Source organism: Cupressus sempervirens, chromosome 7 (assembly GCF_028749045.1).
Source record: "Cupressus sempervirens isolate cs-2001-9-10 chromosome 7, ASM2874904v1, whole genome shotgun sequence".
Lineage (NCBI taxonomy): Eukaryota > Viridiplantae > Streptophyta > Pinopsida > Cupressales > Cupressaceae > Cupressus > Cupressus sempervirens.
The window spans coordinates 71,441,751-71,513,839 of NC_143124.1; the positions used below are offsets into that span (position 1 = coordinate 71,441,751).

The window sequence follows — 72,089 nt, forward strand, 5'->3', positions numbered from 1 at the left end:
TAGGATTTAACTGTGTAGTTTTTGAGTCAAACCCACTGACCCATTTATCATCAGTAGTGATTTACACAGGAATCCACCTCTCATGAGAATAAATGGAACATATAGCACTCATTGGATCTAGCCAATGCTTACAGAGGTGAAGCATCAGGACTTCTCGGAAGGTCACCCATCGTACTACTCTAGCTCAAGCGCACTTAACTACGAAGTTTCCTCCATGGTTAAAGCCACTTTGCTTGCAATCCCATTTGCAAAACCTTCACCAAGTGTTGTGCCTCATGAACCATTCATTATAAAACCCCTTAAGCTTATGAATTGATAAGTACAAGGTATTTTCCACAACAAGTCATTTTGTAATATTGCTATCAGGATTTAACTGTGTAGTTTTTGAGTCAAACTCATTGACCAATGTATCATGAGTAGTGATTTACATAGGAATCCATCTCTCATGAGAATAAATGGACCACATAGCACTTATTGGATCTAGGTGATGCTCACAAAAGTGAAGCACTGAGACTTCCCAGGAGGTCACCCATCCTAGTACTACTCCAACTTGAGCGTGCTTAACTATGGAGTTTCCTTCATGGTTAAACCCACTCTGCTTGCAACCCCATTTGTAAAATCTTCACCAAGTGTTGTGCCTCATGAACCATTCATTATAAAGCTCCTTAAGCTCATGAATTAGTAAGTATGAGGGTTTTTCCATAGCAAGTCAAATTGTGATATTGCTATCAGGATTTAACTCTATAGTTTTTGAGTCAAACTCATTTGACTCATGTATCATGAGTAGTGATTTACACAAGAATCCATCTTTCATGAGAATAAATGAAACACGTAGCACTCATTGGATCTAGGTGATGCTCAAATAGGTGAAGCACCAAGACATACCGGGAGGTCACCCATCCGAATAACCAAAACCTCCCCGGGACCATGTGTGACTACAAAATTCTTGAACAAAATGGTGGTTTATATATATGCATATATATATTAGATTTTGATCATCAGCGTTATGTCATATGGGCATTTTACCATTTTAAGAGCATCAGCGCTCATGTCATACTAGCAATTTTTTTCTCCCGCCTTTCCAAATCTATCTAGACTAAATTGGTGGCCCGTTTCAATGCGCAGGCCCCTTCGTGAGCACTCAGACATCCAAGGAAATCCGAAAATCATGATTATTTACTTTTACAAGCTTTGCCGGATTGGCGGGTCCACCTTCTTAATAGATTAATTAATCTCAGAGATCTAATTTCCCTTCGGACAGTCTTGATTATGACTCGACGAGGAAGGCATAAAAAGATCAACATACCCGGTTGATTGACAGGAAATGGCAACCATTCTCTCCCACCCTTCATTTGGGTGTGCGTGCTTTTCGCAACAAGTAAGTGGGCACAGATTGATTTCTCCTCGTCACATGGTAAAGACAGTGGTCTGTCCATCATCTTATAAAACGGATTGTTTTTCCAGGAATACTAGGACTAGGAGTAGGAACCCAACCTGGTGCGGTACCGGCGAGAGCTTGTTTGCCCTCGAATCGGATATGAAAGGACAAGCTAAAAACAATGGGGAATCCACCTCAACTTATACAGCCCCAGAATTAAGGACACCCACTTTTGATGCAGCGGTTGGTGCCCTAAAATTGGGTGGTAAATATGACAGGGAGCTTGAGGTTGCAAGGAGAGCAGTTCACTTAGCCTGTGCACTTTGTCAGAGAGTTCAAGACAGGCTCCTAAGAAATGAAGAAAAAACTAATACTAAGAATGATAGCTCATTTGTTACAGTTGCAGGTATGTGGCATTTCGCATATTGAAATTAAACCTATTTTTGATCTTTGTTCAAGTATTCTTCATGGTCATGTTAAAGTTTTATGCAAGGTCAAATCTTAATAGAAGCTAATGCTGAATTGGATGTACAACGGTTGTGATTGGATATAATTTTTCTTTCGAAAACTGAATGCTGTTGACAAGCTGCTGCCGCAGCCCTTTTTTTGCGTCGAGTTAAATATAATGCTTTCTCTGTTTGAATGCATTTTGGTTTACAATTCAATTCAGTGTCTGCACTATGTTGTGTGCATCCTTAATCCTCTTGGCATGCCAAAGGCAATGACTATTCGTTTTCTAATAAATATTCAACTGTAGATTCAATTTATCCTTACATACCTGTACCTTTTTCTCGGTAGATATTCAATATTCTACTTTGAAAGAATTGTTGTTACACGCTAGTTAAAGGCGATGGGTATTCATGTTCTAGTAATCTTCACCGGTAAAATCCACATTTATCCTCACATACCTGTAGTTTTTTTCTTGGCAGGAATTCATATTACTACTGTTAAAGACATGTTGTTAGTCCCTAGTTACTCGACATTATAGTAAATTATCTGGGCCAGTATATCATTACTAAATATAGAGATTTTAATAAAAACTTGATGAAATAAAATAAGTTAATACTGAAAATGTCATCCGCAATTGTGTGCCCTTGCAAAAAGATCTTGGTTTATTTATTAAGACTTTCTCTTGCGTCTTCTGGATAAGAACCCATAATATACGAGGGCAAGTTATTAGTTTTATTCTTTCTGTTATAATGTCTTTCTGCAAAAGCAAATTCCTCTGGTTGCTGGGGATTTTACACCATCGAAAGTGTATAACGTGCCTGTGGGAGAGGGAGTCTGACTAAAAACAAGAAAATCTGATATCTTGCTGATTACCATAACAAAGTTATAACTTTATATTTCTCACACCTTCTTTACAACTTCATAGTTCCTTTTAATACATTTATGGCATTTGAGACAACTCTTAGATACCCTTGATGCCTATATGTGTATCAATCAGACCACTTTACTCAGAATTGCATTTGTTGCTGCTTGAACAGTTTCACTGTGTGGGAAGATTGATTTTCCAATATCTGATTCCACAATACAAGATGGGGAGAGGCATATGCATCTGTCTTAAGCTTAATAACTGTCAGTCTCATTGGAGCAAATTCCTGACAAAAACACATCCGATCTGGGTTTACATGGACCTGTGCAATTTAGTAGGAGGTAAATTTTGTTCTTTTTCATCTCAACCCATTTTTGTAAGTCATCTGTTTTCTCGACTTGCTTTGACATTCACACCAAGAGTTTAGGTGCCCCCTACTGGTGAGAAATATAAGGTCTGGGTTTACATGGAACTGTGATAGTTACTAAAAGGTAAAGACAAATAATATCACACTCAGCGTGTGTTTTTGGCTTTCAATTTGGGCAAACTTCTTTGTAATTTAAATCACCAATTTTAAGTTGGCTACAACCTACTGACAAAACTGCAGAACTGGTATAAGTTACATGTGGTAATTACTATGAACCGAGAAATAAAATGAAATGAAATCCTCTTCACATACAGTTCATATTTAATTCATCTTTGGTCTGTTAGACCTTCTTTGATATTCACATCAAAAGTCTCATTTGGTGCACCAACTATTGGCAAAAATCTTGGGGAGTGGTTTATTGACTTCTTAGTCTGCTTGACATTCTTTGCCATTAGTACCAAGAGCTTCAGTTTGAGTACCATGCAAAATATTTTCCCTGGGCTTATACGAGCCCGTGTAGCTATGATGTGAACTATAATTTCTTCTCACACAGTCTGTTTTAATGAATTTTTGTCCGCTAAAGATCTGTTGGCATTAACACCAAGAGTTTCAATTTGACATCACCGTCATTTGGAATTTGGAATACTAAGCTGTCAAATTTGAACGTTTTTAAAAAGGGAACAGAGATCCATCTTGATCCATCAGCCAATAGGACAACTGTTGCATTCCAACGTGTATCATAGAGTTTAACTTTGGAGTATGTTAATTGTTAGAGTCATGAAGATGAAATAAGTAACTTTTCTGTGGTTGCATGGAGTGATCTTTATATGCTATAGTAATTATCAATGATTCATCATTCTGTGATTGTAAGTCAGTTTAGTCTTCTATTTTAATAATTATCGACGATTCATCACTTTAGCCCTTTGTTCCAACCATCTGTTGCTAGAACCCCTAGTATTCTAAGGGCGGGGTGGTGGTGGGGAATTCTAGTGTCAACGTCCTCCTTGCTCTTCTCTTTCAACATTCCTGCTACTATTATTGTTCATTCCAGATGTGCCATAAAGATCTCACAGTAATGTTGTGGAACTTGGACTATCGCTAGAGTTCCTAATTCCCACCTTGCATGTATGCATGCAGGGAAGCAATAGTTTAGGGCTCGATGAATTGAAAAACCCTACTGTTCTAGGGGCCTTCCTATTTTGATTGGTGCATTGAAGCACTTGGTGGACGTGCTCCTATTGTTCATCCATTCTTGGATTGATGAGCACCCAACCCATCTCTCAATTCACTCATTTTTCCGATTGATGCCCTTTCCTCAGTTCATTTTCAAGTCATCAATGTGTATTGTATCTACTCGCCCTCCCTTTCTCATGATCATCATGTGCGAGATTTTGGTTTGCAAACAACTCTAGAAAGGTTGGGAGCCCACACAATCATCAGCGAGAGCATGCTAATTGGTGAATCGAGTGGATCTCTTTGATTCTTGGTGTCCAACACACCTGAAATTCTCCATGCCTAGATTTGCTGGATAAAATAGCTTCTAGGTTATGCTGTAGATCACTAGGGAAATTATTTAACAACGAAGAACTTCACTATGATATCTATGAACCCGTAGGACCACCCGAGTTGGTTGATTAATCAAGGACGACAAGAACCAATAGGTGCTTGAGCTCCTCTCATTTATACCAATTGCCAGAACAAAATGGCCTGCTTGCTCGACTGCTCGGCTGCAGGGTGGGAGGGAATTAAAGGGTTCTTTAGGGCGGTCAAACTATACTTGGGGTGCTATCATTTCCTAGAAGTAAGGCTCGCTCCTGGGAAGAATTGGATTCTAGTTTGGGAATAATTGGTATGGGTGATTATTGACACTACAGAATAGAATGCCATTGTATTTCAACTAAAGCAACTTGCTTGGTTTTGGTTGATGAGTGCTAAAATATAGTTCCCACGGACATAATAGACTGTAGGTCTTACAATACCTTATTCAGGAGTAGGGGCATGGCTGCTGGACAAGTCAATAACAAGCATCTGATGATGGGAGCTGAAGAAGTGATAATGGGTCCATAGAGACATAACGTAATCAATGGAGGAAAAGAAATAAATGCAAAACAACTATGGAATCTTATCGAAGTTGCAAAGAAAACACAATCATAAGTCCTTTTTCACAAATTGAATTTTGGCAACTATCCAAAAGAAAATACCCAATCTAAGCTGAGATTCTCTAACAATGTAAACCGTCAATATTGCTCTTCCAAAATTGTCCAACCTAATCCACAATTGCTGCCCTGGATTCAATAAAAGCGTGGCTCAACGCAGCCAACCATTTTGCAATTTGCATATTGATCATGTCAAAAGAATGAAGACTTTATAGTTATCTTTCTCTGTGTTACAGGAAATACCATGCAACTAATGAAACCCTTGCCTGTGGCAGAATTCAACCGAATAATTGTCTATTTATCACTCTGGAGGAAGGTGGAAAAAGTAGAACATAAATGCCATCAAGTTGCATCTTTATTCACTCCAAGTGTTGTCTGTACATTGTATTTAGTGCCGGTAGCACATATTTTTATATTATTACCATTTGGCCTTCACTCTACGTAGTTGTAAATCAAACATCTTCAAAGTCTCTTTTGATAACAATGGAGCCACCTGGGAGTTCATTTCACTTAAATTAATCGCAGCTTCATGGACTAGGAATCATGAACTTTGTTGCTCCATGTAAAATCCCGTTCAGGAGTTTTAGTTCAACTTGCCAAAGTTTTTTATTTAGTTTATTGACATTCTATCAGACACTTGGCATGCTAGTTGGTCTGATAGTGTTTGCAACTTGTTTTGAAATGTTTATAATTTAACATCAACTCATCTCAAAATCATAGTATTCATAAATTCATTCATTCCAAAGAATTTGATGGCACAATACAACCACATGGAATAATATATATATCTTGCTGCTAAAAATTCATACTCGGATTTTTATAGCAGTGTCATTTATAACAGAAATTTTAATATTATTGTTTGAATAGCTGACCTCAATTAATGGCAAACAGCCTCTAAAACTATTGCTTTTTATTTCAAGCACATGTACAATGGCTCATAGATGGGTACGACAGCTTTTATGGTTGGTATGGCTGTCACCAAAAGGGTTGACTCCTTAATATGTTGCTGTGTTGATGATCACTTAACCCCCAAACTGCTGTGAGTGGCTTAGACTCTCCTACAAGATGCACTGGAGTCTTTAGGCTTTATGATCTTTTCTTGCATTGAAACTTCTATGGGAAATAATACAGCTCCTTGGTGAGCATGAGGATAGGTGGTTAGGAATATATAGTCTTTAATAATTATCATGGTGGCCCCATTCCATATCCTCAACAGGCCCATGACTTCATTGAAAAAAAAGCTTGATAGCTGGCGGTTGGTTATTAAATTTCTCACAAAGCTTCCAATGTTCACCTCACCATCAGAGAATCTACTTATGGTTTCCTAATGCATTGGGGAATGATAGTCATCACACAGAGTCGAAGAAGCATTCGTTGCAAGCTCTCTCATTATTGGAAGTAGAATATGTGATAGCTTCAGAGACAAGAAATTTTATGGCTCAGCAGGATTCATGAAGACTTATGGGAGAAACATGATTCTTCAATAACACTTATGGTGAACAATACTTTTGCAATCAAAATGGCAAGAAAACTTGTCTTGAATGACTAAACGAAGCACATCAACAAAAAATTTCATTTGATTCTGTATCATATGAAAGATGCAATGTACAACTAAAATACTGTATGCTTGTTTTTGGTTTCAAATGTGTATATTTTGATTGAAAAATATGCACAATTAAAACCAAAAACCAAAATTCTCAATGGACTGTGGAAAACTCATGCCAACTAAAATATTGCCCAATTGCAGAACTGTCAGTTGATAGTACAAATACTACAAAAGCATTTGGAAGAGAAATTTGAAAAAATTCAGAGCCATGCTTCGTCTTACAATAACCCTTGTGGATTAGTGAGGGAGGTGCATGGAACAATATTATACATAATCCAATGTGTTGGTAATAATTGTAGTCTAAATATGAGTTTCTTCATATTGATCTCCTCATACAAAATCAGGTTGGCCATCTACTGGATCTAGTACCCCGTGTCTTCCAGTGATTCCACCTTTACAGCTACCATTTTTACAGAATTTAGAACATCAAGAGTTTCTAGTGATTTTGGAGAGGAATCAAGCCCAAATGTCACTGATGTCACTGCTCACTAAGGCACTCATTCACTGTGCTGACCCTTCCCTGCAGTTGGTCATTGATAAATCTGAAAATTGTAATATAATTTGAAATTTTGAAGTTAATGAGATTTTGTTGCATCCTTTTGTTTTCAAATTCATTTACAATCCATTTCCATATTTGATAATCTAATCCATTTCTAGCCTACGTTGTCCACATTTGGTACCTTTGCAGATTGTCATAAGGTTATAAAAAATGCGTCTGCTTATGAATAAGCTGCTCTGACTTATATGCAGAAATTTAATGACCAGGAATAAAAGGCCACCTCAAAACTGTGCACTAATTTTAACTGAAAGAACTGGTAGTATTGTTCATGAAAATTACAGAATGCTTACCAAAGAATTCTTCTAACTATAAATTATTTTTAATTAAATCAAGAACATAAAAATATAAATGAGAATGAGGAAATAGAATGGACATGTGCAATTCATTCTCTTACAATAAAACCTAAAAAATTGGCGTCTCAGAGCACATAAAATTCAGTTTTAGTGTCATCAATGCAAACTAAAGATAATGCATGAAAAGAGAAGAAAGATATGGAGAAAGAACATAATTTAGCGGAAGAAAGATTCCGGAGGCTCATAACATTTGGGTTGGAGAAATATGTTCCATTCAAATACTCTATAATATCACAAGACATTTTCACTAGGCTCTGAATGCAAGTCATACTTTTTCTTGTTAAAGTGATTTGTGGTCTTTCAATGAAAAAGGGATTCTTGTTTAAATAAGGCATCTTCAGGCCTTGATTTAACACATCTATACTTTGTTATGTTTCTATTTTCACTCCAATTCATAAAGCAGATTGGAGTGTTCAAACAGTTATTAGCTGGGTGTTGTCACAATATTTTGGGGAGGAGCATATTTCGATGATTGCTAAAGAAGATACGCAAGCACTTAGTGGAATGGATGGAAATGAGTTACTGCAGGGAGTGGTCAGCACAGTGAATGAGTGCCTTAGTGAAGCAGTGATGTTTGGGCTTGAGTCCCCTCTGAAGTCACTAGGAACTCTTGATGTTCTTAATGCTATAAAAAAAGGGAGCTCTAAAGGTGGACCGTCTGGAAGACACTGGGTACTAGATCCAGTAGATGGTACTCTTGGTTTTGTGCGAGGAGATCAATATGCAATAGCTCTTGCTATGATAGAAGACGGAGAGGTGGTGCTTGGAGTTCTGGGTTGCCCCAATTATCCAATGAGAAGGGAGTGGCTTAATTACCATCATCGTTATTATCAACTAATGTCTATGCTGGTCCCACCAGGTTCTGGAGTATGGAGTATAGGCTGTGTGATATCTGCACAGAAGGGTAGTGGGCAAGCCTGGATGGAGCCTTTGGTCAATGACATTATAAAGTCGGGGTTGTCAACTTTAGCAAGGCCTGTCACTGTTTCATCCATTGATGATCCTGCATTGGCTACTTTTTGTGAACCAGTTGAAAAAGAAAACTCAAGCCATTCCTTCACTGAAGGACTTGCTTACAGTTTAGGGCTAAGGTGAGTTTTTGTTTTGGAAGTTCTTTTTCATTGGACATTTACTTTAGGTTTCTTGATCATTTAAAATATTTATTTTGTGAATATTATTAGGGTTTGTCTAATGACTGAATGAATGTCTTATTTTTCAGAAATCGTCCATTGCGTGTTTATAGCATCGCAAAATATGCAGCTATAGCTCGAGGTGATGCAGAAATATTTATGAAATTTGCAAGGGCTGGATACAAAGAGAAAGTATGGGATCATGCAGCAGGAGTTCTTATAATACAAGAAGCTGGGGGTGTTGTGACTGATGCTGGAGGATCTCCCCTTGACTTTTCAAAGGGGATTTACCTAGAGGGACTTGATAGAGGAATCATTGCCTGTTGTGGTCCCCAAATTCATGAGAAAATAATTGCAGCAGTTGATGCAAGTTGGAATTCTTCCAGTTTGTGACCTATGCATTTCTGTAGATGGAATATGCTATGGACATGGTTCTGTAAAATAGATTACTTCCATTTCCTGAAAATATAAGACACAGTTAAATGATCTTATTTTCTTGATGGCAAAAACACATTTTCCTAACCAGAGAAGTTACACTGCTATATTCTGTGTGATATCAATTAAGGATGGGTTATGTGCTTCCATGACTATTCTGTTTGGGTAGCCATCAATTGGAATGAAAATTTTACATTTTAGGTTGATGTGGAGTATGTTATTGCCTTGCCAGGGCATGACTACTTTTCTCCAATGAACATATTTATTTGATGCCTTGAATGTCTTACTTGAGGAGATGGATGATATTTTCACGTGAGCATGATGGTGGGTATTAATTACTATGAGAGTTTCAGCTGGGGTCATGACTCAAAAAACAATCCTCTCTGCTGACAGGTTTAACTTTAGGCAGCCCTCCACTAAAAGAACAAAATATGCAAGAAGAAGCCATTTTTTCACTGACAGACATTCTTAGCACCAGAGTCTGTTAGAATTGCCATGCATAGAGTATTTTTTTCACTTACTTTTTTTGAAATCTGCTGGTACTTGTGGATCAGTTATTTGCAGTTATTTTTCAGCATTCAATGTCTAGAGATTAGTGAGCCATATCTATTCTATTTTGGTTACGGGTAAATCTCACTGAATCCTGGTAATCACTTCACTGATCTGTCTAAGACTTGAAGTTCCCCTTTAAATGATACTTTTGGTTCATTGTAGTTGCAAGTCATCAGTGTCGTCCCTTATGACATTTTGAGCCAAGCATATCATTTGTCCATTGGAGCCCCCCATTGTCAGGAAGATTAAAATCAGAATTTATATATGCTTACAATATTGAGTATGATGATATGTATTGTAGGTAATATAATTGCAATGGAATGTTGATGTACAAGATGTTTAGAATAAGGATAGTATGACTTGTCCTTGTATTATGCAAGATTAAGAATTATGTCCGTGCAAATATATATTAATCAAGTGCTATCTCTAATATCTTTTGAAAATATATGCAAGTGATCTCTTGCTGATCTACCTAATTGCTTATCTGATGTATGTCTTGAGAGTTGGCAATATTTATGATTGTTTTGTCTGATATTACCTTATAATTATGCAAAGATGAACTTGCTGTTGGTCTGATAAGACCTTCTGATTCGATTTTGATTGCTTGTCTGATGTGTTTGATTATAATAAAGTTTTCTTATGTTGCTGTTTCTAGTCTATGATGCTGAATTTATGTGTTAAATTTGGAACCAGAATATATAATAGAGCAAAGAACTGAAATTCAAAATACAAATAACAGTGAACACAAAAGACTTATCCCTGGAAAAACCGTCCTCTTGAGGGTGAAAAACCCAGCCCACAAAAATGATGACCTCCTTATAGAGTTCTCAAACCAATTACAATAATTTTTCACTTATGATTGAAAACCCTAATTAGTCAATTAAGAGCCTCATTTCTCTTTTCAGATCATATGCAGATTGCACATACAACAGTGATCTTGCGCTTCTACTAATACACTTGGCAAGTAAGCTTGCATAATCACATATATAACAGCAATAGTAAACTCTGCAAATACACTTCCCAAGTAAATGATACAAACTTCGGAAATTATAGAGGATAACTTCACACTGAATGAAAAATATAAATAAATGACAATGCAACAGAAAGAAAGCCTGCTTGATGGAGGAAAACCCCTATTACATGAGATATGCATATGGAAGCAAACCCTGCAAGTGGAGGAAAACCCCTATATTGCAGGAAATTAAATAATATTGATAGAAAGGGATGTGGTAAATCCCAAGATGCTCAAAGACAGAAGTGGGATGTAGAGATATTATTGAATCACTGTAAGAGATTTGTTGCAGTGAGTGAGAGAATAAGAGAGCTGTGGCCAGGACAATGCGAGAGAGAGAGAGAGAGAGAGAGAGAGAGAGAGAGAGGACCCCATTTAAAGAGAGAATAGGAGGCTTCTGGGCGGTTCTAGAAGATAATCATTGACAAAAGTAAGTGACAAGTGGAAAGCATGCACAAGACCAACATTTGAATGTTGAGATGTTGGTGGACTAACGTGCAGCACGCAGGTGTCCGTGCGAGGCGTTAGTGTCTAAGTGAATCACGCTCAAACATGACAGGTAGCGAGGATAACACTTGATTAATGCAGAGCTGACACTGGAATATAGTTGCTGACAAGGACTCTGAGCATCTTGAGAGGGAAAGGATGATGCAAGGCTGAAGTGGACCTACTCAAATGGTAATGGAATGGGCACTAAAGTGGTTACAAAAGTGTGGCCTAAATTGCACGTGGGGGTGTACAATTTTTGACTGTACATATTGTTACTTAATTTATAACTCATCTCTAGTTAGGATTGTATATCTCTTTATTTACCAATTTGTGAAATATCCCGAACCGGATATTTACTAAATTTTCCTTTCAACAATATATTCAGAAATAAAACATTGCAGATGTTTTCCTGCACAATCGAACCTAGTAGAAATCCCAATAGATATCTAATCAACTTCGTCTTAAATATAATATTCAAACTCAACATAGATAGATATAATACGATGCAACAATAAAACCAGCAGATTCTCCACAAGAAAATAACCATCTTTCCAAGATACTATTCAAGATTTGAACATATGAAAGTAAATCACAAATCAGTAATATAAAACCAGAAAACTCTTGTACAACTCTGTAGATACGTTATTGCATTATACAACAACAATACAATAACCAACACTAGAGAACCCAATCTTAAATACAGATTTAACAGTCAGATTGGAATACTAGAATAAGAACTTGTAAGCACATATGAAACACTTGAACTGATGTCTCCCCAGACAATGGGTTTGCGTCCACTGTTTGCCAGCACGAGGGGCTACGTCCTCATACTAGTTGAAAGCTGAAGCTTTCCAAATACTCTTACAAGAGAGAACTGGAATCTAGAATAATAAATCAAGCATCCCAGCAATGAGCCTCGTTCCCCTTTTAATACACAAACTAAGACTCTTCAACTCTCCTCTGGCTTTTGTCCTATTACCTTGTGACTCTTCAACTTTCCTCTGATATTTCGTCTTATTCCTCCTTGACCTTTTGCCCTCTTTATAACATTAAATTGACCTTTTAATAATTTGAGTCTATGTCTCAGAGTCAATTTTAACATTATATAAAATAAGACTTCAATATTTCTAATGTCCCAAAAAGGGGACATTACAAATCTCCCCTCCTTAAAATTGCTTGTCCTCAAGCAATCAGTATTAGGATCCCATATGAGTTTGCAGGTAGCCTTGTAGTCCAAATAGAACACAAATCCGGCCATATTGCGAAACAAGGAGCCCCTTTGCAATCCTTCCATCAACTGGATCCTTGGATCCCATATAACTCTATGAAAAAACGCTGCACTTGTAGACTGTACAACTCTGATCACCACTGCATCCAATCTCAAACAGCTGTAACCAAATCCTCAATAAGCCATAGATATATACTATCAACGCCTGGATCCCAAACCCGTAATGCACCAATAATGCTAATACCAAGATCTTGTATTACTTCATGTGCATAATCTATCGTCTCAACCAGCCATGTATTGCTAACATATGTGAGAGAATGCTGAATCCAATTGAGAACTTCACTCCAACTGAGACCACAAGCACTGGTAGAGTTAAATAAAGATGGGAACTCAACATTACGCCAACCAACTCCTTGAAACATTACTAACCATGTGGTTGGTCCCCCTGAGTCCCACAAACAAAAAAAATTCCACCTCCCCAACTGTTTGGAATATCCTGTCGTTCCATATGAGAAAATAGTAGATTCTCCAAGATATCAAACTGCCACAACATTGCTCGTCTCACAAGTATGCTGAATCTATAACTGTATTGAAGAAGCAAGCTAGATATGGCTTCCTCTGTCATGAAGGGAAGTTTAACCAACCAAGTACCCACAATACGCTCGACATTTGTGACAGTAGAGTAATTGTAGGCATTAAATAAATGATCAGAAAAGTCAATCAATGAATACCCATCAACACTGACTTCTCTCCTTATATGCTCCTTGGCCATGTAAGTGAAAACACCATCATGTCCCTCTGTCAAATGTAATAAATCAGTCATCACCTGGTTGCAATCAGTATCAATTGGTAACCGTTGATCAACATCAAAAGCTATTCCACTCTCAAACTCAAATAAGGGATTCTCTAGTATCCACATAGCATCCATCTCAAAAAGTGAGTTACTATGATCTAACCAATCATAATTATATTGATTGAAAGTATTATCATCATAAGAACTATTATCCTCAGGTGTTGCTACACATTTAGCTGATCCAAAAGATGATTCATCAATCCTGTAGTCATCAACCAACGGACATGATGTCGTAATGCATAAAGATTCCTTTGAACTCCTAGGTAGTTGATCCATAGTTGTGTCTTTTTCAGCCTTGTGGTCCTGTATAATACCATCAGCTTCATTCTTGTTAAGCTGCTCATATGATTTAGTTTTGTCTTTCCTTTCATTCCCCATTATAGGTTGAAACAAATTTTCTTCCCTTTCTTCTACAACCTTGCTCCCTGCTAAAAATGGTTTCAATTTTTGTTCACATTGTTTGAAGATACTGTCAACCAACTTGTAAGCATCAAAAGAAGTGACATGTGTTTGTTTTAGTTCAGCCAATATAAGGTAGAAAATAAATTTTGTGAATCATCATCACTCTCTTCGATTATCAAGGACATAATGGACTGCATAAAGGATATAACATCTCCCTTAAGGTCCCCTTTAATAACAATCATGAATTGTTGGAACATATCATGAATTAAGTCTTCACAACCGAGGTCCAACAAAATCACACAAGCACGAAGTTTTGCTACTGTTTCTAAAATATTGATTGCCTTACCAAAGGATGGATTATGGATATTACACAATTTTTGAAAGCTTTCTACAATCAACCGGAATACCTCTTTCATCACTTCCCTGCTGTATGGATCATAGGGTACAGTTATTCTCATAACCTGAACAATACATTGCCTAACTGCAAATCTTACCTCCTTATTAGGATGTCTCAACAATGCTGGCTTAGCCAAAGGAATCACAACACGAATGATATTCACATGTTTACTCTTTGAATCTAGTTGTTCTATTGTGGATAAATACTTCTCTATTGCTTCCAACTTGCGAAGTAACCCATGTTTTGATTGAGGCAAATATGCAAGCTCTCTGTTTATATTGTAGAGCTTTTCTTCAAGGTTTTTCTCATTATCCTTGACAATAAATCTAGGTAGCTGCCGCAACATGTTTGTGAAATTTAGAAGCAACTCAAACAACTACTATTGCTGAAAATGTCCAAAATATTTTAACTCATGGCAGAAACGTTACTTTTCTTTCCGTAAGTTTAGCCTTCAGCCTTTGTGCTGGCAAGGTGAAATAGAAATAATTTCCTGATCAATATTGCGCAAAACTTTCACTTTCTTCCATGTTCAAAGAGATAACATTTCGTCAAACAGTTGAATGCAAACAGGAATATAAAAAATCAGAAACAATGACAGGCTTGGTGGTGGCGATCAATTACCAAATTGATTCTCTCCCTTAGTCATCGACTATTTAGGAAATACTTCACTGGTCGTTTCTCACCCACACCAAAACTTAGCCACACTGTGATTAGTTTCCAAAGTCTGTTTTTGAATTTTTAGAATGAGCCAATAGCCGTGTATTCACTAAACTCCTGTAGTGGTGGTTTTAGACTCTTTGATATTAATGACAAGAACTGAGGTTGCATTCATGGCAACTAATAATATTTTTTCCTAGATTTTGTAGCTGGGTGAACTAACATAAAATATGAATATCTCTAATCAATGATATTTTCGAGAGATTGCTCTTGAATGATCATTTATCAGCCACGTGTATATAATCCTCTACCCTCAAGATTCACGCTAAGTTCAGAATTACCTTGCCAGTGCGTTACTAATACTACGTTCAAAATTATTGATTTTGACTTCAATTTTCAATTGTGTGACCACTAAAACTTGTAACAGTAACACACAAGATGCCTATTAGTAAACTCCACCGGTGGCTAGTGAAGAACGATGTAACACATGAAACAAAACACCCGTGTTATATTTGAAGCATTCAAAAGATTCCTTCCTCTACAACAAACTCAGCTTTTTCACGGTTTGATGCTCTTATTGTTCTCGTCAATACCAATATTTTGACAACCTCCGCTAAATAAAAATCGGTCCCAATTATTCTCCTTGTAGGAAACTAAATAGTGGACACAACAAAATATAAAATCCAAGTCTCCTACGATGGCAGTCTAAGCAATCTGGCAAATTCCATGATAACGGTTTTGTTTAATTTTGGCATTAAGCCTTCCCTCAATTTCATTCGAAACGTCCATGCAAAGGTGCTTCTGACAAGTAACGGCTGCTAAGGCGTTTTAAATGATGATTTCCCAATTTAGAGTCACCGTCAGTCACGAAGCTATCCAACAGACACGGTAACACCAACGTGACATGTCTCCTAACAGGCCCGAATGAATTAACTCCACATTATTTGCTTAATGAGTATCGCCATACCACAGATCTGAACCATCGGCTAAAAACAACTCACCAACCCTGTCAAGTTATCGCAATTTCAAGGTGCTTGGACGTGAGCCTTGCAAAATACACTTGTGGCTCTTGTTGCTGAAGAGACTTGTGTGCCAAGACTAGGAATTTGATACTCACGTCAGCCGATCACAATGAAAGACTATGGACTATTGCAATCACCTGCAATGTTCCTGTGTGAAACGTGCTCTCATACCCGAGCTTCTTCCAGGGTTACTAACGATTCTAGGCTTTCATTATCTCTGCGGTGAGAGCAGTAGTTCCATTGCCACTATCTTCAAGCTACGGTTTTGCACTATGGTATTCAGAACAGACTTCTACTTGCTTAATCAATAATCACCATGTTGTACCAGTTTAGTTGAGATTTTCCTTTGATGCAGACCCTAGTTTAAGCAGTATACTTCCCACTAAAACTCGTTATTTTTCCAACAGAGGTAAAGGAAGTCTCTATGATGTTCAATAAAGCTTCTTTGAAATCAAGCTCCCATAGAAAATTTCTCCTCTCCAGAACCCAGTGATTGCCTTCTGTCTGTTATGCTTCTGCCACCACTTGAGGGACCTACGTGTGGTATAATATTATTGAACCAATGCAGATTGTTAAGCTTCTCGTGACCTCTGCATCACAATCTTTGAAATGGATTCAATAATAAGTGTGGACGCATTTGTTTGCTAAGATTTGAAATACTCTTTCATGTAAAATTTCACACCATTGATCACAACACTATTTCCCTCACAATGCTTGAAATAAGATGGCCCTAAAAAAATAATGGACATGGGCGTAGATAAGTTTCTCACTGTCTAGCTTGGAGGAATATTAACATCTTAATGAAACCTTCTGTTGCCCAGATGCAATATTAAAATATATATTTGGTATTTCAGAATAAAGGCCAACCTTTCCTAGTGACTTCTTCTGAAATGACTTCGGATTAATTATTTCCAGTTTTTTATTGAAAATGGTAAGTCCATAGGCTAAATAATATCCAAGAACCACATAGGTTGGCAGAATACAAGGCTCTGATACTACTGAAATATCTCGAACCGGATATTTACTAAATTTTCCTTTCAACAATATATTTAGAAATAAAACAATGCAGATGTTTTCTAGCACAATCGAACCCAGTAGAAATCCCAATAGATATTTAATCAATTTCTTCTTAAATATAATATTCAAACTCAACATAAACAGATATAATACAATGCAACAATAAAACCAGTAGATTCTTCACAAGAAAATTACTGTCTTTCCAAGATACTATTTAGGATTTGAACATATGAAAGTACGTCACAAATCAGTAATATAAAACCAGAAAACTCTTGTACAACTCCGTAGATACGTTATTGCATTGTACAACAACAATACAATAACGAGCACTAGAGAACCCAATCTTAAATACAAATTTAACAGTCAAATTGGAATACTAGAATAAGAACCTGTAAGCGCATATGAAACATTTGAACTAATGTCTCCCCGGACAATGGGTTTGCGTCCACTGTCTGTTGGCACAAGGGGCTACGTCCTCATACTAGCTGAAAGCTGAAGCTTTCCAAATACTCTCACAAGAGAGAACTGAAATTTGGAATAATAAATCAAGCATCCCAACAATGAACCTCTTTCCCCTTTTAATACACAAAATAAGACTCTTCGACTCCCCTCTGGCTTTCGTCCTATTCCCTTGTGACTCTTCAACTTTCCTTTGATATTTCGTCTTATTCCTCCTTGACCTTTTGCCCTCTTTATAACATTAAATTGACCTTTTAATAATTTGAGTCTATGTGTCAGAGTTAATTTTAACATTATATAAAATAAAACTTCAATATTTCTAATGTCCCAAAAAGGGGACATTACAATTTGCAAAGCCCAAGGCAAGTTACATTAACGATATAATTAGTTTGTGTATATATATGCACTTGTTTCTTATTTCTAACCCTAGTTATCGCAATTGTGTTTTTACTTTTCAGGGTATAAGCTAGGGCAAATTCTAGGAGGGGACATTTCAAAGATTATAGAACTTAGATTGAACCATGTTAAAGCATTTTGTCAATAGTTACAAACTGAAAATGTAAGGAGAGACAAGAGGCCCATGTAGTTGTAAATATGACAGATTGGAAGGAAACATGAAATAGAATCGAGAAAAATATGGTCAACCATGAAGAAATAAAAGGAAGTGCAATGGCTAGGACATTGTTGCTCTTCACCAAATGTCTATTTGGTCACTTTTAAAACTAATTGAGATATACGACAAATGGATGATACATGCTCCTTATGTTTGATGTATGTTTGGGCATTTTAGTTATGAATTGTTATGACCTTTTCACACTATCATTTCATTGCTAAGTTACCGGGTTTGGATCCTGCTGCCCAGATGTGGGTTTGGGTTTGGGCTTGGGTTCGCTGTGGGTCCAGGCAAGGTCCTTCATTTGGACTGTGGAATTGCCCGAGCGGTTCCACAGTCCAAATGAAGGACTGTGCTCGGACCCACAGCGAATCCAGACGGACCCACGGTGAACCCAGGAGGACCCACGGTGAATCTAGGAGGACCCGCAATGAACCCGGGAGGACCCATGGTGAACCTAGAAGGACCTGCGGGTTTCTCTAATTTTTTTGTATATATAATGCATATATATATATTTGTAAATATAATGTGTGTGTGTGTATATATACACACACACACACACACTCATGAACCCACCCACAAACCCAAATGGGAATTTTTTTTAAGCCCGAACCCACGAACTTGAACTCCGAATCTAAATCCGTCCCCAGACCCGAATCGGCAACTTAGTTCCATTGCAAATGGGGAACCTCTCTTTTTGCTTTGGCAGACATTAGGTACTAATTTTAGAGAAGCTTGGCAACATTTCAAAGATTTGAAGAAGCCCTGGAGGTTTTAGAGATCCAAGTCTTGGAGGTTGAAGTGGGAAGATTGTCTTGTGTTTGAGTTGAAGCTTATAGGAGGTTAGGGTTTTCAATTGAAAGATCAAATTTCAATTCTTTAATCAACATGTAAGGCTCTTGAATGGTCTCACAACTTGATCCAACTGCCACGAAGGATATTGAACTTGCTTACACAACCAGCTACACAATCCACCGGATCACCTATGTAATCGATTGGATCAAATGCTTAAACAACATCATTAACGGGAAAATTCTGCACAAGGTATGATGTAAGAGCCCAACTAGATGTCAAACTCCACTTAAGCCATGTTAAAGTAGCCAAGTTTGTGACAATCTCCGATCGAGCATCTATGAGACTAAGTCCATGACAATTTCCAATCAGGTCATTTGGCAGATAGTAGATGCTAATTTTAGAGAAGCTTGGCAGCATTTCAAAGATTTGAAGAAGCCTTGAAGGTTTTAGAGATCCAACTCTTGGAGGTTGAAGTGGGAAGATTGTCTTGTGTGTGAGTTGAAGCTTATAGGATGTTAGGGTTTTCATTTGAAAGATCAGATTTCAAGTCTTTAGTCAACTTGTAAGGCTCTTGAATCAGAGAAGAGAATGTAAATGGTCTCACTACTTGATCCAACTGCCATGAAGGATATTGAACTTACTTAAACAAGCAGCTAAACAATCCACTAGATCACCTACGTAATCTACTGGATCAAAGGCTTAAACAACATCATTAGCGGGAAAATTCCGGAGAAGGTATGATGTGTGAGCCCAACTAGATGTCAAACTCCACTTAAACCATGTTAAGGTAGCCAAGTTTGTGACAATCTCTGATCGAGCATCTATGAGCCCAAGTCCATGACAATTTCCAATCAGGTCATGATACCAGCCCAACACAAGTGCAAATTCTGCTTTTGATTGAGCCCAAGAAGGATACATTTTCCGATTTGCATCATGAAGTCGAGCCCAAGAGGGCCATGTTTTCTGCTCCATTCTCAAGTCAAGTCCAACAACATGACAATCTTCCATCAAGCATGTGTGAGCCCAAGAGATGGGCAAATTCCAAAAACTCATGAGCCTAAGAACATTACAATTTCTGCCATGTAATAATTGCAATTGAAAGTTGTTGAAAAATAGGCCTGATTGGGTTGGCCTAAGGGTCAAAAGAAGAATTCAGATTTCATTTAATTACAAATCAATTAGCTTATGCAAGTTTGGCCTCATGGTGGTTGTACAATTTAAACTAACTTAATCCTTAAACCATTTTGGCCTAGCATCAAGGGGCATGAATTTAGGACTCAAAAGTCTATAAAGGTTGGATGTTGAAATTCTTTTCAACATCCAACACAATTCCATCAAGCACATAAGCAGAGCAGATTGGCGAATTTCACCTTGGAGGACGATTTTGGAAAAGAAATTAGAGATCAAGATATCAAAACTCAAATAGATCTGAGTTTAGAAACGCAGAATTTTGTTACAATCAGCAAGGTAAGTGTTGATAAATATTTTGTGGGAATCCATAGATGAGAAAGGAGCTGTTAGATATCTTCTTTAAGGAGAAAACAGACTGGATGAATTTTGTGATTGAGTGTTCTAGTTGAAACTCTCATTTTGTCTAGAAACCACAGAATGCAAATCAGATTTAAAGAATAAGATATTATACTTGTAGAAATCATCTAAGTAGGATGTCTTCATCAAGGATTTTGCTGATAAGTAGGAGATAATTTCCACAGCTAGTCAAATTGTGATATGAATATCAGGATTTAACTGTGTGATTTTGAGTCAAACTCGATGACCCATGTTTCATGAGTAGTGGTTCAACATGAATCCATCTCTCATGAGAATAAATGGAACACTTAGCACTCATTGGATCTAGGTGATGCTCACAGGGGTGAAGCACCGGGACTTTATTCTCATGAGAGATGGATTCATGTTGAATCACTACTCATGAAACATGGGTCATCGAGTTTGACTCAAAATCACACAGTTAAATCCTGATATTCATATCACAGGGATTTTGCTTCTTAGCATTTCAATTTTAGATGAAATATGAAACTCAAATGTTTGACAAGTGGTGTTGTCTTGCAGTTTAAAGATGTTGGGAGCTAAAGATGGAATGAGTTCAAGGCAGGAAAGACAAGCTCCAATCAAGTACGACACACAAGAGGTGACTCCAAAGACAAGCTTCACCTCCAAGTGGAAGAAGACAAATGATACAAATGTTGGTCCTGTCAACATGGATACAGTGAGAAATTGAATGTTCAGAAGCAATTCTTCGAAGTGGGCAAGGAGGATGGTGAAAAATGGGATTGTGCATGCAGTTGCCTTCCCATCGACAGTCCAATGCACAGAGTTGATACTTGAGGGTGCCAAGAATTGTGATCCTCAAACAAGGTAAGTGTTCACTGTTAAGGGAGTCTCATAGTTTCATTCACAGCGGATGAGATATGGGAAGCATTAAATATCCCTGCGCACAAAGTCAACACCTACAAGACAAAGGAGGAGGCTATGCAAGACTTCGATGACAAATCGAACACCTATATAGCTCTTGTCAATAATGAATGGCTTGCAGGGCCAAGGAAACATCACTCCAAATTGCCGAAATTGACATGGTCAGATCTTCAAAAGTTTATTGGAAATCTCATCATGATGCTGAGCCTAGTTATGGGAAGTTCACAGGGGGCAATCTTTGAACCTTGGATGTGCTATTTCATTGAGAAGATAACTGCTACAGATGAGATGTTTGAATGGGCGAGTAATCAGTGACAATTTAGATCCACAGTTGAGGTGTAATACCCCTCTGACAAATACCTCAGGATAATCTGTGTTAAATTTATCCTTTCTCAGTTGATAATTGTTTGGAATTATATGTAGAAGTTTTCTCTAGCGACAATATTAACACCTCTTTCCAAGAACAAAAATATCATTTGAGAACTAATAATAAGTGCAACATTGTATAGGTTTACACTTCACTCAAAGTTCAATTCTGCCCTCGATAACAACATATAATGCCAAACAAGAAATAATCACCACCTGTGCAGGCTGAACCTTCCGTGCCAATAAGAATTTCGACAGTATGTGTGCCTTTCAAATATTAGACACACCACCCACGACTTTTGCTGGCAAAAGAAAAGACAGAACTCATCCTAAACTTCGCCAGAATGCTTGCTGGAAATAATACTGTAAATACAAAACTTCCTCCAGAGTCCACTAGAAAGGAGAGTATATGTGCTTTCTTTAAATAACATCGTTTCTGAGACAATGGTCTCATTTCAATAACTGCAACTCCCAATACAAAGCTCAATTCTGGTATGGCTTCAACTATAAGTTTCCTTGATTGCAAGGGTCTATATTGAATATAGATTTGACAATTGTATTAGTACCCTATGCAAAATACATCTGTGGTTGTTCTCATAATGGTTCCCGAGTGTGCACGTATTCCTTCTCCATCATCTATCAGATGGTGCATATACATATAGATGTGATAAATCAAATCACCCAATCACTTTCTTCTATTCCCCATCTTATTCCAAGATAGATTTTCAATGATAAACACAACTGTGATTCTATAACCCAAACTATCTATCTATATATTCTGGAGATAATTCAAAATACCTGATAGTGCCATTTTCTCTAAACTATTTGAGACTACATTGTTAATTATATTGAGAATTTGGTTGTTTTCTCAAATCACCAACTAGGTTAAATATTTCACTGATGAAGATGGTTCCTCAGCTCCTGAATTGAGAAGTATAGATTTAATTTCACTCGAAACTATGAAATCCCTGATGATTTCCACAATTCTACAGCTGTAATAAAGTAATCAAATTAAATCTTATTCCCAAACATTCCCGTACTTCATTTGTGACTTTATTGAAATATTTTATAGTCACTAATTTTAACTTTTTTATTTTTATTTTAGTAATTTTGTATTAACACATAATATTAAATAATTAATTCTTCTTTCTTATTAACGATTGTGGGGAATGGGGGACATCGCATGAGAACTTTGGAGAAGACTAATGTGTTTTACATGAGCTCTTACACGATGTACACGGTAGCAATGTTTTACAAATAAAAAGGATCGACATGTTTAGGAATAATTGGAAAAAGATTCGGACTATTCATGGTTGTATGAGTGCTACTCACAGTTGTGTCTTTAAAGAAATGATCAGATTAAGATAGAAAATGATGCTTTTGCCATGCGCCTCATGATGGTATTGCAAGGAACTCCTCAAAGAGGTTATGCCTTAGGGTATATCTAGTTTCGCAAGTTAATTATATCAGAGAATTACAAAGTACAGCTTGTCCAAAGAAGCTTCCAAGGTTTCCAATGAACAAATTAGTGATAATGGAATTTGCAAGGCAGTTGCTCACATATGGCAAGATCATGAAGCATAAATACAAGCCAGGGATAACTTTTCCACTCCACCTTGAGAATTCAATTAAAACTTGTCTTTCACTTCAAGCAACGGAGGCTGCAGAAAAGGGACTTCAAATATTATTCATTGGGTTTATACAATGTCTAATGTTCCCTAAATAATTCCTCAATTCAGGTGTTAAATAAATGATATTAATTATCATTTCATAAATTAATAGTAAATAATGAATCGTAAGATTTTTTTAAGCTATATAATATTTTGCTATGAAGTAAGTTTGTTTGTTTACAGGAAGTTTCTTCTTTTAAGAAGCATTTTCAAGAATGAGAAACCATCCTGGAATTTTGTTAATGTTGTTTGATCTTTCTTAGAAATGGGGAGTTTGTCATATTTGTAAAAATGGCAAGAGAGGGATGTTGCCTAGATTCATTAAGTTACAACATTTAGTTAATCAAAGCGGGACAGAGGTTCTGCAAAAACCATAATCATCGTTCTATTCCAAATGAGTGATGATCATCTGATAGATATAATATGTTTTGATATATCTATCTATCTATCTATATATCAGCATGCCTGTGAGTATATATGTATATTTTGATCTATCTCTATAGATGTATCTGCCTGTACAATCAATCTGCTAATCTGCTTGTAAGGTGAATATCAATCTGTGTAATCTTCAGTATATCAGCAATTGTATCTCTTGATATTTTGTCTTCTTATCTTGTTACTTAGCGAGCTGCTCTTGATTCGATAATGTGTGTGTGTGTGTGTGTGTATCAATCTGGAATATATTAATGTCTTTGGTGGGTCTCAGATCATCAATCTTCTATGATATAAATATCTTCTCTAGCGAATGTACGTATCTCTTGGATGCCTCTCTTAAGAACAATTACTAATCACTATAATCCAGATCAGTTTGTGATCGGCTGGCTTAATCATGTCTCGTTAGTAGGATTACTCTCCAATTTGTAATTGATAACTGATTAATGTCTCGTCTCTTGATGACTTATCATAATTGTTAACATATATATTATTTGTTCATTGATAAATGAAATCGTTATACATGAGATGAAAGGCCAATTACGTATTTGATGCAATCGTCCCCTGAGGAGACTCCCGCAGATACAAACGTCAACACACTCCTTGCTCATATTGAGTCATGGAATAACATCCGCCATGGCTACTCTCAGAGGGTAGGTCCATCGTGCTACTCCTATGAATTGAAATGCAAACGAACACACGTGTTCATCACAAAATCGGTTAACATGATGTTGTCAACTTATCATGACGTTAACCATAGCTACTCATGGAGGATGAATAAATTGAAGTGTTAAGTCATGGAGTCTCTCACATGACATCCACCATAGCTACTCCTAGAGGGTGGAAAGAAAAAGTGCACAAGTGCTCATCACAAAATCACTCAATGTGATGTCACCATATCATCATGATGTTCACCATAGCTACTCGTAGAGGGTGAGTAAACACAATTGTTAAGTCATGGAGTCTTACAAATGACATCCACCATAGCTACTTCTAGAAGGTGGAAAGAACAAGTGCACAAGTGCTCATCACAAAACCACTCAACGCGATTTCGCCATCTCATCATTACATTTACTATACCTACACCTAGAGGGTGAATAAGCACAAGTGCTAAGTCGTGGAGTCTCTCATGACATCCACCATGGCTACCCTAGAGGGTGGATCCACGATGGCTACTCCCAGAGGGTGGAACAAGGGCTTTTGCCTCAAACTTATCTCTTATAGAGAAGAATGCATTGTAAGGGCTGACACCTCAAATTTCTTTGCCTGTGAGAAAAAGGCATTACAAGGATTGACACCTCAAATTTCTCTATCTCAAAGAAAATTGCTACAAGGGCTAACACCTTAAATTTCTTTGTCTCAGAGACAAATGCTACAAGGTCCTTCGCCTCAAATTTCTCCCTCATGGAGAAGGATGCATTAATAAGGGCTTGCACCTTAAACTTCTTTCGAAGAGAAGAATGCATTATAATACTTCTCTAGAAATCACTAATGGTGAGACTCCTCAATTCTAAGCACTAAGACCAACCTCCTAACCTTCTCGTCCAAGGTTGCCTCTGTAGGTTTGTTAGACTCCCTTTGAATGTTGATTCCTCCTCTTTGAAGAACCTGATTGATTTTAGAATAAGAGTCCTTTCTGCATTAACTTTAGAGCTCTGCTCCTTTCGAGATGCCCACATAGCAAGTCCACAGTAGTAACAAGTTGTGTAGATCTAAATTCCTTGTTTCGAGCAAAGTGATCATACTTGTCACACTAGAAATAGTGAATGTGAGAGATCCTTCTTCTTTGGTTTAGGGACAAAACCTAATCCTCTATTTCTATTCCTCCTCCGTTTGCCTCTTTCTCTAGAAGTATATGCAATAAGAACTTGATTTTCTACATTATGATTGTTTTGCCTGATTCCTCTTGTAGTCAGCTTGGGTTCTTCTTGAATACAATCAACTTAAAGGCGATCAAAATTGCGCAACTTAGATCTTGCACTGATATCTTGGATAAAAGGCACCCAAATTTGCGGAAGGCCATTCAGTGCCAAAATTACAAGATCTTTGTTTGCAACTATGTTTCCAATAGTGCCCAACTGATCTCTCAAATCAGTAATCTTCATAAATAAGTAGATGACTAAATCTTCTTTATCCATTTTTACATGGTGAAGTTGTTGGAGACTCTCAAGTGAAGGGCTGTTGGCATTGCTGATCTCAATAGAATCCTTTTAGAGTATCTAATATTTTTTTTAGCTGACTGTACAACTTGGAGATGATTGGTATTAGGCGATTCATAACAAAGTCTATCAAGAACTTCCTAGCCTTAATATCATTCTTATTCCATTGGATTTTCCTTGTATCATCTAAAGGCTCGGTCATATTACTTTCCACAAATTCAAGAAGATCATTCTCCTCTAATGAATGTGTTTGAATGATTAGAATAACTAAGGGGGGGGGGGGTGAATCAATTATCCTCAGGTCCAGATGTTTGATTCAACTTTTAACAACTTGAACAAACTCATAAAACCACTCGGTTGATATAGCAATTCATCAACAACTTGATTCATCCATTCATCACTTAACTTTTTGTTCAGTATATGTCGAATAACAAAAATAAACAACAATAAATAGCATGCATCACACATATAACACTGACATATATGACACCAGGATTTAACGTGGACACCCAATTTGGAAAAATACCATCAAGTAACATGCTACCGCTTGTCACTCTTATGAAGTGAGCTTGGTTAAGAGCCAACTCTGTTAAAGGTTACAAAACACACTATCAGGTGTGACCCTGTTAAATGATTTAATCACCCTGTTAGGAGTGGCTTGATTAAAGGACTTTAGATCATTCCTTCAGAATGACAACTTGAGTAAAGGATTTACAAAATGACTGTTAGGTCAACCTTGATTAAAGGATTTTGATTGCCACAATGGTTAGAAAGTAACAACTAGGTTTGATTTGTTAAGATACAACTTACTTTGCAAATTCAGATCTCCATTCAGCTCATTTGTTGGTTCATTGACTAGTTCATTGAATAAGTTATCCTCGTTACAAGATTCAAGAATTGGCAGATTAACGGATTTCCGGATGATTTATTAACAGAGGAACAAATGTGTTTCTTATAAATAATTACAAGGACATAGACTGAAGACGAAATTAGAAACAAAACTGAAGATAGGATAGGAAACATTCCTATCTGGACTGAAGATAAAAGAGACAGGATAGGAAACATTCCTATCTAGACTGAAAGACGGACTATAGACAAGTAGTTGACCATTATAGAAAGTATTTAACTAAGGAGATAATATTTTAATAAAGATATTAAGATATTATCTTAATACCCTCCCTTAATGGTCAACGTACGGATGTCGGAACATTTTGGGATAACTGAGACCCTCCTTGGATCTACAAAATGCTGAAACCAAGAAGCTTTGCCAGAAGAGTGCTATGACTCAAAACATATTGCAATTACAAAACTTTGTTTTTGTGGAAAAAACGGTAAAACCTAGAATCTCATGCAACCTTGCGTATTACAGACAACATGAAATGATTTTAAAGGAGAAAATCAACAAACCCAAAAAAACAGAAATAGATTCAGAAGGTGAAAAATGCAGCTTCGCCTTGATCAGGAAGCTCGACAACTTGTGCTGTTGTTTCAAGCAGCTCCTTCAGATATTTTCAGATTTTTGCAGCTGACTTGTCGGAAGGAATCTGCGGTAGCTGATCATTGATAATAGAGAGCTTGAGAAGCATAACAGCCTCTCGGTTGCAATCATCAAACTTGTCTTGTTCTACTTGGTTGGAGGTCGAACGAGTCTTTGTGCCTAGAACAAGCTCATCCAGGTGATGGTACTCAAAGACAATCAGCATGTGCTGCTTCCAAGTGTTATAATTGCGGCCATTGAATCGTTGACTGCCCTCCAACATCAGATTAGTCAAAGATGTCATTTCGAAGAATTCAGGTACAAACTTCAAGACTGAAATTCAATAGACACGGATTTCAAGGCAAAAATACGGAAGACCCAGAAGAATTAGAAAGTGACCTAGAAGAGAGCTTGAAAAACCCAAAAGGAATATGTTGTCGTTTTTTGGATTTGCTGGCTCGAAAATCTAGGCACCCAGAAAAATCGGACGACAATCCAGTTGAGCTCTCGAAAAACCCACCGAGAATCTGCAAACCAAAAAAAATTTCAGAACCAAAAATTAGGGTTTTGGGCAAAAAATAGGTGGCGGCCATTGATGGGAAAAAGTTGCAGAAAAAATGTTGATTTTCTGGAAAAAAATGGTCAATTTGGCAGTGGCTGGTATTTGATTTTATTAAAAAACACAGAGCTGTTTGAAAACGATTGTGTTTGACCTCAAACAATGGTGGATTTGGCAGGTGCAAAGGTTTGTAAAAAAAACGCAGAGCCGTGAGTCGGAAAGCTGCGAATTTCTAGTCGTGGAAACAATGACCAGAGCCAAGAGCCAATAAAAACGATTGATACCACGCGAGCTTGCTGAAGAAAGAAGCCACGATTTTCACCAGACGCAGAGCTGTGAGTCTGAAGGACCAGACAATCCGTGGTAAAAATACCAATAAAAAATGTGATTTGCAGAGGACGTTAGGCAAAAGAAATCGCGATTTTCAGATACCAGTTGAGAATGGTAAAAAACGACCACGATTTTCATGCAATTTGCAGACCCGAGTTCGGAATTTCTCCAGACAGAAAACCCTAGGCGGGCTTTTGGAGAAAATAGCTGAAATAATTTTGGAAAAATTTAAACAAATAATTTCAAGAAGAAATTATAAATTTTAACGAAAAAATTAGTATTTAGCTCTGATACCATGTTACAAGATTCAAGAATTGGTAGATTAACGGATTTTCGGATGATTTATTAACAGAGGAACAAATGTGTTCCTTATAAATAATTACAATGACATAGACTGAAGACAAAATTAGAGACAAAACTGAAGACAAGATAGGAAACATTCCTATATGGACTGAAGACAAAAGAGACAGGATAGGAAACATTCCTATCTAGACTGAAAGACGGACTACAGACAAGTAGTTGACCATTATAGAAAGCATTTAACTAAGGAGATAATATTTTAATAAAGATATTAAGATATTATCTTAATAATCCTTAGGTCCAGATGTTTGATTCAACTTTTAGCAACTTCAAACAACTTGAACAAACTCATAAAACCACTTGGTCGATATAGCAATTCATCAACAACTTGACTCATCCATTCATCACTTAACTTTCTGTTCAGTATATGTCGAATAGCAGAAATAAACAACAATAAATAACATGCATCACACATATAACACTGACACATATATGACACCAGGATTTAACATGGACACCCAATTTGGGAAAAAATTATCAAGTAACATGCTACCGCTTGTCACTCTTATGAAGTGAGCTCGGTAAAGAGCTAACCCTGTTAAAGGTTACAAAACACACTATCAGGTGTGACCCTGTTAAAAGGATTTAATCACCCTGTTAGGAGTGGCTTGATTAAAGGATTTTAGATCATTCCATTAGAATGTCACCTTGAGTAAAGGATTTACAAAATGCAACCTTGATTAAAGGATTTTGACTGCCACAATGGTTAGAAAGTAAAAACTAGGTTTGATTTGTTAAGATACAACTTACTTTGCAAATTTAGATCTCCATTTGGCTCATTTGCTAGTTCATTGATTGGACTTCATCATATACTCCATCTCTGATTTGCTTGGCAACCCTTCAAGCAATCAGACTTCACCAATCTTTTCACTTTTCCTCTGCTGCCTTGTCCTTCACAGGTTATCCACAAATTCGCTAATTAACCAACCGACAACTAACATCCCTTTTACCTCTTTAAATAGGTAGCTTTGATCTTTTTCTGCTTAAACATCACTGTAGATATTAGGGTTTGTTCAAGCTCATTGAATCCAATCATCATTTTGCCCTTCTACTCCTTTCTTAATACTTCTAGAAACATCTTCATTAAATCCTTGGCCTTAATTGCATAACAAACTCAATTCATGCATTAAATACCTTAGCTCATCAATCCTTATCTTTCACGCATTTTGACGAATTCAAAATTTCAACTATGTTGGCCTTAAATATTGATTCTTTCACAAACTGTTATTTTGCTGACACTTGGTCATCACTGTGTTCTTCTGCTTGGTCATTACTAGGTAGTGTTGATGCGAGTTTTGTGTCACTACATAACATATTAGGATTTGAATATTCGACACAAGATATCAAACATGCAACTCCTCTCTTGAAAAGTTAATGCTCATGAGACATGAGTATAACTCCAATGTTCCTTACACCGTTGGATGCTCAGTTTATCGATGTGATTTGCTGGTAATCACGTAGGCGGCCTTACGCAAATTGTTGAGGATGACTTGGACTTTGGTGGAATGATGGTGATGGTGGCTCGGTTTGTGAAATGTGCGGAGGTAGATAATATTGATGGTAGTGATGATGGAGGGTGTGTCTGCCGATGATGATGTTGATGGGAAGTGGTGGTGGTGGAAGGTGAATGGATGAGTTCTAACAGTTGACTTACTCCTCTAACTTCTCTCTTCTAAACTTCGACTACCCAGCTACTCACTATTCTACTCCTACTCCTACGAATGGAAGGTTAGCAAATGGACGGGGATCGAACCTAATGAGAGCTGACTAGTGGCCTCACTTCCACAGGTGCAATGATTCAAAAGAATAATAAACTAGTTTACCACACCAGCCGCTAGGATGCTAGTGGTCTAGTATTGATCCCTTTCAAACCTCTACTAATGCTACCATGCAACTATCCATCTACTTTGCTTTTACTTAAACAACTTGAAATGAAATTTACTTCAACAACTTGAAAATAAATCTAACTATGTGGAAGTAGAAAACATGCAATAACGCCCAATGTTTTTAATCAACAAGCAAATCGCAACAATGAAGAAGCGATCAATTTTGGTATTATATTTGCAACAATTTCTCCAACACTTTACAAATGAGAGCAAATGGCCTTATATAGGGGCCAAAAATACAACGTACGGTGGAGATCAAAACAAGATCAACAATCCAGATTGGATCCTAAAAACCCTAATTAGGGTTGCCACCCCATTGGCCAATGAGAAGATGCCACCTCATCAATGGACCAATGAAAAAAGTGCAAAAAGTGGCAACCGATGAGAAGGCACCAAAATGGTGGCCAATCAGAAATAGACACTTGTCCTATTCTAGAAGAAAGAGAAATTTGCCACTTGGGCTTACATCAAATGATCTTCTAATATAAATCTTCCCTTTTCTTTCATTTTCTTAGCTAAGACAATGAACTTAGCTAGCCTTTCGTTAACTTCTTCCATAGGAGGACAAGGTGTGTGCTTCATCCTGAGTTCCGCTGATTTCACCACGCTACTTGTTGCTTGTAGTATCCTTTCATGATCCTTCTCATATTCCTTTGCAAATCCAATAAAAGCACTGAGGGAGGAAAGGGTGCCCAAATGCTTTTTCTTGATAGCAACTCATCCAACCTCGATCCAAAATCTGTCTCATTGACATCCTCTTCTTTGATATCCTCAAAATCAAGTGCCACCCCAACGTCGCTCATCATGGTTGAAATGGAAGTGTCGACGCTTGGGCTGTGCCGTGCAATCTCATTATGTATTTCTTCGAGTGTTCTAAATCTGGTAGTCAATGCAACAAACCAAGATTCAACTATACTCAATCCTCTCTCATCAACCAACCTGGCCCCTTTATCACTTGAATTGACCTCTTGGCTTCTAGCCTCAATTATACTCTCTCTTGATGGCATTGCATGCTGTCTCTTGACTGGAGGTTCCGGATGTTCTTTGCCCTTCTCTACCTCCAAAACTTTCTTCTTGCCGCTTCTAACCATTTCCTGTTGCCGGCTACTTCATTCCTTTATCCAACTAATTCTATTTGTCTCTCTTTTGTCTTCATCATCTCATAGGTAAGGGGAACCCTTTGCCTTTGCAGCTTCCTTAGCCTTTCATTATACTATGACTCGGTATGCAATTCCATTGTCCTTGTGATTGCCTCCAAGGAAGGATCCTGATGGTCATCCCAATCCACTAGATTCAACTCCGTTCCTTCTACTGTATCGTAATCTCCTCTTAGCACGTTTCCATCATCCTCCAGTTGATCTAGAATATCTAGGCCTCTCCATCTGATAGCCCTCATCATGTTCATCGACAGCCTTGAGAAAGCTAGCTTTCTCACCTGAAAGTCATCTTTGGCGTTGGCCCAAAAGTCTTCTATGGTGGGAACATGCTTGAATTCATTTCCATGAGATACCTTGATGAGACCGTTAGGATCAAATCCTTGCCTTGCTCTGTACCATCCTAGATGATACCATTCCAATTCCTTCTCTGCAGCTTCAAAGGAAGCCCGATTTGGGCAACTATCATTGCCAATTATGATTGAGAATGTAACGCCTGTTTTTCCTTCGTTCCTCATCATTCTATCATAGTGCTCTAGTTTCCTAGCCAACTCTAACAAAACTACCTTGTTAGGTGGGTACCTTGGAAGCCTCTTAGGACAAACTGTACTTCCTGCCACTCTGATGTATGTAAATTGTGAAAATTGGATGAACCAACTCCCATACTTCTTAATTCTTGCTTTTGCTTCTGGTGAAAGTCTCTTAGCAGGTGTCCCTTGTAGTACCCTTACTATCTTCATGGCGAAGGCATCACAAAATATCTTGTAATCCTTGTTGTTGTGCAAATGGAGCTACGGATAGCATTCATGTACCAAATATTGCCCTGACCCACTACCAACTTCTCCTAAGGCCCTAAGTCCCAGACTCTTGTACAATCTAGCAATGAGGTAGAACAGATAGGACCCCATGTAGAATTGCTTTTGGTTTTGCACAGTTCTGAGTTGCAATTCTAAGTTTTCGCTAATGATCTTGGCCCAATCAAACCTTCTTTTCCCCTTTTCAATCTCATCAATGAAGAAGTACATCCAATTTTCAAATTGCATCCCTTGAGCTAGGCCCATGATCCGGCTGAGAAGAACAACGAGATCACCATATTCTGGTTGAAATCTGCCATTGTGAACCTTGATGATCTGCTAACACCTTTCTTTCCTTCATGAATCCAATTTTGCTTTAGATGTGTGTAATAGGCCTCTTGGTTATCTTGAAATGATTTGGTTGCTTACAGCGACTTTTCGGAATTAGGACTTGACCGTAAGAACTTCAAACCCTTTTGCAAATCAGAAATTTAATCATCTAATGCTATCCACCACTTGCCCACAAAGCAAAAATCAGACTTTCAAATGCATCCTCCTTCCCAACAAAAATCGCCTAAGTCTGATATGAAAAGTGTAGTCTTTAAATGGAGAAAATCAGACCCTTACACAAATTGCACATGGCACAGAAATCAGGTCTGCACTAGCAAAATCGCCAAATAATGGAGGAAATCTGCCCTTGCAAAGTCTTCCAACAATGAAAATTCTGCCCCAAGGGGAAAATCGCCTAAGCATGGAGGAAATCTGCCTTGAAACTAAATTGCCAAACACCAAAAATCTGCTCCCAAAGAGAAATTCGCCAAAGCATGGAGAGGCAAAATGAAAAGTGAGGAAGAAATGGGAGAGAGGCCTCCTCTTATACCCAATTTCCACTCCCTCTAAGCTGGCCGACTTGGTCTTGGAGGAGAGAAAAAACCAAAATTAAATCAAAGTCATGGCCCATAATTAAATACTTAGCTTAAAATTTAATTTTGCCCAAAAGGAAAATTGCACTTTTAAATTGCCATTTAGCTCCAAATTGCAAAAAGAAATTAAATAATGCCTTGAGGGTGTTAAATATTTCCATTTAATGAGGATTTAGTAATTATTACGTCATTAAAATTGGATTTTGGCTAAGCAAAAGCCATTTTTTCAATATTAAATTACCAAATTCATTAAGGGTAAAAAGTTTTCAAGGCAAATTAATCCAATTAAAGCCAATTTTTTTTTTGCAATTTTCCACCAAATCGATTTTGCTATGCCATTTAAGTTTTTTTGACAAAAATAAAATAAAATTGCCTCTAGACCCAAAAATCGATTTTTTGCAATTTAGCCTTATTTTAACAAAATTAAAATTTTCACCAAAGAAAAATTAAGATTTCCCAAAACCTAAATCTAACAAAATTTTCCCTTTTGAAAGATATTCAAATTTACATAGTTATATTCGGATTTTCAAAAGAAAACATCTAAGTACAAATTTACAATTTTATCCTGCCAAATGTTGTTCTTTAAAATTGTTCGGCCTAAGGATGAAATTGGTTGCTCTGGAAAATCAAGCGAAGCCGGGTGAAAATAAGCTAGGTCTCTCCCACTGGCTTGAAGGTGTCCAAGGCGTGAAATTTTCAAAACTCAAAATTTTTTTTGGACAACCCAAAAATTTGCCAAGGCGAAAAAAAAGGGGGTCCCCAAAGAATTTGGGGCGATGGTGTGAGAACCTCACAATAGGTAGCTCGGTCTCTATTGTTCTGTCTTGCTCGGTTTACACTATCTCGCTCGGTCTTCACTATCACTCGGTTGCTACTACATTTTCTTCTTCATCTTACTCAGTCGCAACTGTCACTTGGCTAATACTTGTTTTGCTCATCTATCTCTTAAGTTCCTTAATCTTTTGCTTTATTGACCTTGTAAAACTGGGACTTGATCAAGCTTAGTGTTTTACTCGACTTCTTGTCTTCCTTTAAACATCTCTTTCACACTTCAACTCAATTGACTTCTTTACTTCATTTAATGATCAAACAACACATTATCTTGTCAAAGACTAACTGATCAAGTGCCCATTTTACTTTCAACATACTTACTCCTCTTTACTCAACAACTTCACTAGTTCATCTAGTTATCTCTCTTTTCAAATCCTCTTCATCAATCAACTGATATGGCACCCTACGCTGTTAGTAAATGTCTTACCAGTGAGGTTTGACATCAATGACAACATAACAGTTGTTCCAATTGTAGTTTCCAACAAAATGAGTACCCTAGGTTTCCAAGAGTTGAAGCTTGAGGCTCCATCAAGCCTATTTTCCACCTTGACACTGTTCGCCATCTTCTTAATTGTACAAGTTTTTTGTCAAAGTTCTTCCCTGGATTGCTTGATTGCTTAAAGAAATCTGATTAGATCTTTTCTTAGACCCGCTTTTATACCATGTTTCTTTTATCATTAGAGATGTTTAAGCAGAAATCAACAAATTTAAAGCAATAAGACACAAAATTATCCTTGGAAAACCCTCCTCGAGGTAGAAAAACCTTACAATAACAACAACAACAACAACATATATATATATATATATATATATATATATATATATATATATATATATATATATATATATATATATATATATATATATATATATATATATATATGAAGAGTAGAAGTTTGATACAATTTAGTCAATACTAGCCCAATCTTCACAATAATTCATCAAACTTGTGCATCTATTTGCTTGCACAAGTACGTATCGATGTGATCAATACAATATGTCTTGATTGCTGCATATGCTATAATTTACAATGAGTATATATATATATATATATTGTTTTGATTTATCTCTATATAAATATGTATCTGCCTATACAATCGATTTTCTTGTAATGTGAATACCAATCTATATAATGTTCAGTGTATCAACAACTCAATTTCTTAATATTTTGTTCCAAGTTGCAGGGTTTGGACCTTGCTAGCCGGGTCCAGGTTTGTCATGGGTTGAGATTCGGGCTGGGCCCGTAGTAGGTCCACGCAGGGTTTGCAGCATAGATTGTGTGTACGAGCAGGTTTGTGGAAACACAAACCCACTCGGATCCACTATCTGTGGTGCGGACCCGCTATGGACTCGGGGGTTTTTTGTAGGGCCTCGGGCAATGCCAGGGACTCGTGAGAACCCACAGCCCATGGGCCCAAAAAGTGACCTAAAAGCAAATTAAATAATATTTACTTATTTATTTTTTCTTCTAACCCTAAAAGGAGTCTATTAGAACACATAAAACACATTTAATTTCTCATTTTCTCTCTCATTTTGGCTCTCTCATAAACTATTAAACATTTATCACTATTTTCTTTTTGATCAACAATAGGCCTGAGGGCCAAGACTTTTTAAAGTTTCCCATCTCAATAAGACATCGGAGATAAGAGATTAGATAGGTATCTCCGATTTTGCCCTTACATTTTTAAAAGAAAATAAAATTTGTGCACAACTTTTTTGATCTAGAGAATATTGAAGAGTTTTATCTGAAGTTGCTCATAAAGACTCCAATATTTATACCTGCAATCCTGTAACTCAAGCTTTGACTAAGATCTTTATTAGTATCTATTGATGCAATATTGCTATTTATGATTACATAGTTAGTAATAAATTAATAATAGTACAGTTATTTGTTCAAGAATTCATTATATTTTAACTCTATATCGCTTAGTATTATTGATTATTTGTCTGGGCATGGAATAATAGTGATTAGTGTATATTTGCTGAGAAGAACATTACATTTGCAAAAAATAAAATAAATCATTCTTATGAATTTTTAACATATGAGTTCTTTGTGACATTCTATGGTGTTTATGCCGTCAATTCCTAAGTCTGCAATTTCATCAAATTTTTTGTTGTCTTCCCTATATATATGCTTAAAGTCAGTTTTTGTGAAATACTTAATTAATTGAATGGGCTTTTCTAGCATTGAGTTTAGCTTCTAATTTAGTGTTTTGCCTGTTCTACTTGCATTGATAATAATTTGAGAATCTCCTTCCACAATAGTTTTTTGATCCCAAGATGTTTCCAAAGGTTAAGGGCTTCAGTGAGAGTCATAATCTCGGCCATCAGTGAGAGTCATAATCTCAGCCAAATTGTTTGTGGCATCATTTAATGGTTTAGAGATCTTACTATAACCTGACTCTCCTTGTTATGAATAATACTTTCAATACCAACTTTGCCGGGATTGCATCTTGAGGCTCCATCGAAATTTAATTTATGCCATCCTTTTCTGGGTGGTTCCCATTTACATAATAATCTAGCTTCTTTGCTAGATATCCCTACTTTCCCAAATTGGAGAGGAATGATCAGACCATTCCAATTCTTTCAAATGAATTCATCCCAAAGCGTAAATGAAGACTCAAAGTGATTCACTCTCCTAAGTCTGTTATTCATAGTTTCAACACTACTTGCCTCAATTTCATTCCAAAGAGATTCAATTAACATGGCTTTATTTTGAAATAACCTTCTATTGCGCTCTTTCCATAACTCCCAAGAAACTATAGAGGGAATCACAAACCAAATGCCTTTGTAAAGGTTGTAGGAAAATTTGGTAGGCCACTGGTGATGGAAATCCTTGATCCCTAAAGGAAAAGCAGATGCCCTATTCAGTTTTTGGCATACCAATTTCCAACATTTAAGAGCGAAGGGACAGTTGACAAGAATATAATTGACAGATTCCGAGTCTTGTTTACATAAAATGCATCTAGACGGGCCTTCGTAGCATGCTTTTAGAAACCAGTCTGCAGTTAATAAGTGCTTTTGCATGGCTGCCCAGAGAAAATTACTTGCTTTGGGTAAACAAGCATTATGCCAACATAGTTGAATTTGGTAATCAGAGTTATGTAAGTCCAAATGATTGATTGCTATTTTATATCCCTCTTTAGCCTCATAATTAGTATTATTGATATAGCTCCAATAGGTCCTTTTTTGTTCCTCTGAAAGACTCACATCATTGACAGATCTCCATTTCCATCCTACTGTGGGGGAATCCTTGTCCTTCTCTATATAATGATATAGCTCCTCTCCCCAAGCGTGTTTATGTGTATTTCAGGATGAGCGGGTCAATGGGATATGTTTGAAGGGGAGGGTAGCCACCCTAGGAGTCTTCCCAAAAAAGAACTTCTTAAACGTCTCCAATATCCCAAGATAATTTATTGTTTATAAATTCTTTGCATGAGAGAGTGAATTTCCATATTCTTGATCCATTAGGGTGATTTTGGCTTCTAAAGATGTTGATAGGATTTGCGTCAAGCGCATAATTATCTAAGAGAATGTTGGCCCATTTCCTTGAAGGATCCTTAAGCCGATTCCAACGTAGTTTGGCTTCCAAGGCTAAGTTTTGGGCCACCAAGTTTTTGATATCAAGAACCCCTTTTTCTTTAGGTTTGAAACTGTTTTCCCATTTGAGTAATGGAACTTTCTTTTGTTCTGAGGTCCCTTGCTAGTAGAAGTTCCGGATTTCAGAATCAATTTTCTTACAAACACTAGTAGGTAAGGGTACTATAGATATCTGATAAATCAGAATAGATGCGAGAACTGATTAATCATTGGCATTCTTCCGGCATTAGAGAGCCATTTCCCTTTCCAACTATCCATTTTGGAATGTATCTTATCAATTATTGGAGCCCAAAGGTTATTACTCTTATTACCTTTATCTAGTTGAATACCAAGGTATTTACAAGGGAAGTTGCCTTTGTTGAAGCTTAATATTGTACATATTTCCATTTCAGTTTCAGGTTTAGTATTAATAAAAAAGATTTCTGATTTGTTGGGATTTACTTTTTGGCCTGAAGCTTCCATATAAATTTGTAAGATTTCTTTGAAGAGTGAAGCCTCGCTGCAAGAGCTAGTGCCCCGGAAGAATAATGTCATCAGCAAACTGCTGGTGAGTAACATTCTCTGTGTTTTTTGAAATCTTAATGCCTTGAATCCTACCTTCTTGATGAGATTTGTGAATTGTCCTGCCTAGTGCTTCTGCCATGATTACAAACAAAAAGGGGGAAATTGGTTCTCCCTGTCGTATATCTTGGGATATTTGGAAGAGCCCTTCTGGGTTACCATTCATCATGATGGAGAGTTTGGGAGTACATATGCAATTAAAAATAAGATTGATCCACTACTTGGAGAAACCAAAAGCCTCCACTCATTTACATAGGAATCTCCAATTTACTTTATCGTATGCTTTTTGGATATTAATCTTGATTAGCATACTTGGTTTCTTATTAATTGGGGTTGTATGAATAATTTCTTGAATGATAATAATACCTTCCAGTATAAATCTGTTAGGAACGAATCTTGTTTGTTCTTCTGAAATAAGTTTAGGTAACAACAACTTTAATCTATTTGCTAGTGCTTTAGAAAATATTTTGTATATGGTATTACAAAGAGCTATCGCCCTGAAGTCTCCCAATTTTGTACAGTCCGATTTTTTGAGTACAAGGGTTATAAATGTATTATTAATTTCCGAGAGTAGAGTTCCAGAGTTGTGTGTCGCTTCTACAACTTCAAATTAATCTTTGTCTACGATATGCCAACATTTCTGGTAGAAATTTGTATTGAAACCATCTGGAACAGGAGCTCTGTCTGATGCATTTGAAAAACTACCTCTTCTATTTCTTTAAAGGTGAATTTTCTGTTTAATATTTTATTATCATTTGCTGATATAAGTTTTGGAATATTAGACAACATATTTTGTTCAGCATGTAAATTGGAACCATTGATATCATTGTAAATGTTTTTGAAATAATTAACGAACTCTGTTACTATATCTTGAGGTTCGTTAACCCAGTTATTATTAGTGTCTTTGATTATAGTGATTCTATTAATAGATCTCCTTTGTTTGGCGCTATTGTGAAAGAATTTGGTGTTCCTATCCCCTTCTGCCAACTAGGTTTCATGTGATTTTTCTTGGATAATATTTCTTGATGCTTGGCCATTAATTCTTTTTCTTTATGGTAACTTTCAGTGTTCATGCCATTTTGGATTACAAGAGCATTTAGATCTGAAAGTTCCTGCTGTATTTTACGTTTTTCTTCAAAACTGTCCCCAAAAGTTTTTCTTTGTTCCATTCTATAATTTCCTCTGTGACGAATTTAAGCTTTGAGAGCCTTCATAGCTATTTCATTCCACCATTCTTTAATCAATTCTAAATATGATTTATCCTGAAACCACAAGTTTTCTATTCTAAAAGGATTGCTTATGGGTTTTTCTGGCTCCTTAATCTCTAATCTTACAGAGAAGTGGTCAGAACTAGATAAGTATCTCCGAATCCATGGTAAAGTCAAATGATCTTAAGTCACCTTTGAAGGGGAACCTATCTAATCGTTCCGCAATCTGACTAAAACCTGCTCTTTTATTATTCCAGGTATAATTTCCATTATTGATTTTGATGTCAAGGAGGTTATTGTTAACAACCCAATGCGAAAAGTCTTTTTGCGATTGGGATAAATGAGTAATGAGTATAGCTTCCTAATTTTCTGTACACTCTAATATTGCATTGAAGTCTCCTAAAATATGGTTTTTGTTTCGATTTAAGATTAGATGGTTACTCAATTCTGCCCACACTGTTCTCTTTTGGTCATTTGGTAAAGGGCCTTAAACATTGGATAGGATAATTTTTAGATTAGAATTAATACTTTTAATGCTACAAGACATTCAATTGTTGTGTTTAGTAACTTAGTTACTGATTCATATGACACTTTCCAAGGATCCCATATTATAGCTAGGCCTCTTGAAGCCCCAGTGGACTCTACCCAATCTGACTGCCATATTCCTAATTTATTCTTTAATTTGTCTGATTCGATATTACTTAATTTGGTTTCTTGGATGATAATCACTTCTGAATCAAAGAGTCATAAGTATCTTTTTATTAATCTTTGTTTGTCAAGGGGATTCATGCCCCAAACATTTCCCGTTGTGAACTTCATTGCTTCTTTGGAAGGTACTTCCCCTTCCCTGCTTGAAATAATCTTGTAATTTTTGCTTGGTTTTCTTCACTTCATGCTAAGCTTCTAAGTTCCCTCAAAGATTCTCTTCCTCTCTTTTTATGCTCTTTTGGAATATTAGGTTTTAATCCTTCTCTAGTAGTTGCTAGACCAAGAACATTTTCTGAGATACTAAATTGCATTTGATCTTGTTTCCCCTTCTAAGAATTCTCGTCTTCCATCATTTCTATGTTTAAGGCTTGGTTAGAGTGCTATTGAAAGCTGCAATATCTTCCTCATTATTATCTACAGTTTTTTCTTTTTCCTCTTGATCGATTAATTTAGGTACAGTTTTCTCGGAGAGGTATGTTTTGTCAGCTTCGAAGTTGATTATTTGGTTGTTGAAATCCAATGAAATGTTTGGGATATTTGCTACCCCAGCTTTACTTTGTGCTGATATTATTTTGTTTAATAGCTCTGTAGTATCATCTTCTGGGTCTTCCTCATCAGACATGTCATGATATACTGTTAAATTAGTTTCTTGTACTGGGGTTTGCCAAAAATTTGAGTAAGGTACTTGTTTAGACTTTTTCTTTTTCTTTTAGAAACTAAATTGTGTTCCTTGGAATGATCGTTCTCAATATGCTGCTCTATTTCTAATTGGGTTACATAATTCTGTTTGTTTGGGGATGTATTGTTAATTGAGGTTAAATTGTTTAGATTAATGTTAGTTTCTTCTTTTTCTAAAGTCAATTCTTTATCTTCTGTTTGTGATATAGTTTTATTCAACTCTGTTTTTCTGATTGTAGAATCTATTGTATTTACTTCTAGGGATCCTTGAATTGTTGGTTCTATAACGGCATTGCTGGTATATTCTCCAAAGGTTATATGAGTAATACTTAATTTTTCCATGCCTGTAGTATCACTTAAATTGTTAGTCACAAGAGGTTGGCTAGTTGACTCCATATTGGTTTGTGTCGGGCTATCAGGTTGCAAGTTTGTATTGTTGTTGGTTATTATGGGTGTTTTCCTATGTTCCCCCGAGTTTCTGGGATGGGGACGACAAGGGACAGGTTTCCGGGATGGCAAATGTTTTTGCCAATTTTGGGGACAGGTGGGGATGGCTATATAACAATAGGGAAAATTAAAATATATAGAGAAATTTAAAATATTTATATGAAAACATGGATAAAGCATGTACTTATACATGATAGAACTTTAAAGTATAAGAATCAACAAAATTCATATGCCAAATTTGTGTTACTTTGAGAGTAAAAGTCTAATTTGTTTTAGAAGTCAAAGTCAAAGTCTCCTAGGTGTCCCCAAGTCTCCGAGATGTTTTTGGGACGAGACGACTGAAAATATACGGGGGATGTGTCCCTGGAACACTGGTGTTTTCCAAAAAGATTAGTCGATCGACAATATCGTTGTGAATAAGGATGATGTCCTTAATCAGCTGTCAATATGTGCCTAGATTTTCTCTGACTTCTTCAATGGACATTTCCTATTGTAAAAATAGTTTGCATTGTTCCAACTTATTGATGTTATCTTCAATTTTTTTAATATCAAGAGGGATTATAGCATTGACCTCTTTAGGAGATTCCTCATCATTTATATTCTGATTTAACTTATTCATCTTATGTGAATTATCTATACATTCATTCAAAGGATTGTTTTCTTCCTTTAATTGTTTTGCAACTTCTTCCACTATTTCTCCTTCTTCGGCTACATTCAAAAGATAACATATCTGACTGTTTAAATGATGTTTGGGATAGGGATTAGGGTTACAATTGCCTTTTTCTTCTGAGTTCCTGGTTTGGAATTTAACCGGATTTTGGGTGTATCCTTCTGCTATTTTGAAGATCATACTTGCTTCTGGAAAATCTTTTTCAAATTTGAAGTTCTATGTACATATTTTATTAAATCTAATATGGAATCTTCATTATTTTCTAGATCAAAGAGGGTAGTTCCATGAATGTAACCATAATACTCTATATATGTATATCACTCATAAACCCCCCACAAACCCAAATGAATTTCTTTTTCCGCTCGAACCCATGTACCTTTATCTGAATCCAAATCCGTTCCCGAACCCGAACTGACAACTTAGATTTTGTCTTCTTACTTTGTTACTCAACAACTTGTTCTTGATTCAATAGTATAGACATACCTACGTATATATCAATCTGAAATATATTAATGTGTTCGGTGGGTCTTAGGTGATCAATCTTCTATAATATAAATATCTTCTCCAACGAACGTGTCTCTTGGTTTTGTCTCTTAACCACTTCTCTTGATATCAATTACTAATCACTATAATGCAAGCCAGTTTGTATAACTAGCTGTCTTAATCGCGTCTCTCCATCATGATTATTCTCCAACTTGTAATTGATAATTGGTTAACGTCTTGTCTCCACAACTTACTCATAATTCTTAACATATAGACTATCTGTTTATTGATAGAGAAAGTCATTGTTAAATATAAGGCCAAAGTCCAATTAGTAATTACTTATTTATGTAATCATCTCCCAAAGAGTCTTCCGCAGAGACAAACATCAACAAACCAAACACGTTATCTGGCAAGCAAGCATGAGTGCAATCCCAGGGCAATAGGCAATTGGCATTTGAAGTGACTTTATAGTCTTCAATCTATTGTACAAGTGCATGATGATCTTATTATATTTTCTAGAAAATACATGTGTTTACTATGTTATTAAATGTTTGTTGTGGAATAAATCTCAGCTCTGGCAAATGAAATTGAGTTTTGTAAAAACGATAAACGACCAAATTGTGAAATCTTTTGGGACAAAATAATTGTTGGATTTTACTCAATGCTAGAACAAACTTTGATCTACATTATTAAATAAAGAGAGCTTATGGGACCGGGTACAAGCATGTGTGGGACAAACTAATTGTGGGATTTTACTAAATGCTAGAACAAACTTTGATCTCATAATTACATAAAGAGAGCTTATGGGTTTCGGTACAAGCATCAAGCACACTTAGAGGATCATTGGGCATATGTAGTTCACGACTATGAAATAAAGAGAAGATTGTTTTCTTAATTGTTGGTGGAGTTGATTAGAGCATTCAAGTGGACTCAAATCCCAGACGAACTTGACGATGATGGAAAGTACATTCAAGATGATTATGTAACAACCAAGGGAGATTCTCTTCGTGCAATAGATTGGCGTGAGAAAGATGCAAGAAGCTTTGATGTGGTGATTGTATTAGTTACAACATTCACTCAAAAGCATGGTTGGATAAACAGATGGAAAATCACATGCAAGGGGGATTCCCTTGACATATGTATTAATGAAAGATGTGGAGGAGCCCAAAGAAGAATCCATCTGGAGGGCCATAGGAAGTTAGTAATAGATCAGAAAGTCAAGGCAACAAGAAAAGAAAAGGTACAAGGCTTCACAAAGTGTACAAAAAGGAAAGAAGCTTGAGGCCAAGAAACACTACAAAAGAGGCAAAATTAGGGAATTCTTGTTGAGCAGATAATACTTCCTCAAGGCAAGGGAATGTAACAACTACAATAGAGAATGAAGTGCCATTTTATGTTGAGATTGAATTTGAAGCTAGTAAAAGTCATAGTTCTGACTATACCCCCATGGGTCAACAATTTCAAGAGGTGGATTCTTCTCCCCAAAGGGTTGAAGGCCTCTAAGTTGAGCAACATAATGTTATTGATATTGATGACATTCTTGAAGAGGGTGAGGTTGGCATTATGGATGGTGGTATCGACAAAGATATGGTCAAGGCATTCTAAAATGAAGATCAAGAAGGAGAATATAGAAATCAAGATGATGAACTAGGAGAATGCATTACACCTCCATGGTTAAGAGAGGATGAAGGAAACAAAATGGTTCAAAGGTAGCCAGTTGATAGTGTGGAAGCGATTGTGAAAAAAATGACAACAATAAAGAAAAAATGTCAACAATAAGCTCTCAAAAATCATAAGGGACATTTTTGTTGGCATAAATGGCAAAAGAGTAAGAATCGATGACTGGTGGAGCTTGCCGATGAGACCGGTTATAGCAATTTTGTCATTAATGTCAAAGAAGAATTGAAGTGTCAATTGGTATGGGAAAAGAACAAGTAAGACAAAGGACACTAATGCATACCAGTTAAGAAGAAGACTGGCGTGTGGTGAAAGTAGGACAGGTGAAGATAAATGATCTTCAAGACAAAATGGGCTAAGTGAAAGTCAATATTGAGAAGTTAGGACAATTGAATAGGAAGTGGAGACTGGTTGTCAAGCAGACAAGATGAGAAGGCATCAAGGTCAAGGTAGGAAACCTGTGACTGGGTAAATCACAAAGGTAGGTGAAAATTATCTAACCCCTCAGAGAAAGAAGAGGGAGTTTTCACATCAAGCACTAACAAGAAGATAGGTGGGTGAATTCAAATTTGAATTGTTCCCAGCGAGAAGACATGAGTCACAAGAAACCCGTGACCTCCATGTTAGAAATTACACCTAATACACACTAGTAAAAATGGCACAAGACAGAGGAAGGAGAACATGCACAACAAAGACTACAATATGAAAATTTGAATTCTTAGATTAGGGTTTGAAGGTGAGTTAACAAGGATCCTATATAGTCATTCCATTTTGTACGTACAAGTTGGATTGCACATTTGAGAAGAAGGAATGCCATAGGGCTAGACTGATTGCAATCACAGGAGAAAAAGTGAAAGAGAAAAGGTGAAGGTATTGAAAGTTGAAGTGATGTATGTTGAGTAAAGATAGGGAGCCAAAATACAATGAAGAGGAGTGGTGAAGCTAAGGAAAGCCAAACACAAAAGTGGTCAAGTTTGAGTTGCAAAGCTGAGGAGAGCCAAGCATGTTGTAGACTGGTTTATGAGCTTAAAGGAGATTTCAGTCAAACTAAGATAGGCAGCTATCTTTCACAACTCAATCTTCCTATTATTCTCTTGCAATTACAACAACAAATCCCGTCGAGGGTGGACTCTAACAAGTCTTTATAAAATCCTTTAACTGGGTAACACATTCACTTGTGTTCTAAGTCCTTTAACTAGACTACCTTTAATCGGGTAAAGACTCGGACAAGTCTCTCTCAAATCCCTTAATTGGGTGGCACCTGACAGTGTCATTGTAATCTTCTAACAAGGATGAGCTCTTAACTAGACGCACTCTAGAAGGGTGCAAGCTTTGTGAGCATCATTTCACAACTATTGTTTTCACCCTAATTGGGGTTCCACGAGATAAATTGGTGCTATGTGTTATTACCTTTCTGTCTTGAATGTCGTGTTATTCATCTGGTAACTGATTAGGGCACAAGAAAGAATGTCAATAAACAGGTAAAAGGTAAAAGTTTGAACTTACTAGTAATACATTGATTCACCCTTTCCTCTTAGTAAATCTAGTATTATGTGGACCAACAATTTCAAGGTCTTGCATAGCTCAAGTTGCCATTCCAAGAGTTGATAAGAAAAGAGAAGACATCCTTCCAAAAGCCTGATATTGTAGACTATGACTTGGGAGAAACTAGAAGAGGACATGAAGTAGAATAATTTTATGGAATTATTGATACAATCAAGGCTAGATTAGATATGGAAGTAGCAAAGAGGAATAGTTAGAGGAAGAGGTCAAGCAATTGAAGGATTACATTTGGCATTTGATGACCCCATCCAACAAGTTGATCAAGCACTTGTTTTCTAGTGAATCAATGGATGAATCAAAAGGAATAGGATTGATAGGGTAAGAAGCAAAGAAACAGGTTGTTGGAACTCTTGAAGAAGCAAATAGGTTTGGTAGAAAGTATGTCAAGACCTATGACACCATGCTTTCCCTCCAACAAAAAATTTATGCAATATTGAAGGTTTGTCACAAATTTCTTCTTAGCAATGAGTGAATCTTGATTCAATCCTCTCTCCTTCATAGTTACCTTGTAAAATTATAAGAAAAATTGCATTAAGCTCACAAAATGGATAAGTATAAACGAAATGAAGGAAATCTGAAAGCTTACATGATATGAAAATGCATCTAGATTTGCTGTAAATTACCCTTTTCTCCTACTAAACCAACTTGATCAGGGGTTCTCATCAATATAAGGAGGCAACATGCACATTTATCATGAATTTTCTTTGGTCCAAGGCTAGAGTTTTCATCAGCCTCTACTGATTTGACCTCAAGCCTACTAGCTTTCTTGGGCAGAATTTGGCATGAGTCGAGATTTTGAAAGGTGAAGGGGGCAGAAATCTGATGGTGGTCAGGATTAGCAATCCTGAGAGGTGGTCGGATTTGGACCTCTTCTCAGGATTATCATTTCCTTCATTGGATTTTGTAAATCCTCAAATATTTATCTATTCAATTGGATCTTCCAACTTCTGTCTTTTATTTTGATAATCTTTTCCCATTTCCATTAGATTTTATTGGGTTTTTGGCATGAATTTGCATTTATAAAATCACCATTTCCACCTTGAATCATCTTATTATTTCATTCCATTATCCTTTCATCAACTTGCATCTGGATTTTGCTTCATTTGGACTCTTATAATTCACCTAAAACAGGCCAAAAATTTTCCGACCTAGTGTTGAGATTTGAAGTCTTGAGACATGGTCAAATTTCGACCTACTCAGGATTTTTTATTTTGCAAGTTAAACTCCTGATTCTTCAATTGAATTTCTTCAACTCGGAAGGCGAAATGGATTATATTATATAAAACATAACAATTAAAATATAAGTTATATTTTATATAAATATTGTCATGATGTTTGAGAGTGGTTTCAAGTTCATAGCAGTTATAATAAAAAATATAGATTTTGGGAGTTTAAAAAAAAATTCTAGACATAGCCAAATTTCAGGAGTTAACATGCCTCCATCAGTGTTATCTCTGCTAAGTTTTTTTGATCTTCTAAAATGAAATTGAAATTGGAACAGGATTTTCAAAAGGTTCTAACTCATTTTATCACAAATCCCTTGATTTCTTCTGTATACCATTGACCAGCTTAGCTTAGCTCTTGCTCACATTCCCTGACTGACTTGACTAGCCAGCAAGCCAAATTTTCCCAAACTCATCTCTAAGAGACTTGAAAATTGTGACCAGCTAAGACCAGCTGAGTCCAGCTAAGACTACTACTCCCGCTAGAGCAGGGGGTCCCCATTTGCAATGGGACGATGGTGTGAAAGCCACACAATACAACTCTCTAAACCTGATCTTATCAATCCATTGGGAACTATGCAATGTTGCATAGAAGATTTTGAGCCAATGACATGTATTATGAGCAAGTGTATATGGCTTGAAATTGGAAAATACTCATATTTCCTTGGTCCTACACACAAAGCTTGACAGATTCTATGATTTATTGAGGTTGAGTGCCATGAACTCACTAGGATTTCTCTCTCATGGGAGACCATCATTGAGACACCTAAGACAAGACACTTGGCATCCCACACTTATAGTCCCTTTGTTTGGAGGACGGAATGGTATTTGGAAGCTCTGTACTCCATTGATTCTAAATTTTTCTCTTTATACCTCATATTACAAAGTGAAATAGATGCCCACAAAAACATCGCAGCATCTTGACAAGGACACATGCATCTCTCAAAAGTTAAAGAGCTAGATACTGAAAGTCTGGTTCCAAGCATAGCTTGCCCAACAAACTCTTCTCACTGAGTCAGAAAATAAAGGTGGTAAAAATGAGAAAGCACTTGCTCAAAAAAACAAAGATATTGTGGATAGTTACGAACAGATGGCTGATAAGAATAGCTAAATTGCTAAGTTGAAACTTGTTAATGAAAAGGTGATGTTAAAAATTTTGAGGGAAGGAGAACTCCTGGCAACCTTTTAATTGAAGCAATGGGAATGCACTTGCTCGTAATATTAAAGGTATTGTGAATTGACATAAACAAATAGCTGATAGGAACAGGAAATCGCTAAATTGAAACTTGCTAATGAAAAGGCCAAATCTCAAGTACTGGAAGTTGTTCAAATGGTAAATTTTTTAGTGAAACAGAACTCCTGACAACTATTAATTGAAGCAGAAAACAATGTAGGTTTACAAATTGCATAAGGCTGTTTCTCAACACTCAACTCCACCTCCTTTGTCCCAACAACCCAGGACATTTTCTCATCCAACGCTTTAGTCTTAATAATGTTGTCTATTTTTTATAGACTAGAAGATGATTTTTTTTTTGGGTGGGGATGATTTTGATTGCTAAATAATAGTTTAGTTTAGTTATATTAGACAATCAAGAAATACTGTTATGACTTGTTAGTTAATTAAATTAGTTTTGGGCAGTTATTGATGGTTGGGAATTCCTTAGCAACCATCAGCAAGTTTAAAAACTTAATCTTAGTGTGGGGACAATGGATTGCAGTGTGGAAGTTCTTTATCCCAAATTTGCTGTATATCTTTTAGTATGTTACCTCATTGTGTTCTTATACAATTCAATCCGATATGTATAATTCTATTTACTTCACTTCATTGCACATCCTAGAAGTAAATAGGTGGCTCACTTGACAAACATAAAGCGAGTCTTCTTGCAAAAGGGTATGCTTAGAAATAAGGCATCAACTATGAACAAGTCTCTGTACCTATAGTGGATGTTTGTATTTTATTTATTTTAGCAGGACAAGGTACGTGGAACTGGAAAATCCATTAGATTGATGTGCTTTTCTAAATGTTTATATGAAAAAAGTGATAATGTCTCAACCAAAAGGTTTTGCAGTTGAAAATAAGAAAAAAAGGTGTGCAAAGTGGTAAAGATTCTGTATGTTTGGAACAAGCTCCAAGAGTTTGGTATGAAAAGCACACCAAGTACCTCTTGAGGATGTATTTTTAATAATTTGAAAATGTAGCTCTTTTTGACAAAAAGCTTGATAGAACATTTGTATTCTTGGTTGTATTTGTGGATGATGTGTTCATAACAAGTAACAGTGAAAATTACCTGACAACAATAAAAGGAGTGAAAAAGAAATGGTTTGAAATGACTGATTTGGAATGCCTTTATTTCTATTCGTGAAGTGAAGCAATTCAAAAAAATCCAAGAATATCTCGATCACCCAACAAAAATACATGAGTGAAATTCTTAACAAAGTTGAATTGATAAGTTTAAACCTCTCAGTATTTCTATGGAGCAAAGTTTGAAATTGAGCTTAGGTGATTTTATAGCATTTGTAGATTCAAGTAAACATAGATAACGTTTTGGAACTTTCTTTTTATGCAACAAGAAGGTAAGATTTTATTTTATTGTTGGACTCCTCTCTTTGGGTAGGAACAAGAGATTCGTTTGATTCTTTATGGGACCTCATACGGTAGGCTATATACTCCAACGGTAGGAACAAGTGATTCGTTTGATTCTTTATGGGACTTCATACGGTAGGCTGTATACTCCAACGTTCAAGATTCAATCAGTGGGATATTGAGATCAGGCCATGTAGGTGACTTGGAAGAAGGGATATCTGCTTCAAGTTTCCTGATTGTTTTGAGATCATTATCATCTTTTTTGAAGTAGAGCAGTTAGTTCCAACTCTCTCATTGTCAGAAGTGGAATATATTGGAGCTGTGGAATCAACAAGAAAATATAATGACTTGGATCCATTTTTAAAAACTTGTTGGAGAAACTGTTAATTCTATGACATCGAAATCATCCTGGTCTGATGATACAGATCATTCGGATCTGATCCTGCTTAGTCTTAAGTCGAGATCGACGACTCACTTAGGAAATTTGTTCAAGGTTTGATCTTGAATAAGTTTAGTTAGTTAATCACTAACTAAATCTTTTCCCATACTAGGCGCTGATTTTGGAAGACAATAAAGGGCTGACCTAGATAGGGTCATGTCCCTTGAAGGGACATGCCCTTTGGTTACCTTATAAATATAAGACAAGTGTGAGGATAGAGAACACACAAAAATTGATAAGTCGGCTTCTCTATAACACTGCCTTATGCGAGTTGCTTGGACATACAGAAATTCAGAATATAATAATACTTATTATTATACTTCCTAGATAGATCGATATATTAAGATCCATCTTCAGCATTTCTACAAGAAGTAACTCAGTCTAATCTTTACAGAATTTGCAGAAACTTTACATATTAGAGCTCCGGTAGTCGAACCTAGGCTTTGGAAATTAAACAATCAGACTTAATATATCTAGCATCATTCTTCTATCTTCAATGACATACACAATTAGACCCGAGGATAGGTTTGATGGGAAAGAACACTTCGATGCTTGGAAATTCAGAATCATGATGATTTTTGAAGAAAATGATGTAAAACAATTTGTTGATTCAGCATCCAAGCAACCTGCTGTTGAACCTAATAAAACTATTTGGAGTAAAGGAAACAAGAAAGCCGTGCAGATCATATTAGATGGAGTGAAAAATGAAATAGTACCCATGCTAATGAAACATCAAACAACATTTAATATGATGAATGCATTATTAAATGCATATGAGGTTAACAATGCAACTAGAGTCCTCGCACTAAAAATGCAACTAAATCATATACAAATAAAGAAAGGAAAATCGATGAATTTTTACTTCCTAAGGGTTGCCACTCTAAGAGATGAACTTGCAAATATAGGAACCATAATTGATGACACGGAACTAACACTGATGGCTATAGATGGATTACCAGATTCATGGGAAACATTCGCACAAGGAGTAAGTGCTAGAGACAATCTTCCTAACTTCAATAAACTTAAGGAAGATTGTCTTCAGGAAGAATCCAAAAAACTTAAGAAGGGGGAAAGTTGAAAGTTGAAAACTGAAGACGAAGAACTTCATGTTCTCAACATAAATTCCTATAAAGGTAAGAAGAAGCATTTCAAGAAGAAGAAGGGTAATCAAAAGAATGACAAACCTAAGAAAGATCTATTCAAATTTCAAAGTAAAATGCTTCAAATGCGAAAAGTTTGGACACTACAGATCTAATTGCCCCGAGAATTCTAAACAGCAAGTAAACTGTACAAACATTACTAAGAAAGAAGATAACTGTGATCCTGAGAATCATGTATTGTAGTCGGCACTATCAAATGAAGTATCAAGCAAGGCATGGGTGATTGATAATGGATCATCTCGACATATTATAGGATACAAAGAAGCACTAGACTCTATATTTGAAGAAGTTGATGGCAAAGTTACCATCGGTGATAATTCCGCTCATTCAGTCAAAGGAATTGGGAATTGCACTTTGAAACTGAAGTCGGGTAGTTCTCTACATCTCAAAGGAGTACTCTATGTACCAAGAATAAAAAGGAATCTAATCTCGGTTACAACACTTGAAGATGATGGACATAATGTTGCATTCATGGATGGTAAAGTATTGACCTGGTCTAAAAACTCTTCATTTAAGAAATTAAAGTTGATTGGTCAAAGAAAGGGATACTTGTATGAATTAAATACAAAAGCTAGTCGACCTATTCAAGCCTTAATTCACGAAGCTGCTGATATAAACGAAATATGGCACAGAAGGTTAGGACATCTAAATTTGAAAACCTTATCAACTATGGAGAAGATGGTTACTAGTTTGCCTAAGTTAAATAAAGATCATTCAAGCATTTGCAAAGGATTCGCTTTGGGTAAGAACACCAAAAGTCAATTTCATGATAGCACTAGAAAAACTAACAATGTTTTGGAATTAATCCACTCAGATTTATGTGGACCTATGTATGTTCCTTCTCTTGGAGGATTCTGGTACTATATACTCTTTATAGATGACTTTTCTAGGAAAACTTGGATTTACTTCTTAAAGTGTAAAGAATCAAAAGAAATTCTTAAAAGATTTAAAGAGTTCAAAATCTTAATTGAAAACTTATCAGGACATAAAATTAAAATTCTTATGACTGATAATGGAAGGGAATATACTTCAGATTTCTTTAAAGAGTTTTGTAAAGAAACAGGAATTAAGAGGGAGTATACCGTTCCTTATAACCCTCAACAAAACGGGGTAGCAGAAAGGAAAAATAGAACAATTATAGAAGCTGCAAGAGCTATGATATTTGATCAAAATTTAGAATATTATCTTTGGGCAGAAGCCTCTTGTACTGTTGTCTATATTCAAAATAGGAGTCCTCACTCCTACCTTAAAGATAAAACTCCCGAAGAAGTTTTTACTAAGGTTAGACCCAATATAAGTCATCTTAGGATTTTTGGGTGCCTTGTATATATACATGTTCTTAAAGAAAAACAAACCAAGTTAGAACCCTCTGGGAGGAAAGGCATTTTTGCCGGGTATAGTGAAACATCTAAAGCATAAAGGATTTTCATACTTGGTCAGAAAAACATTGAACTTAGTAGGGATGTAATATTTGAAGAAGATTTAGCATTCAAAAGAGTCCTAAATTTTGAAGATCCCTCTCCCTTACTTAGTGCTGAAGAAAATACTGAATTTGAGTTTCAGAGCGAGAACATTGAAGAAATTTAAATTGAAATTCAAGATCTTAATTTTGAGGAAACTCAAAATCCAAAGAAAAGACCACTTTGGGCCATTAAGACAGTAGAGGAAGCACAAGACTTTACAGCACCATCTAGAACCTTAAGAGAAAGCAAAAAACCCAAAAGATTTTCTTGTTATGCAGCAAACATGAGTGATTTATCTAAATCAGAACCAAACAATGTTTCAGATGCTATTAAACATACAACTTCAAAGGATGCTATGACGAAAGAATACCAATCCATCATTAAGAATTATGTTTGGGAAATTGTCCCTAGACCTGAAGGAATATCCGTTGTTTCTTCTAAGTGGATATTTAAAATCAAGCATGCTACTGACGATAGCATTGAAAAATATAAAGCCAGATTTGTAGCCAGGGGATTCTCTTAGAAAGAGGGAATTGATTATGAAGAAACTTTTGCTCCTGTTGCCAGATACACTTCTGTAATAGCAGTCCTAACTATTGTAGCACCAAAGGGATGGAAAGTATATCAGATGGATGTAAAAACAAAATTTTGAATGGAAAGATTACAGAAGAGGTATATTTGGAGCAACCTGAAGGCTTTGAAACTCATAACCCTAAAGTTTTTGTTTGCAAGCTTAAGAAAGCTCTATACGGGCTTAAACAGGCTCCAAGGGCTTGGTATGAAAGAATTGATAAGTATCTCACCAGCTTAAGATTCTCCAAGAATGAAGCCGATCCAAATCTATATTATAAACGGGATAAAGATGATATGGTAATTTTGATACTGTATGTTGATGATTTACTAATAATAGGTGATGATCATCTTATAGATCAATGCAAGAAAGATCTAATCAGAGAATTCGAACTGAAAGATTTAGGACTCCTTCATTACTTCCTAGGACTGGAAGTATGGCAGAATTCTGACAGCATCATACTTAATCAAGGAAAGTGTACATTAGATATCTTGAAGAGATTTGGAATGTGGAGCTGCAGGTCTAGGTCTTCTCCAATGAAGACTAATCTACATAAACTTAAGGAACCAACAACAAAGTCACCTTTTATAGATTTTACTCTCTACAGACAGATGATTGGGTCCGTTATATACTTGGTAAATACAAGACTTGATATTTGCTATGCTATTAATGCCGTAAGTCAGTTTATTTGTGAGCCAAAGGAGATTCACCTAGTTCCAGCCAAACACATTATGAGATACTTACAAGGCACTCTTAACCTTGGGCTCAAATATGAGAAAGTTGACTTGGATTTACATGGATTCACAGACTCAGATTGGGTTGGAAGTGTTAAGGATAGAAAAAGTACTTTAGGATGCTGTTTTCGTTTAGGATCAATGATGATATCATGGATATGCAGAAAACAGTCATTAGTAGCACAAAGTTCTGCAGAAGCTGAATACATTGTAGCAGCAATGGCCTCTCGGGAAGCAGTTTGGCTTAGAAAGTTACTTGTGGGATTATTTGGTCAAGCCATGAATCCTACGATTATTCATTGTGATAATCAGAGTTACATCAAACTTTCTGTGAATCCAATTTTTCATGACAGGTCCAAGCATATTGAAATTCCTTACTATTATGTTAGAGATATGGTAGACAGGAATACTGTAAAATTAGAATACATTTGTATTGCAGATCAGACAACAGATATTCTTACCAAACCTCTCTCTCTCTCGAGTGAAGATAGATCACTTCAAGAAAAGACTTGGTATGGTTGAATTATGAAACATTTTGTATTCTTTAAATTATTATTAATAATTTTTATTGTCAGGCTATTGACTGCTATGGGCTTCACCATTTGTATTCATTATTTAAGAGGTGACAATCTCTGAGATAATGAACACTTGTATAAAAGACATTATGAGAGATGACGATCTCTTAGATAATGTGTTGAACAGTAAAGAACTACTGTCAGATCTAGATGAGTTCAAGATCGTTTGTGATGTAGACATTTCTATGCCTATGAGTCACAACTTGGATAAAGGAAATTTTTTATTATTCTCCGAAGTTTATCCTGTGTTCTGGTAGATCTTAACTCAAGATCATGTTGTGATATGGGAATGCTAGTACCTATGAGTCACAACCTGGATAAATGAAGAATTTAAGTATTCTCTGGATTTTATCCTGTATATTGTATTCTTTGCAATACTGTTATCACTAGTATTAATGATAAGTCATATCACAGGTATAGTAATATGACATAGTATCATGTGTTCTAATGATACCACATACTTAAAAAGATTCAGATAGATATAGAGTATCAATCTATGCTTATTCATCTTCCATTGATGATGCTAGATATGTTATCTCTCAGTATGATTATCAAATTAAGAGGGAGTGTTAATTCTATAACTTCGAAATCATCCTGGTTTGATGATATAGATCATTTGGATCAGATTGTGCTTAGTCTTCAGTCAAGATCGACGACTCACTTAGGAAATTTGTTTAAGGGTTGATCTTGAACAAGTTTAGTTAGTTAATCACTAACTAAATCTTTTCCCATACTAGGCGCCGATTTTGGAAGGCAATCAAGGGCCGACCTAGATAGGGTCATGTCCCTTGAAGGGACATGCCCTTTGGTTACCTTATAAATATAAGACAAGTGTGAGGATAGAGAACACGCAAAAATTGATAAGTCTGCTTCTCTATAACACTGCCTTATGCAAGTTGCTTGGACATACAGAAATTCAGAATAAAATAATACTTATTATTATACTTCCTATATAGATTGATATATTAAGATTCATCTTCAGCATTACTACAAGAAGTAACTCAGTCTGATCTTTACAGAATTTGCAGAAACTTAACAGAAACAAGTTTTTCTAACACATTTCGTATGGTCTACAACACTTTTGCAATCAGAATGACTCAAAGTTCAATCTTTCATAACAAAAGAAAGCACATCAACACGAAATTTATTTTGATTTAGTATCATATGAAAGATGGCAATGCCCGACTTAAATGTTGCCATATTGTAAAACAGCCAGTTGACATCTTGTACGCTACGCTTGGAAGGGAAAATTTTGAAAAAATTGGTTGGTCCCACAATAAACCCTGTTAATTAAATGGGGATATTACACTATTATACATAGTCCTAGGTGTAGGTAATAACTAATATATGTAATATTAATTTTAAAAAAATATTTATGTTGATAAATAAGCACTCTGAAACATCTTTGAATTAATAAGATTTGGTTTCACTCTTTTATTTTCACATTAATACGCAGTCCATTTCCTTATTTGACACTAATCCATTTCTTGCCTGCTCTTGCCCACATCTCGTGTTTAAGTTCATAAAAAAACTGCCTATGGATATATCTCTCTGAATTATATGCAGAAACTTAATGACCAGGAATAAAAACTAACTAAAAAATGAGTGTCTAGTATTTGTAAGAACTGATAATATTCTCATGGAAATTAGGGTAAACCTGACAGAATTGTTATAGTTACTAGGTAGTGAGCCGAAGAATGAAAAAGCAGAAATTGGAGGCAGGAAATGGAATATTCAATACACGTGTGAAATTCTGTGTCTTATAATAAAATTACTTATAATGCAGAAATCAAACACAGAAAATATGGTTTTAGATACCTCAATACATATTAACAAAATTTACATGAAAAGAGAAGAAAGGCATTCAGAAAGAACCAAATTGAGTGGAAGGCTCAGAGCATTCTTTATTACTCAAAGGCTCAGAGTATTTGGGTCGAAAAACACTGTTCCATTTGAGTACTCTGTGGTTGTATACTTCATGATATCACAAAATATTCTGAATAGCTTTTGAATGTAGTTCATACTTTTACAGTTTTACTTGTTAAAGGGGCTATTGATTTTTCCATGAAGAGACATCTTATTCAAAGAAAACATGTTCTGGTCTTGATTTAACACAAATGTGTTCTATAATTTGTCTAATTCATTCCAATTCCTAAAGCAGATTGGAGTGTTCAAGCAGTAATTAGTTCGATATTGTCACAGTATTTTGGGGAGGAGCATATTTCTATTATTGCTGAAGAAGATACAGAAGCACTCAGTGGAAGGGATGGAAATGAGTTACTGCAGGGAGTAGTAAACACAGTAAATGAGTGCCTTAGTGAATCAACAATGTTTGGGCTTGATTTGCCACTGAAATCACTAGAAACACTTGACGTTCTTAATGCTATAAACAAGGGGAGCTCTAAAGGTGGACCAACTGGAAGACACTGGGTACTAGATCCAGTAGATGGTACTCTTGGTTTTGTACGAGGAGACCAATATGCAGTAGCTCTCGCCATGATAGAAGATGGGGAGGTGGTACTTGGAGTTCTTGGTTGCCCCAATTATCCAATGAGAAGGGAGTGGCTTAACCATCATCAGCACTATTATCAACTAATGTCCAAACTGTCCTCACCAGGTTCTGGAGTATGGAGTAGAGGCTGTGTGCTATCTACACAGAAGGGCAGTGGGCAAACTTGGATGGAACCTTTGGTAAATGACATCATAAATTTGGGGTTGTCAACTTTAGCAAGGCCTGCCACTGTTTCATCCATTGATGATCCTGCATTGGCTACATTCTGTGAACCCGTTGAGAAAGAAAACTCGAACCATTCCTTCACAGAAGGACTTGCTCACAGCCTAGGGCTAAGGTGAGTTTTTAAGTTTTGGAATTTTTTTTTCAGTGGACATTTATTTTAGGTCTTGGCCATTTGTTTTATTTATTGTGTGTATTAATTATGGTTTTAACAATGACTGAATGGATGTTCTATTTTTCAGAAATCGTCCACTGCGTGTTTATAGTATGGCCAAATATGCAGCAATAGCTCGAGGTGACGCAGAGATATTTATGAAATTTGCAAGGGCTGGTTACAAAGAGAAAGTATGGGACCATGCAGCTGGAGTTCTTATCATACAAGAAGCTGGCGGCGTTGTGACTGATGCTGGGGGATCTCCTCTTGATTTCTCTAAGGGGATTTACCTAGAAGGACTTGATAGAGGAATCATTGTCTCTTGTGGTGCCCAGATTCACGAGAAAATAATTGTGGCAGTTGATGCAAGTTGGGATTCTTCCAATTTGTAACCTATACATTTTTGTAGATGGGAATCAGCTATGGGTGTAGTTCTGTACAAGGGGTTATTTCTGTTTCTTGGCAGTGGAAGATGCGGTTAAAGGATCTTTTTCTTTTTGATGGCAGCAATTCATTTGGCTAATCAGTGAAGTTACACTGCTACATTCTGTGTGATATCAAGGATGGGTTGTGTGGTTCCATGGCTATTATGTCCAGATAGCTAAGTTTATTTGATGCCCTGAGTGTCTTATTTGAGAAGAGAGATGATATTTTCAAGCAGAGCTATTATGTGGGATCACGATAACAAAAATTTCTCAATGATGACATTGTTAACTTTATGTTAAACAATCTCTGCCGAAAGGAAGAACCATGCAAGAAGAAGCCATTTTTTACAAACTGGCATTCCTAGTCCCTTGAGTCTGTTAAGACTTGACATGCTCTGAGTAATTATTTTTCTTACCCATTATAACTTTTTCTGGTATGCAATCCATAGAGGGAGTAGCAAAACATATGTATTATATTCTTTTCAGTGTAAATCTCATTGTTGAGTGGCAATCATTTCACCAATCTGTCTAGGACTTCTAAGTTCTCAATTAGATGACATTTTGGGTTCATTGATGTTTCGATAGATAAAACCCCTTGTGACATCTTGAGCCAAGCACTTTCACGAGTGGGATCAATACCATTTTTCCACTATAATCTTCGCTGTCAACATGATTAAGAAATCAGAAGTTATTTGAATATTTGCCAAAAACAGCTTTTTATTTATATGCTTTTACTAATATTTGAAAGATGAGTACAACTAGTAGACCTAAATCAAACTTCTCGAGATTGGTTGGATAGTGAACCAATATTAGGGGATGACTAGACTTATTCCTTTTTGGTGCACATTGTGTAGTTAAAATTTGAGTAATAATCTTATTATTGAAATAATCGCATATACAAACTCATCGAGGCATTAACTGTACAGCTTATTTCTTGGGAATGATTAATTATGATGAAGTAGTTTAATAGGTTGGGATGTTGGAGATTGATTGGCACTTCCTCAAAAGGCTCTTTTGGTCTATGAGATAGACAGGTTTTATTGGAGGGGAATAACTCTCGGATATCTAGTCATATTCCGAAGGCTGTAGCTGAAATTCTAATCAAAGAGGCATAGATGGTGTCTCGTTATGCCTTCTATCTAGTTTTGCTATTTCAATTGTCGTCTAAGGTGGTGTAAATTATCAGATTGTTAAACACAACTATTTAGGCCCAATCAATGACAGCTGGCCTTTCAAACAGTATATACACAATCAATCAAGGTGCACTGAATACAATGCCCTCATACTGGATGCTTTGTATTTGGACAACACCTCTAAAATATAGCACCCACTGTTACATTCTTGTGCAAACCTCCTAGCATGAATTCCTTTCCTTATCCTGCAAAAGATGTTGTTAGTAGTATATTTTGAGTAGTTAACATGTGGTTTCTGCATCATGAAGTTGGATTTTAACGTACAATGAATGGTTCGACCTTCATATATTTAATCTGTTTTATGTATTTTTTTAGTTAAAATGGTTTCCATCTCTTTGTGCTAGGGTTTCAATCTCCTTGTGACAGGGCTTTAATTGAAATAGCAGTTTCTATCTCACAAGACCTTCATTTTCTCATAATGGCACTTGCAAGGTGGTGGAGCCCATAACTTTCATTTGAATGAGATTTCAAAGCCCAATAGAGGATTTGACTAGTAGGTTTGTGCTCAGTTTACAAAGGCTTTACTGTGTTTGGAGGACTCGCTTTATGAAAGGCACAATTATTGTTATTCTTATTTCTTAAAACAAACAGTTGTATAGGTAGTGTAGTTTTGGTTAAAATGGGGTTTTTACATCACAATGTTGGGTTTTTCAATGTACAATGAAGGGTTTGAACTTCCTATATCTATCTGTTTGCATGCATATTTTATTAGTTCACATGGATTCCATCTCCTCTTGCTGGGGCTTCAGTGGACATAATAGATTTGAGCTCACATCATATCCCTTACAAGGCTGTGGAGCCCATGAAGAGTTCTCGTGAGGAATGCAAGGTGAGTTGCTGGTTTTGCCACTACTCTTGATGCTGCACGTGGAGCTGGTTATGCAAATGCTCTTCAAATAAATGGTGCTGGGTATGCAAGCTGCTACCCTTGCTTCTTACTCTGCTGCTACAGATGGTAGCTCAGATGCTGTTACTGGTACTGGATATGTTCATTGTGTGAGATTTCAAAGCTTCACTAATAATTTGATTTGTAGGTTCATGATGGGAACTTGCTATATGAGAAGTACAGTTATCGCACAAAGCTATAGATGAATTTAAAGTGTATATCTATAGTTTGTACAAACCTATGCTACTAGAAATGAGATACGAGACCGCTACAAAAACATGACAGAGAAATGGAAATATCTAGAGGTTGCATATAAGAAATGGTGTTACAAATTATACTATTCAATATTAACATGTGTTTATATAACTTAATTATAAATCATAAAGTTCATAATTGAAAATTAAATATTAAAAATTTGTTGACATGTAAAAGTTGAAATATTATAAACAAATCCCATGGCTGAAATTTAAATATAGACAAGAGATTGTTAATATAATAAAATTCAACGTTACATGCAGAACACATAAAAATGGATTTAATTCTCCAAAACTCGAACTTACATGCCCCACATCAAAATGTTCCATCATTAAAATTTAAAACTGTTACTAAAAAAGTTTCCAACGTAAAAAACAGTTACTAAACCTGTCAGCATGCAGGATTAGTCCGAATAAGTGAAGTAAATATAAAGGATAAAGATTGATATTACTCTTAAATTTTTCCCACTGCTAAATTTTTTCCCCATCCTCCAAACAGGCACTTCTCACGTTGCCCTCGTTGAATTGCGAAATACCATACATCCGCGAAGTCTCTGACAACATAGATACAAACCAATTTACAGTTACAAAACATTTAAAACCATCAGCATATATTTTGAGAATCATGAATAAAATAATAATAATTAGTCACACATGACTAATAACAATAACACTCTAAAAAAAAGAAGGGTTAGACATATTACTCTCTTTCCAGTATGCATCCTAAAGTGCTACTTACAGCTCCAAAGCAATCCAAGTTAGGGCAGCAATAATTCCATTATCTTTTTAATTTACCTATAACCCCGCCACTGGGATTTGATGGGTTCTCCGTTAGTAGGAGACACATCTAAGTATTAATTTAACAGTGCAATACAATTTGTTATAACACTGCCATTTAAAAATGTCTAGAAGGCCATCAATCCCCTTCCAATTGCTTTTCGTACTCTTTGAAGAATTGGTACCTATAAATTACAATGATAGCTTTCATCGAGCAATATAGTTTGCTAATGATCAAACTTATATTATTCGATGTGAAATAGTTAAATGTATGTAGAAAAAACTGGTACTCACAAGAAGTCTAGATAGTGGCTATCTAACCACTAATTTGGCTTTTCCTATATAATTTTGATAACTTTTACCTGAAAAAATTAAGTGTTTCCTTACATATCATTGACTGATTTTGTAGCTGCATTAAATGTTTGGTTGTGTATTTGCATGGAAGCTTCTTATTGTGCTGACACAAAGGGTCTCCATGCAATTGTTAAAGCTTATTTCTGTTAGCAACTGCTGCTCAATGTTTTTAGCTCAATAAATGGATGAATTTTTAATCTTTTTTTTCCCTTTTTCTTGAAAGCTTATGTTGAGATTTTAAGCAACTGTTGCTCCATTATTGTAGGAAAAGTATAATTTATCTTTTTCATCAAACTTAAAATTCCATAGGAACACTCTACCTATGCTTAAATTTAAGCATAGATTGTCTATAAAAAGCTGCATGGAGACATGAGGAAATAACTAAAAGCTTGTTAAGCCATGTTGGCTTCCTAAAATTTAGATAACCATGGTAATTTTTTCGGGATATTAATTTAGTTAAGTGTGTTAATTTAATTTTGTTTGAAATAAAGAGAATGCATGTGGGTTACAAGCGAGGATCAGGAGAGCAAACTTTTCCAACAAGGAAGGTGACTACTACTATAGGTGTTAAAATCTAGAGATCAAAGTTTAAATAAAATATTAAAGAAGAGTAATGTAAATAATTGTGTATTGGCATGTATGTCCCATTGTAAAAGTTTAGCTTTGATTCGAAGTTTGAAATTTTGAACCTTAATTTTGTGTGGTTGTTAGGCATTTTATGTAGTTTTGACATTTTATTCGACATAAAATGCTTTTTAAGAGAACATAATGAAGATTGTGACGTGTGGAGAGGAGTGCTGTAGTTTCCTTGCTAATGAGTTAAATCTCCCTTTTAAATGACACAATATCAAAGACATGCCAACCATGAGATGTGATGCTTGTGATGTCAAAATGTGAATGTTTTTATCGATGTAATGTTCACGCTAGAGTGTAGATGTTTTATTTTAAGCTTTTTGATAGCAATTTGATGCATGCTAATGACCTACACCTATCTATATATCCACAATACTAGATAAATTGAGTTGTTTCGGTTGAGATTGAATGATCACTAATCCAATATGATTTGAGTCACTAAATTTTGTTGTAAATCTCAATGTTACATTGAGTATTCTCCAGATTATTGGTATCAAATCTTACACACATAATATCACTTTTGAGTGTTATTGTGGTCTATGTAAATTTCACCTCTATTTGAATGCCCACTCATATGAGGAAAGCAAACAATTAGTTATGTATTAAGTTACGAGTTCCAAATACTAGTAGTCAAGGCTCAATATTAGTGACTCTTCATCATACCTTCATGCACATCCTTGGATGAGAGACATTGTTAATAACATGATTTTTGAAGGTCTTCCAAAAATGACATGTATTTAGAAGACATCAAATAAATAGAAGACCACTATGCATGTGGAATAACATGTATTGATCAATTTTCACTACTCTTTTAGTAGGTCCAAACTGTTGGCATTATATTGTATTTGTCATTAGTGACAACACTTACTCGATTCTGAATGATTACCGAGTTCATCACTCAGTCTACAGTGTCTACCGAGCATTCAATGGTTACCTTGTAGGCTCATCACTTAAGTAGTTCATAGCGAGCATTCCTGAAGCTACTGAGTGAGTATGCAGTCAAGCAGTTCATACCGAGCATTCATGAAGCTACCGAGTGGGTGTGCAGCTCAACAATATCTACCGAGTATACAGTGTTCACCGAGCTTCATAGTGTTTACCGAGTGATGGAAGCCCAGTGTTTACCGAGTGATGGAAGCCTAGTGTTTACCGAGTAATGAAAGTGTAGTGTTTACCGAGGGAAAGCAAGGTAAATGAAGGATTTAGTTTTTACTGAGTGATACTATATCTACCGAGTCTCCAATGGTTACCGAGTTCAGAACTACATCAAGTGATTAGTATGGACCGAGCCTTCACTTCTACCGAGTGCATGACGATGCCGAGTAATGCAGTGGACGCTGAGTATCAGAAGGTCACTGAGTCAGTTCAGTGAACCCGAGTTATTTACTGTTTGGCCGACTCAGTAATATTTTGTTCATTTGTGTTTTAGCCGACCTTGCAATTGTAATTATTGGAATGGTATATATATAATGTATTATATCATTTACAATGAATGTAAGATAGTATCAAAAGATAGACATGTAATGCTTTGAGAAGAATGAAAGTGAATTAGCAACAAAGCAGAGTATTCGGCAAGGTCTACAAGGAGCAGTAAAGATTCATCGATCACAAGAGGTGATCTATACTTCAAGGATCTAATCAGCAAATCAAGTTTGTAAGTAGATTCACTGTTTCATCCTAATAGCTGAATCAGTTTTGTAAATCCTTTAATAGGGTAGACTTAACAGTCTTTGTATAGATCTCCTAACAGAGTGCATACTTCACTGTATGTTTGTAAATCCTCTAACAAGGTGAACCTAGCAGTCCTTTGTGCTTCTAACAGGGCAGATCACTAGAAGTGGTCAATGTAAGCCTTAATAGGCCAACTTCATATTGTAGTAACAAAGTTTTGTGGGTATCATCCCCACCCCAGTTTTACTTTCTATTTGGAAGGTTTCTGGGTTACCAAATCTCTGTGTACATGTGTTATGGATGTTTGATTTCTCATATATTCAATAGATTAGATAAATGAATGGTGAATAGTATATATGGTTAAAGTTCTTAATTGTTTAAAGTTTTGAAGGTACTGATTCACCCCTCCCCTCTCAGTAACCTATCATATCTTGAATATTTCCAACAATTGGTATCAAAGCATTGTGGTTCTCAAGATAAAGTTTGACAACTTCAGCAAAGATCAAGGACAATGGAGATATTCAGATTTGACAAAGCTATTGAAAATGAAAAGCTAGATCTAGAAATGGCCATGGCTCAACTCAAAGAAGCAAAGGAGCATCTTTCTCAATCCCTGAAGAGAAGGAAGGAACTTGCAAGACAAATGAATGACCATCAGTATGTTGAAGAAAAGATTGAAGACCTTTTACCATCAAGCAGTTCAGATGAAGCGAATGAGGCAATCAAGGAACTTCTAGCAAAGAATGGCTCTCTGCAGGAAGAAGTAATAAAGCTTAAAAGAGAACAAGAAATCCAATCAATCAGGCTATGTGAAATTTTGGAACAGAGAAACAAGGCAACTGAAGACTTAGAGACAAGAAATAATCAATCCCATTAGCATGAAGATCTTGTGAATCAACTATCTAATGCAAATGAAGAAATTATGAATTTGAGATTTGAAAATGAAAGCCTGAGGAATGATGTAATCACTGAAAGACAAATCAATGAAAGCTTACAAAGTGACTTGAGATCTGAAAGACAAATCAATGAAAGTTTGAAAAATGACTTAATCACTGAAAAGCAAGTCAATGAAAGAATGATGAAATCTCAAGCAAACATGACTCAATTAAATCAACAAAGTGAGCAGAATCTTCATAGAAAAAATGGTAAAGCTGGACTTGGTTATAAGGAAGAAGGTGAAACCTTCAAACAAGGTGCCCAAAGGAATCAAAGACCTACTTGCAACCACTGTGGTAAGTTAGGTCATACATCAAACAAGTGTTGGAGCAATGGAAAAAGTAAATTCAACGGTAAATGCTACAATTGCAGTCAACATGGTCATAAATCTAATGAATGCAATGAGAAACCAAAATTTGAAGGAAATTGTCACAAATGCAAGAAGCATGGTCACAAGGCATTCCAATGCAAATCCAAATCATTCAATCCAGCTGAACAACTTGTTAAAGCAATATTTGGATGGGACTACAATACTTGGTGCAGATGTCATTATTGTGGAGAATATGGAAATATTGGTATAAACTGTGCACGACATCACCTAAGAAAGGAAACTACTGTAAGGAGCTATACATTTATAGAACTCGGTCATATAGCTAAAAACTGCATGAACATAGGAAGAGTTGAAGATGAAAAGAAAGCTAAAGTTGAAAACATTCGGAAGTAGATGAGGCAACAATGGATTCCTAAATCTATCGAGCAAGATAATTCAAATGATGGCAATGTCACTCAAGAAGTGGGTGACTCCACCATCTCCAGTTAGATCCATAAACAAGGATACATAACTGCATCTTCTAGTGATATCTCAAGCAGTTTCAAAATAAAAGAAAGCAAAATGATCAAATCAATATTCCAAATACACAAGGATCAAAGAAAGCGTATCTTTCGCTGAGTTGCATCTACCGAGGAAGATCGGTTGAAGACCTTGCCGAGCTAGGTCGAGAGCAACAAAAGTTTTATTCAATCACCGAGTTGCAAGCTTCTATCGAGCAAGTGAATGACAGCCTATCAAGCACTATGTCATCTCAACTACCTTCGTACCAAGCATTTATGGCAAAATTTTCGTCAAAAGGGCAGAATTTGATTTCATTCTTCACCGCGATTACAGAGCTAAGAAATTTCCAACGATTCCAAAGAAAATTCCAAGCAATTTCAAGCGATTTTTAAGTGGAGAATTTGTTCAGAATTTTCTTACACCTACCGAGCAACAATGGCATCCGGGAGTAGCAGTAGCACCAAGGCAAAACGAGGTTCAGAAATGCTAGTTAAAGGTGTGGAGTGGAAGGCGCCGAATTTCAAACTAGTTCCAGCAATTGCAGAATCACTTGACCCGAATGGAGCTCAATCACGAACTCCACCAAAGGTACTTCTCATAAACAACATTCGTACTCATTTCAAATGTTCTGTTCAAGAGATTGGAAACCTAGAGATGGATAATGCCCTAGGAGAAATGAGTGTTGATGGTTCTTTGAAACATGAGCATAAACATCTGGAGACCAAAGGGTTAACCCACATTTCACATATGCCAAGAAGTTTCCAAATTAAGTGCATCAGGTACATACTCAGTCGTGTACACAATGGGCAACTATGGTGAGAGCAGCCAGTGTTAATCACCAAGAAGATGATTCATAAGATTACTAGTCTCCCCATGCTAAGTAAAGCAAAAACTACCAAAACCCTAGGTCGGGAGGAGTTGCAGAACAAAACCCTAGCTGAATGGGATGGTAGAGGCTTGAACGTCAACACTGTATCTGATGTTGAATTAAGGTTTGGCATTCACGTTATTGCCCACAAAATTTATTGCTCTAGTTGGTTGAACAGTGTGCCCTGTGAGGCTATTGATTTGGCATTCAAAATTGTGAAGAAAAATCTCGAATTTGACCTGTCAGAATTGTTGTTGAAACAATTAAACAAGAATATGGACAGCATAAGGATTTCAAAGAATAATCCCTACAAATTTGGTTCCCTGTTAATTTGTTTATTTTTCTATATTCAAAAATTCTTTCCATCCAAAGGAACTGTTGTGTGGAGAAAAGAAATTCCAATTTTATATCAGATTAATGAGTTTATTGCTGACATGGGTGAAAACTTTGAAAAAGTTATGGATAACTATTTTGAAGATTTCAAGGAAAGAATGAACAACAGGTTCCAAATTCCACCCAAATTGGTTGAAGATTACAAAGATGATATATGCTTCATGGTTGACTGTGATAAGGTATACATTCAGGCAGTCAGACCCCGAGTTGCATGGGCGAAACCTCTTCCTTACGAGGTAAATATTGATGAGGCCAGGGACATTATTGAAGCACTGGTAAATGAACCTATAGATCCTAAGCTTCCTGCCTTTGGCACTTATGATGAAGCCAAGACTAGAATTGAGCTTGAAATCAAGCTACCCTAGGCTATAAGCAAAGGCAAGAGAAAGATAGCAAAGTTGAAAATTGCAACCGGCCCTCTTATGCTTACCGAAGGAAAAGGTGAGGATGAAGAAGAAGAAGAAGAAGAAGGTGAAGAACTTGAATATGAAAAAGAAGAGGAACTGCCAAAGAAGAAAGGGAAGGTGATTATCACCAAACCTAAGAAGAAGCCTACTGCAGTATTCTCTAGAAGAACCAAAAAAGGCAAGCAGGAACCTATACTTGTCAGGCCTCCACTCACATTTGAGGAAAGGCTAAACAATTGGTAGAGGGAGCTGGCATCACAAATTTCAAGGCACTGAAATTTGAAACAAGGACTGATGTAGAGAAAATGCAGATTGAGGAACTGGTACTCAATAAGATGGGAAAATGGAAATACTCCCCAGACCAGCTTGCCCCTCAAATCTCTAAAGAGCTGTTGGAGAGATTGCAACCAAGATGGGAATCAACCACCCAAACGGTCAAAGACATATATGAGCAATCCCTAAAGAATCTTCTACCGAGTCTTACTGAAGCAGAAATAAAGGCAGCAATGAAGACAATGAAGGTAAAATGATGATTAGATTTCACACATGTTTGACTTTAATTAAGGACATTGAACATGTTGTAAGTGATGCAACAAATATGTGGAAGAACATCTATCATTTACAAAAGCCCAGTGATGATCTCGTTGAAATCAAGGATGATGACAACAATGACAACGATGATTTTGATAGTACTCCATCCATCACAGTTACTCCAGGAGAGCTGCATGCACTAATGGAAGAAAAAGAGGAAGAAGACAAGGACGAAGAAGCACATGAGGAAAAAAGGATGAAGAAGATCCAGTAAAAATTGCAGCAGAAGTTATTGCATCCCTTCGTCACTCTCCACCAAAGATAGTTAAATCTACTTTGGAGATAGCTTCTGCAAGTGAGATTGTGAGCACAACAGTCACATCAATTGCTCAATCTTCACCAGCCACCTCCTAGCTCCAGGTATCTGAAACTGAAGTGCCAAGCACTTTATCTATCGAGCTGTCTATCACCTCTTCAGCCACCGAGTCAGCCTCCTTAGCTCCTTCATCAACAATGAGTGTACCAGTAAGTTCTACAATTTTGTTTTCATCAATTCCAGTAAGTTCTACAGTTTTGTTTCCATCAACATCATCTGTATCCACTTCGACTCCAATCAGTTCAGATACTACTATGGGTACTCTACCGAGTGTGATACCATTTTTGGGAAGTGTTTCAGTTTTTGATCCAGTTAGCACTTCTATTGGCATTCAATCCTCGAGTCCTATCCCAGTTTTCACTGCTAGCCCTTCTATCTCCACTATTGTGTCTGTTCTTAAGGTCAAACCAGTAATCACAGAAGTCAAACAAAAGCATCCATTAAAACTTCTGATCATTGGAAAGGAAATTGGAGAGGACATTGACCTAGACACTGAAATAGTGATTCCAAAGATTGACTATGACACTGCTACCATTGAAGAGATGAGGTTAGCCAGTCAACTCATAGAGATGAAAGCTACGCAGAAACAGTTAAGATCAGAAAGGGATAAGGAATACAGAATAATTGAGAATGCCAAGGATATAATTACAGATGCTATAGGTGTTGAAGTAGATTCTACTCAACACATTTTGATTCAGTTAGAAGAGGCAATACAAAAATTTAATGAGGATTCTTCCGGACAAGAAAAACTTATTGAGAAAGCTGAAAGGAAATTCGATAATAAGGTGCTAGAGCATATTGCTCAAAAGATAGCAATCAAGCAAGTTGAATTGTCAACATTTTTGGGAAATTTTGAATTTTTTTTTTAATAATGCAGCATCACTTTTTGCCAAACTTTGTGATGTTTCTGATTTTACTAAAGAAATAAAGGATAAGATAAATAAGATTGACATTGATATGCAATGAAGTGCATCCAAGCTAAAGGTGGACTCCTCCACAACCTCCCATCACACCAAAATCAGATATTTGGCAGATGTTCAGGCAGAACTATTGAGAGAAGAAGCAAGGATCCGGTCTACCATAGACATCCAACACATGATCCTTCCTATCATGGACACAATGCAGAAACATCTTGCTCATTGCAAAAAATTGGTTCAAGATCAAAACTTCTCAGTGGTTGATCACTTGATCCAATTATCAGCAGAAGTTCAAATTGCTCTCTCCACCTGTCAAATTTTGCAACAGACTTGGGATAGTACTTTTGCAACCATCCTTAAGGTACATCAAGAATTTCTATCTCACTTTGGTGTAGCCATATAAACTGTATATATGTAGTTCTTTGGAATTATTGTCAAAAAGGGGGAGAGATTCAAAGATTTAGAGATTCAGCATAATAAATGAGGAGAGGTATCACTATAAGTGATAGGGGGAGTTATCCCTCATTAGAGTTAGCATGTGTACATAAGTATCTTTGTATATACATTATAAGTCATCAAGGAGGTATATAGAAATGTATATGCAACAGTTCTACAAAGATCAATTTTGAAAAACCAAATTCCAGTGAGTCAGGTTATGCACATATGTTTTGGCTCATAAGTGTTTTGTCACTAATGCCAAAGGGGGAGATTGTTGGCATTATATTGTATTTGTCATTAGTGACAACACTTACTCAATTCTGAATGATTACCGAGTGCATCACTTAGTCTACAGTGTCTACCAATCATTCATTGGTTACCTTGTAGGCTCATCACTTAAGTAGTTCATACCGAGCATTCTTGAAGCTACCAAGTGAGTATGCAGTCAAGCAGTTCATACCGAGCATTCATGAAGCTATCGAGTGGGTGTGCAACCCAACAGTATCTACCGAGTATACAATGTTCACCGAGCTTCATAGTGTTTACCGAGTGAGGGAAGCCCAGTATTTACCGAGTACTGAAAGTGTAGTGTTTACCGAGTGAAAGCAAGGTAAACGAAGGATTCAATTTTTACCGAGTGATACTATATCTACCGAGTCTCCAATGGTTACCGAGTTCAGAACTACGTCAAGTGATTAGTATGGACCGAGCCTTCACTTCTACCGAGTGCATGACGATGCTGAGTAATGCAGTGGACGCTGAGTATCAGAAGGTCACTGAGTCAGTTCAGTGAACCCGAGTTATTTAGTGTTTGGCCGACTTAGTAATATTTTGTTCACTTGTGTTTTAGCCAACCTTGCAATTGTAATTATTGGAATGGTATATATGTAATGTATTATATCATTTACAAGGAATGTAAGATATTATCAAAAGATAGACATGTAATGCTTTGAGAAGAATGAAAGCGAATTAGCAGCAGAGCAGAGTATTCAACAAGGTCTACAAGGAGCAGTAAAGATTCACCAGTCACAAGAGGTGATCTATACTTCAAGGATCTAATCAGCAAATCAAGTTTGTAAGTAGATTCACTGTTTCATCCTAACAAGTGAATCAGTTTTGTAAATCCTTTAACAGGGTAGACTTAACAGTCTTTGTATAAATCTCCTAACAGAGTGCATACTTCATTGTATGTTTGTAAATCCTCTAACAAGGTGGACCTAGCAGTCCTTTGTGCTCCTAATAGGGCAGATCACCAGAAGTGGTCAATGTAAGCCTTAATAAGCCAACTTCATACTGCAGTAACGAAGTTTTGTGGGTATCATCCCCACCCCAGTTTTACTTTCTATTTGGAAGGTTTTTGGGTTACCAAATCTCTATGTACATGTGTTATGGATGTTTGATTTCTCATATATGCAGTAGATTAGATAAATGAATGGTGAATAATATATATATGGTTAAAGTGCTGAATTGTTTAAAGTTTTGAAGTTACTGATTCAACCCTCCCCTCTCAGTAACCTATCATATCTTGAATATTTCCAACACAAACTTCATCTAGTTCACGATTAGCCATTACTAAAGGCCTGATGAAGGATTGCCCAAATGAATAAATGCACAAGTTTGAATGAAATAACATAGATTTTTTTAATTCATGGTCACAAAAGAATAACATTCTAGCATAATGGGCTCTCAATATGCTAGGTTATAGTTTTTTGATTTCATGTGGCATAATATTTGTGAATAACAATATTTTCAACAAAGATAAGAATATAATTCTAAATTAGTGGACTATCTCCCAATTAACTTCCAAATAATTGAGAGTGATCTCAACATGATGGATCATTGATGTTGACAAAGGACCTCCTTTTGGACATCAACACAAAATGACAAGGTGTCTCCCCAATTTGAATGGTACAACCAAGTACGCTTCTCTAGACTCAAATATTGGTTTCTTTTAGGGGTTTTGAACCAACCTACTTTAGATTGACAATTCTTGTCTTGTTCAAACTAGGAATTGTAGACACCTAAATTTGATTGCATCAATAAGTAATCATATTTAGTTATCTCCTAAGACATTATTGATTAAATATTTACTAATTAATTAATTAATCGTCATCCCCTAGTTAATTAATTAATTAAATTAACTATAGTCCAATTGATAAAATCAAATGATAACCCAAAATCAATTTATCAATTAAATCCCTATTGCCTCTGTTAAATTGGATAATTCATCAAATCTATTCAATTTAATTCCATATTCTCATTTTATTAAATAAATCATTTAATAAAATATCTAAAAACCTAAAACCCTATCCTAACCCCTAATCCAACCCATTCACCCATACTAACCTCACTTAGCCTCCTAACTAACCCATCCCATCAAAGCTAAATCACTTATCCCCTAACCCCCCTTCTAAGTTAATCCTAATCTCCCTCCTAAACATGTGACAACTTTAAGCATGGGTTAAGACTTGCTAACCCAAACCAAAGTCAACAATCTCATCCTCACCCTCACCCTCCAACATTTATGAATCTTACACCTCTTACACCTCTCTTAATGACTCTTACAAGGCATATATGGAAGCCCTTATCTCTTGAGCCTCCTTTTTTGACCATCCACCTTGCCTTCCCTTCATCCAATCACCCTTTGACAAGTGTCACCTCCCTATTGATGCTAAACAAGCACAATCCATGTGCTCCCTTTTGAGTGCATCCTGACCATCTCTCATCATTTCATCATCTTGACATCTTGGCCCTCCATTTCTCCAACCCTTGGCCTATAAATTGAACCTCCTCCCTTTAC

General features: G+C 36.3%; 1 protein-coding gene across 5 annotated transcripts; it reads left to right on the top strand.

Annotated features, from left to right (window-relative positions):
* Positions 1 to 1,064: 1,064 nt before the first annotated feature.
* HL (HAL2-like protein) lies at positions 1,065 to 58,533 on the top strand. 5 transcript variants are annotated; one of them, XM_089790706.1, is made up of 4 exons: positions 1,066 to 1,378; positions 1,465 to 1,784; positions 8,138 to 8,825; positions 8,954 to 9,574. In XM_089790706.1, exons 2-4 carry the CDS (start codon positions 1,538 to 1,540, stop codon positions 9,255 to 9,257), a joined length of 1,239 nt encoding a protein of 412 aa, XP_089646832.1. In that variant the 5' UTR covers positions 1,066 to 1,378; positions 1,465 to 1,537; the 3' UTR covers positions 9,258 to 9,574. The 5 variants fall into 5 exon arrangements, with proteins under 5 accessions (XP_089646829.1, XP_089646832.1, XP_089646828.1 ...); XM_089790704.1 differs by lacking the exons at positions 8,138 to 8,825; positions 8,954 to 9,574 and adding exons at positions 56,672 to 57,359; positions 57,487 to 58,533 and having other exon boundaries at positions 1,078 to 1,378; XM_089790703.1 differs by having other exon boundaries at positions 1,065 to 1,784; positions 8,156 to 8,825.
* The last annotated feature ends 13,556 nt before the right edge of the window (positions 58,534 to 72,089 follow it).

Excerpts from the sequence above, each read along its gene's own strand:
- HL (XM_089790702.1), top strand. The coding sequence starts at position 1,325 with ATGGCAACCATTCTCTCCCACCCTTCATTTGGGTGTGCGTGCTTTTCG. Across the intron at positions 1,785-8,137 it reads CTCATTTGTTACAGTTGCAG|ATTGGAGTGTTCAAACAGTT; the intron begins GTATGTGGCATT and ends TTCATAAAGCAG. Across the intron at positions 8,826-8,953 it reads GCTTACAGTTTAGGGCTAAG|AAATCGTCCATTGCGTGTTT; the intron begins GTGAGTTTTTGT and ends CTTATTTTTCAG.